Source organism: Aspergillus caelatus, assembly GCF_009193585.1.
Source record: "Aspergillus caelatus strain CBS 763.97 unplaced genomic scaffold BDV27scaffold_214, whole genome shotgun sequence".
Taxonomy (NCBI): domain Eukaryota; kingdom Fungi; phylum Ascomycota; class Eurotiomycetes; order Eurotiales; family Aspergillaceae; genus Aspergillus; species Aspergillus caelatus.
The window spans coordinates 1-63,905 of NW_022475477.1; the positions used below are offsets into that span (position 1 = coordinate 1).

The following is a 63,905-nucleotide window of genomic DNA, read 5'->3' on the forward strand; positions in this document are numbered from 1 at the left end:
AGAGGCAGTGGCCTAGACCACTGCCTAGACGCATGTGTCTGTCATAGCCGATTGGCTCCATATGGACGTTAAACTTGATTAAATAAATAAATAATTGCCTACGAATAACCCGGACCCGAGGCTAAAGTACCATGTGGGACACCATGCGAGATAGCTTATTCATTCGTTGGCAATACCAATTCAAAGTACGACTATTCGGAAATTGGCGCGGGTAGCAAAATAAACCACGGGCTAATGTTAGCGTGAATCCTACGAGAAACATGGGTGTCAGACCGGAAGGGATGTGCACCCGAATGTAGGCGCTAAACCTTGGAACGGTGGAAGATATACCAACACATGATACTTGTTCTAGTGCAACGACCAGGTAGCATATGGCCTTTAACGTACCAAGCCACTACTACTCTCAACATGATTGTTGATAGAAAAGTCTGGTCGTGTTTATATCTTAGGCCTATGGACATATGATGAATAAATACAGGCTAGTAGACACCACTATAACACATAAGATTGGCGAGACGGTTAGCGGAATGTCTATTTCGTTGTGATGGTCGACCGCCAAAACGAGGAAGCACCACGGCCCTCATATACTCATTCCACGAGCCTTCGAATATTCTTCGAAAGAGCTCTTGCAGCTCCACTCTAGCAGAAAGCGATTCAATCTTTGGGGATACCGTGATACCATAGCGTTCTCAAGGGCTTCCGCATCTTCAGCCTTGCTTAGCTCCTCCTCGAACACGTAGATATATTCCTTTGTAGCGGCAATCAAGTATGGCCCATTGGCCTGAGACTCCCTCTTATGGCCAGGCACAACAATGTCAGGTTCCAGCGCGGCGATCTGATCTAATGCATCCAACCACTTCTGTCTCTTCTCTTGAGTGTTTGCCTCTCCGAAGAACTGATAACAGTCGCCATAAACAATATCCCCACAGACAACTAGTTTGAGCTCCGGGACATACAAGAACGAGGAAGCGTCAGTGTCTGAGTGCGCCACGTCGACACCACGAAAGGTATATCCATCAATTGCGAATTGCCCGTTGGTGGGCAGGGGCTTAGGAATGACTTGACCGTCCGCTATTTGGCCATCAGGGAACATCTTCTTCCACATCGACAGGCTTTCGGACCATTGCTTCTCGATATCATTCACAACAGCTGGTGTTGCCACGCACTGCGCTTCGGGGAATTGCTGCAAGAGCACAGGGTTACCTAGGAAGTGGTCACCATGGGCGTGAGTTGTGTAGATAAAGCAAAGCTTCTTTCCAGGAGCGGTCTCCTTTGCCCACCTAGCGAGGTCCTGCGCTAGGTCGATTGTCGTGGGTGCATCGACAAGGACAGCAGATGTCGGTCCTTGAATAAGCGTACAGCAGATTGGTGAGAACGACCTTTTAGACGGATCGGGATGACCGTTGGCTATTGGTATAGCTGGCGCGACGTATACGTCGACTTGGAGGGTAGCAGGCATGGTAAATCGGTGAATTCAAATACTGCAGGGGAGGTAGGAAGGAGGTAAATTTATGATCATATAAAGTCATCGCCTTGGAAGGTCTCAATTATGGGGTCATTTATATATGCAGAAGAAGCAGCACATCGTAACTATCATGATTACTGGTATTCCAAATGACGTGTACGCGACTAATAAAGTCCTATGTTATCCTCAAAACAGTGGGTCTCACGGATCCTTGAATGTTCTACAATCTTGAGGACCCGGGTTAGCATGATCAAACGAGGTAAATGAAGGTCCCCTCGTGGGCTTAGAAATCCATGACGGCAAATGCTGACGAACCAAGGCCACGGGTTCAGCTAGCTATTGCGTCGTAATGCCTCGTCCTAGTGTGTACCATTCTTGGAAATATCACGGAGAGCCTCCAGGAATTCGCGAGATAGACTTAGCGAGGAGGTTGAAACGGGTTGATTACGGATGATTAGAAATTATATTCAAGCTACAGGTGGTTATCTCCACCGTCTACGAGTGGTGGCAGCTTGTGGGGCCGATCAGTAATGGAGTTTTCCGTTCGATCCGCCCGAGGAGTCGGCGGGAGATTATTGATGATGATTAGGACTGGGCACCTGGGCACCGATAAGGTTACTATTACAAAGCTGGCCGGATCCAATAACCGTGGAAGGCTGTGGCACTTCCCGTGGTCTTCAGAATTCGGTTGGTTATCTCGCAGCCTCTACCTTTGTGGACGCCAATAGAATGCCAAGAATAGGCATTTACTTTTGTGGCAATGCAACTTACAACCAGAGTACCAACTGGCTTTTGTCACGCGGTAGTGAGTAATCATTATTTACTAAACATTGCACTGATGACATATGCTACGAGGCACCGTCTATATAGGTGTCAAGGTCAAGGTTAACTTATATAAATTCCATGAATGAACGCCGACATACTGGATTGCAATCCCCCAGCACGACCCTTTTACAACCATTTAGCTTTTCGTTCCCAACATACCTTCCACTACCTCATATCAATCATGGCCACGTCACCCATCAAAATGGTGCTAGTCATTGGAGCCAGTGGCAAAGTCGGCAAGTCCACGGTCAAGGCATTGCTGGCAGAGGGCTTTCAGGTCACTGGTCTCACTCGGGAGTCATCGCAGGTGACCCTGCCAGCTGATGTGAAGCACGTCAAAACCGATTACTCCGAAGCCTCCCTGCGGGAAATTTTCAAAGGTCATGACGCAGTTATCAGTACGGTTTCTAGCATCGTCCCAGGAGATGCACTGGCCATACAAAAAACCTTTGTGGACGCGGCTATCGCGGCCGGGGTGCAGGTGTTTGTCCCTTCCGAATACGGGGTCGATACATCAAACCGCTCTGCCCCGGAGTATATCCCTTTCCTCGCGGATAAACTGCAAACACTCGATTACCTCAAGTCCAAGCAGGACCAGATCTCATGGATCGCGATTTGTTCGGGCTCGATGTTCGATTGGGGTTTGAATATCCCCGGCTTTGCTGGCTGGGACGTGCTGGCACGCACCGTGACGATCTATGATGGTGGTGATGTCCGCTATGAAGCCACAAATCTTGATCAAGTGGGCAGGGCTATCGCAAAGTCTTTGAGGAAGCTGGAACTTGCCAAGAACCAGTACGTCTATGTGAACAGCTTTACGGTGACCCAAAATAAGATTTTAAATGCCCTCGAAAGAGTAACTGGAGAGAGGTTCAACGTGTCGAAAGGAAATGTTGAAGAATTGTGGCAAGAAGGAGATGCGAAGTGGAAAGAAGGACAACCGCTTGGAGTTATTTCTATGCTTGCCGGGGCCATTTATGGAAAAGGAGGATTAGCACAGTACTCGGCCAGCAAGGGATTGTGGAATGAGAAGCTGGGCTTGGAGCAAGAGAACCTGGAGGAATTTCTAAGGACTTATGTGGCAGAGAAGAAGCAATGAGATCTGGATAGCGGTCGGGCCTCTTGCTCTAGTGCCATGGATAAGTCGCCATCAAAGGGACTCGTGTTTTAGACATGCACTGGCTCTATCTATATATCAATGTGAAGCCTTACTTATTTTGCTCGGCGTTCGAGACGGGATAGAACTACATCTTTTTCTCTCTTTGGAGGATAATTCCTCATGCCTTTTGCGTCCAGCGTTCCTTAAGCCGGAACAGATATCCACCCGTCGTCGTATTTAACACCGGTAAAAGGAGAAAGCCGTGGGTCTCCCATACATAGGACAATTCTATTTCTGACAAATGGTCTTTGTAAACGTACATTAAAGAGTACTATTTTAGTGGCCTGAGTACTGGCAGACGATCATAAAGAGGACTACCATGGAGACGAAGACCTATATGGTAGAGCGTCATTGGGGACCCGAAAGAGCTTCAAGGCTCTAATGGATCAATATAAATTCTCCATGGTATACTTATTAAGGGTCTAGAACGCACGTGACCATATATTTAATGCATTAGGCTGGTGACATCACCGATCAGGTTTTGGTGGTTTCCGATGGGAGGCCTAAAATAAGCATGTATCATTCGATAAACTAGCACATACGCGGATTATGTTCCTTACCCCGCCTTCCTCGATCATAGTTCGGACTCAGTCCATCTGGTTGGCTGTCTGTTCGTATAAAACCCAGATGCAGAAGAGGGGTAATACGTAGACAGAGAGGGCTGGCTCTTTCACCACGTAAGATTCACTGCTACCACGGCCTCGATCTGACTTCCTCACAGATATACCTAACGGCCTTTTCCATTGCAACAGTCCCTCCTGATATCTGGTCCACCTATAATTGACTATCATTCAATATGCCGGACTCATATATCCTCATCAAAGGGGCAACGGTGATCTCTATGGAGGCATCCGGCAGGGACGTCCTACACAACTGCGATATCCTCATAGAAAATGAGCAGATCAAGGCTGTCGGCCATAGCATTTCTCCTCCGACGGAAGGCAACGTGGTCACCATCGATGCAGAAAATTGCATTATTACTCCAGGCTTCGTCGATGGCCACCACCACATATGGCAGCATCTCTTGAGGGGGATCACCGTGGACTGGTCTCTTTTTGGTTATTGCTGTCACCTGCGGACCGTTTACGGAAGCCTGTACGAACCAGACGACGTTTACTTCGCCAATTATGCTGCCGCGTTGAGTCTGCTAAACAATGGTGTCACAACTGTTCTCGACCACTCCCACATAATGAACTCGCCCGCACATGCTGACGCAGCTGTGAAGGGCCTCAAGGATGCTGCTATCCGAGGTACATTTTGCTATGGATTCTACCAGAACCCTACAGTACCTGGCGATCTTGCGAGTATGGCAACAGACAAGTTTGACCAAGCCGCTCGAATCAACGATGCTCTTCGTGTGCGCGAGGAACATTTCCCAAATAATGATCCAAAGAGTTCGCTTCTCACGTTTGGAATTGCTCTGGACGAAGTGCCGATGCAGTCTCAAGAACAGAATGTCAGGGGGTTGGAGACTGCAAGGAAGCTGGGAGCTAGGCTCAGCACTGTGCATGCTTCTGTGATATCCGATGGGGGGCCAAAGGCTGAAGTTGTGGAGCAGTTTGATGATGCAGATGTAATGGGGCCAGACCTCGTGTTTAGTCACGGAGGTTGGATGACCGATAGCGAACTGGCTGCTGTGCGGAGCTCTGGGGCTGGCATTGTGGGAACGCCCGACACGGAGCTGCAGATGGGCATGGGATATCCTGTCGTATGGAAGGCGGCTGATCTGGGATGTCGGACGTGCCTTGGGCTTGACATCACGTCGAATCAGGGTAATGATTTCATGGCCCAGATGAGGTTGGCGCTTCAGACACAGAGAGCTCGTGAATATGCACATACAGTACACAGGGAGGTCGGTAGAAAAACAGCAGACATATTACGCATGGCAACCCTGGGAGGGGCACAGGTCATGCAGATGGAGTCGTTCATCGGTTCGATCGTTCCCGGTAAAAAGGCTGACCTGGTGATCTTTCGCTGTGACGACATTGACACGGTGCCCGTTGCGGACCCTATCGGCACTGTGGTCTTCCATACATCATCGAAAAATATTGACACGGTCATTGTCAATGGCAGAATTGTTAAGCAAAACGGTCAGCTTGTTGGTGTCGACTGGCAGTCTCTGCGGGGCGAAATAATACGCAGATCACAGCGGCTGAGAGCACAAGCAGCTGAAATCGATATGGAAAAGCCGGAAGCAGAATTCCGTTCCATATTCGAGAGGGCCATGCATGCGTGAGCACCAACATGGCAGAACTTAGAAGCCTTATTGCAAAGGTTGAAGGGCTGATAACCTATCTAATCGAACTTATACGTTATTTTAATTTTTATTTCATATTTATTTGAGGCGAGTAAACCAGAGGTAGTTTATGGATGAGAATGTTTTTAACGTAGGAATCTGAATTCCAGTAGATTCTGCCTTCTATACCAGATCCCGCACCTGACTCGGAGCTAGGTTAGGGCAGGTCAGCGGGCAATGTGTGCCACTGTAATCGCTCTTATTAGAAAAGAAAAAGAAGAACAAAAGGAAAAGTAAAAGGAATAAGGACTATTTGACATACTCATATATTTCTGAGGAAGTTACATACTTCGAGATTTGACCCATTTCTCAAACCAGGTCCAACTCAATCATCTCAAATATACGAGTTCTAAAAGCCTTGTCACCATGGCCAGCTAGTCTTCTCCCAAAGCTTTGTTGGTTGGAGTAAGCTGCTATGGGTTAAATCTCTTATTAATGAAGAGATACGGTACATAATGGTTCAACTTTTTAACAATAGACTGAATATACTCCGGAGTAATTGGGCTGAGCTGAGATATGGATACGTCAGGTTACTGCGGCTTGCATCGAACGATAAGCGAAGGCAAACTTCGCTATTTAGAGACCCACGTAGGAAGTTAAAGTATAATATTAGTGTAAATCAAAAACCTGATGATTAGCACGTAGATAAATAGTATTCTCAGGAAGAGGATGTGTGCCTGGCTGGCCAGGAACGGTGGGTTTGTTCTCATTGGATTGACAGACATCTGGTATGTGCGTGGGTTTGCCTCAGTCCCGCTTCCTATAGTTATTCACGGTACTGTCTCCAGTAACTACACGGCTTGATACACCTAATTGGACTGGAAATCATTCAGCTCCTCCACGGCTGAACTAGTGGCGAGCTGAAAGCTCCCGTCTGGGGCATCGCTTATGAGTCACCTAACAGAGATAAACATAATTAAGGATTGGGAAATTACGGCATATGGTTGAATGTGAGGCGGTTAACAGTTTATATTTTATATTATGAATTCACTATAGTATTCCACCTGACATTATATTACGAAGGTTGATGACTAGTCAATATATCTGTTCCTTGTGGAAAACGCTATACCCAGTAGAACTAAAGAGTAGTATCAATACACCCAGTATTCTCCATTAATTGTTATAACTCAGAGGAACTACTCTGCTGTCCAAATTTAACTCGAACAATATTTTTTTTTTTTTTTTTTTTTCAAATGCTCGACGTGGGGTTGACAAAGATATTTGCCATTACCGTCGAGGAAGGATGCGGTCTTAAATAATTTCGGCACTAATGATGTTTGTTCGTACGTCGAGATGTGATCTTAACGAGAATGAGGCTGGGCGATTAGAGTGAGTTTTCTCTGAGGATAAGATTCAAGTAGCAAAGACCCCGAAGAATAAAAGGCTCGATGGGATTGATAGAACTAGTTATCAATACTCAGGAGCCGGATAGTAGATTAGACAAGGGGAGTAGGATAGAAGAGGCGATCAAGGATTAGACCGAGCCTAATCTACCAGTAATAGATACTCAGATAAGTGCTTCAGGACAAGATTGTGAAGATCGAGGTCTACCTGTTACACTAGTCTACTTAAAGTATTAATAGAATTGAGAGTAAGAAGAATATATCTCAATGAAGAGGAACACATCCGGTAACTTATAGCAAAATGTCCCTAAGATCTGATCTTCTTAAACACTACAATTTAAAAAATCTCTTCCACGTAACGACGGCCAAGATTCTGCCTCACATCTCCACCGATCATATCACTCAACTTCGCTGCCATATCATTAACCATTGCTTTGGCTCCGCAAACATAGATCGACCCCTCTTCGAGCTTCGTCAGAATGCTATCTTTATTATCTTCAACGTAGTGTTGGACCCTCCTCTTCTGCTTGTTGCTAGGTACCCGATAGACCATATCAATTACACCATACCGCTCGGCCGTGGAAAGCGTTTCCTCAAACAAAGCTTCATCATGAGTCTTGAAGCCTACAAAAATGCTAATAGGAGGGGATTGAAAGAAGAACTCCATCCCACGGGACTCTGCCTCTTTCATAACGTGTATCTTCTGCTGTAGCAAACTTCGGACCGGAGCGAACCCGGTTCCGGTGCAGATTGCGATGAGATGTTTCTCGGAGGAAATAAGATCTTGTCCTGGGACGATAGCAACTGGAGCATATCTGATTGGATCGCCATGGCTGATCGCAGACAGGAATGTGTCGCTGAATCTCCCTCCCTTGTGGAGTCTCACCATAATTTCTACCAAGCCTTTTCCGATGTACTTGGCAGAGGAGGCGACGGAGAATGAGCGGGGACGAAGTAGAGGCATATCAAGGCAGGCCTTCAGGCGAAGTTCATCTGAGATCTGTTGTAGGGCTGGGAGACGTTCCAAGACTTCAAGGACTGTCCCATTCGTGTCCCACCTGTCACCAGCGGGAAAGGCTTCAGATAGCCACGCAACGTCTTTAAACTTTCCTTCAAGGTCTACATAATGCTGAAAGAACTCTGTGTAGTTCAGAGTTGGCATCATAGGGTCTGTAAACGGCACACGCTGGCTGACGTTGCTGACCCCCAACGCAGTAAGGGCCCTGGCAACGTGGTCCGGCGTATTGTACGGCAAAAGTCTCAGGTGACTCATCTCGATATAGTCCGCATCACCCAGGTCCATGGTTATCATGACTATTCTTCCTTCTCCTGTCTCAGCGGGGGCTTTACTCAGCAGCCGGCCTGTGTTGAATGTTGCAAGCATCCGGTGGTGTTCGAGGCACTCATCCTCGGTTGATTCATTTGTAACTTCGTTGCAACCTTCCCCAGTCAAACAATCCTTGACAAAAGTCCACCAACGGTTAAAGGCTTTCATAGGCAATGCTTCCACTGCTGTGTTCCCTTTTGTAAGCCCCTTCGCGATCGGAATTCCGCCTACCGCTTTCATGAACTCGTGGAGTTTGACAGAAGCCGCATTGAAGGTTGGGTAGGCGCTGTCTCCAACTCCGAATATAGAGTACTTGACTGCAAGCGCTCCATTATACTCCTGAGCCTTGCCTTTCATGGCTGCTTCGAACTCAGCACCATTCGCAGGAAAGCGCCCATCACCCGTCGTCGAAACCACCAGTAGAATGGGCTCCGAGGGCGTTATCTTCCGAAGGTCTAAGAGATTCAGAATATTGAAGTCCACTTGGAAGCCACCTGAAAGCTCTTGCACGCGTCTTCGAAGTTTTTCTGCTAGCTTCAACGCACTCGTTCCCGTGCTACTGTAATAAATATGTACCTTTTTCTGAGGAACAGCTGGCACCCTATTTGTAAGGCCCTTGGTGCCATTTTCGATACACAACGAATGTTGTACTTGTTTGACGTGTTCAGCCACCTAGAGATCATAAGTCAGAAAGGAGGGATTGCAGCACAGGGATAATAAGGTACCCACCCAGTCGCCACCGGATTTCAAGAGTCTGGTTACAGGCGTGTTGACAATATTACGTCGACGCCGCCACGATTTTATGGGATCAAGTCGATGCCTTGCTATCAATGGCTTGGGCTGATAATTGGGGGCGCCGCCACGATGCCACACCGGGACTATGGAGCCCTGCGGCGGTGCTATCCAATACGGATCGGAATTAAGCCTGTACCCGTGCTTCGAAGCATGCTCATCGTCAAACCGAGTCCAATCGGAGGAAGCGGCCAACGTTCCGATGCAGGAAACGCCTTTCTGTAGGAAAGACCATCGAACTGCATAGTTAAGCTCAGCTTGTGCTCGTGACTGTTTTGATTAGCATGGCACTCATACTGGGGGAGAGGGATGAGAAGGGGGGAGGGCACGTACCATCCACACGAGCTGCTCGTAGTCAGGCAGGTCTTCCATTGCCTCGATCTCGGCGTATTCAGGGTTCTTCTTATAGTTCTCGATATCAAAGCCAAGTGCTTTAGCAACGTCAGGTAGAGCATTGTATCGAAATGAATCAGCGAGATTACGGACACCGATCTCTGCATCCATATACCTAGGCTGCACGTTAAACCATGCATACAGATAAGGTCTATGAGTGTACGACCTACCAACCAATGAAAGGTGCTGCTGTATACTGCACGCCACCAATATCAAATCCAAGCCTACTGAGGGCAGGAAACTGATACCACTTCAAGCCCAGTTTCTGGAAGTTTTCGAACCTCGGATGGCGGATGTCGACTAGATCACGGAGCTCAGCCGGAACGTCAGCCCAAGCCGGTGCGTCGTTTTCTGCCATGGCGACTATCGGCAGAAGGTCCCACTGGCTTCTTGGCTCTGGTGGAGCCCACCCAAGCTCGATTATGTCTTGCGTTAACTCGACATTGCTTGGGTCTCCGAGGATCGAACCATCATGTTGCCGGTACTATATAATGTATTAGTTGACTAACATTCACGAAAGTATTTTTTTGTACATCCATACACCAGCAAAGTTGAGCAATTGTTTGCTCAGGAACATTGGGCCTGTGCCGCTAGTCGAGCGCGGAGGAAAGGCAAACACTACAAGTACATCAGTAACGACCTGTAGAGTAGTAAGTGCGCTGACAAACCTGTCGGCCTGATCTGTCCCTGGTTGAATGCCTTAATCGCCTCCTCGATGACAGCCTTTACCATCCCAACACTAGACGTAATATGCCGAAGGTCGCATAGGCTATTGAAACTCAGGTTAATAAAGATCTGCCCAAGGCATTGTCGAGGAATGACGCACTCTAGTTCCTTATAATGTGATCTCATGATACACTTCCGTGAGTTCTTCCACGCAAGTCGGATGCCATGTATAAGCTCCTCTGGAGTCTGAGTCCAGGTCGCTGTTTTTCCTACCGTCTTTACTCCATCTACCAGCATCGGTTCAATCACCTCTGATTCTTCAAGAGCCTTGAGAACTTCAACATGTCTCGCAGTGTACTGGTGTTCTGTATAGACTCCCTCCTGTCTTAGTTGCCATAGAAAACCTAAGGCTTCTTGCTTGACCACTTCAAGAGGACGAGTCTCTCCTACCCTTGGCTCATCTGAATGAATCAACCTTCCGGCCTGGCAGAACTGTGCGGTGCAACCCGTAGAGGCAAGTACTGGGTTATTCTTGACGATTGTCTGGAACTCGCATACTGGAGTTGACTCCATGATGCTAAACAGTCAAATCTTTCGAATTGTAGGTTTTTAAAATAGAAGAACTATATTGACAATCTGATCATATGTGAATGACTGTTGATCTGGTTGAGCTTGGAGTTTAATTATTGTTTCAGACAGATGCGAGAAGGGGGATTTATATTCAAAGACGATAGCAGGTTGCTGCCAGAATTGATCGTTGTCGTTGACTGCAGGACATTGCACACCAAACTGCCCAGCACGAGGTAAAGAAACTATTGAGTAATGGAAATCATGTTCAACACCTTTCAATGGTCAATATGTAGCGTGAGGCGTATAGCCCGACTATCCATTCGGTCATCCCCTTCGCCTCTTGACGCACAACTACATACCGTCTCTCTATGCCAGGGCCATACCCTTGCATCCGTAGGTTCTTATGACCTTGCATCACTCTGTGAAACGGTATATACTGGTGCCTACGGATAATTGTCGGTGTTGTGATGGCAGCCGTTAGCGGCCATGAGTACTCGAAAGGCATTCTGATTTACTATATGTGACTCCAATACTTCGAGTTTCTCTTAGTAATATTAATAATCTAATCCTAGTTCAAGAAGTATATCCATGTGGTCTACCCTGCAGTATTGCGCGTCTCCGCCACGTGATCTATTGCACCCCATGGTCTTCAGGGAAACAGGGATTGAGAAAGCAGTTGTATCGATAGCTATTTCGCAAACTGCTTTGGTTCTTGTATGATATCAAATTGCCACAAAAGTCTAATACATAGCGGCAAACGTTTCCGTTGTCGGCCTCATAACGTGCCCACGAAACCGTACACTTGCCGATCACTGGAGACCGTAAAACCATTGGCATCAATACTTCGGGACATGGTTAGCGAATTGGTACCTTGTAATGGCATCATATCTTGGCGGCATCATACTAGAACCGCGTAATATCTGGCGCAGGAGAGAACTGAAAAAGAAACCAACCAACATGGGAGGGCAAATCTCTCCTTCTTGGCGTCCAAAGCTAGCACCTGCTTCAAGCAGGTATATTGATCTAAGCTGTTTAATTTTAAAGTACAAATCTTGGCCACTGACTAGCGGGGCATATCCCCAAGCTCTTGGCATTTAAGAAATGTAGAGCCTTGGCATCAGGGGGTTGCGATAGCACGATGCAATTAGTTGGTACCAGGTGATCATCCTCCACTTTTTCGTGTCATAACGGACCCATCCATCAGCGCGCGTCAAGCTGTCTGGATCCGGTGGTTTAAACTCCCTTGATACGCTCTAGGTGCATGATCGACATGGCCAATCTAGTTATGGTCATACACTCGATATACTCCATTGAGTTCAGGGTAACGGGCCGTTCCGATGGTGTGCTAGCTGCCCACCGTGGGTCTAGGGTAGTGCTGTTGAAAACTGCCTTGACTGATTTCTTTGCGAGGAAGTCCTGTAGGTTGGACACTTTCGCTCGACATTTCTCTCATCACTCAACGGACTCTGCTTCGCCTCCGCCAAGAGCTCCTCAGGCCATATGAGAATCAACGTATCCTCTCCGCTGGGCGTTCTACCAATAACCTACCTAACTGGTAGGGCAGTTCTTGGCATCCTCTCCGCTTGTCGTGATACAGGGTAATATACCCAGCTCGGATATGCATAACTGAAGAACTTTATTTCTTGGCGTTGTACGACTCCGCGGACCGGATGGAAGAAAGCCCATTTATCCAGCCCTGACGAAGGACCCACGCCTCCCCACATGCCCTACCTTTAAATAGGTCCTCTAATTTGTACGATGTATGAGCTACTATCCTTGGCATGTGCAGGGAACAAGGGTCTAGCCCGTTATATACCCTCTTTTATTGAACCTGGATGGTTAAAATAGATTAAATTCAGGAAAGCCCAGGCTCGACCCGCGGACGGAGGACCCTTCGGAATGCCGATCACCTTCAGTTTGCGGAGGCACGGACAGTGTTCATCCGGTGATCACCGACGGATCAGTAAAGACTGGTCAGGGATGATATCCCACGTCGGCCAGGACCCCTTTTCTGCAACATCCTAAGTGGACCCCACAATGTGGAACGGGCTATGACATCCCTTACATGTCCTCCACACTTGGCGGTACGTTCGTTGAACTTCGCGGGGATTATTCGGGCGCGTTATGTGGGGGGCTGTTAATCTTCTGCCTAGTATGATCTGTGTATCGTTGGAATCGAACCTCGGAGGAAGCAGAGTATCAGGAGACCCTTGCGAACTGATTGCGCGTATCGCAATCCCATGACCTCCATCCTGCAGCATATGTAATGAAGTTTGTTGCCGAGGCATTATACCAAGGCTCGTGAGTCTTACTGTGACGCCATCATCAGGTATTTTGCTCCGCTCAAGTGAGGATGCCGTAAGTCGCAAAGGGAATGTTCATTTCATATGACCGTTACACAGAGCCATAACCCTATGGCATCCCCAGGACAGAGTGTCTGGCAACAGAAAGTCGACTATATGGGCCAAACTAACCCAAAACCGCAGCAGCTGTGCACCTGTCAACTGAGAGTCGAAGGTACAGGGAACGGACGGGAACACTGGTCTAGGCAAATAAAGTACTGTGCTCGGCAGCCTTCATTTGAAGTCCGCCCGGTTCCGATAGGCATCGATATCCCTAGCCCGCAGACACACATTTGCTATTCCATTTAATTATCAACTGTTGTCACATTAACTCGTACGCGTAATTGCCCGAAGGGCTCTCGATATCCTTCGGGCTTGGCTGAAAAGTCTAGATTGATCTATGGATAGAGTAAATACAATTCTAACAATCGAGGCGAGAGTGTGATGGTATTCAATGTCAACGATTATGGAAGGCTTGCGGTATCATAACAGTGACAGATATTAATCTTTCTGGTGAATTCTATTTCTCTCTTCCCATTGCATAATGCTGCCCCTCGAATCATTAGAGGATAGTGCAGCAACTGGCTGATTCTGGCGCTGGCGAAGATGTCCGCGTGTGCGTGCGCGAGGGTGGAGCTATAGGTTCCACACCCCCTTCACAAGGCGACGGATTAGATGGACAAGCGGTCCGTAGTCCCTGCGAGAGCAGAGCCATTCCCTCCGGCTGCAACTGGTCAACCTCCGGCTCTGGCGGCAGCGTGCCAACGTAGGCATTGAAATTGTAAATACCATATGGACATTTGTCGACGATATCTCGCGGACTAACCCCAGAGAGAGCCTCGACAATGTTCCCCTGCCGACGAACCTGGAATGACTGCACACCCAGGCCCATAGGTACAGACCATTCTTGTGCACCCGCCGGTGCTTGGAACGTGCGCGCGTTCGACCCGGACCATACCTCCACTTCTGCGGGCTCCTTCAGCAGCGTCACAAGAAACACACTATCCTCCATTGTGTCTGAACCGTGGGGTCTCCCTCGGAAGAAATCCCCGCTTGTAATGTTGGCATTGCCCTGCATTGTTGTGTCGGTTGCGTCGCAGTCGACCCATTTGGGCGTTGGGCGGTACCAGTAGACTAGCCGCTCTTCGTGGATGAAGGCGCTTGGGTCCTGCACGCCCGCTTTATAGGCTGCGATGAAAGGTTTAGCCATGTCCAGCCAACCGTTGTGTGGCCTTTGGATTACGAGTTAGTGGAGACTCTTCAGATGCTTGTTGTATTACTTACATGTCTATCGCCCACTTGGATGAACCATCATCTGTGTGGGGTGATGATAGAGGACCAACATAGTGTGACTCCCCAAAGTCGTTCCAGGTAATGATTTCCACGAAGCGAGGCCCCAAAGCCAGGACTTGCCTCCATCGGTGGTACCAGAGAAGGTCGGAAGGAAACACCCAGTTTTTACTGTAGGGGACTTCTGCACCAAAGTGTGTGAAGAACCAAGGGGAGATGGCTATTCCAAATCAGTCACAATCACGACGTGAGACCCTTGGGCACACTTACGCGCAATATATGCCTTCCCACCAAGCGCATGTCTATAGGCATCATCACCATCGGTTACGGCTACCTTCTGTCCTGCACTTGGAGCTTTATTGCAACCATTACTGTCCCACGCCATCCAGTTTAGGGCGCCTTGGATACTATCGAAACCACCACAACCAGGATGGAAGTTTGGCGCAAAGAAGAGATCGCAGCCAGCAGCACTTTGAATTGCACCGGGGTCGACACCACTGCCACAGAAGGATGATACAAACACCTTACCGTCAACCTTGAGTTGCGCAGGGTGATCTGCAAACTGGCGGACCTTGGCTCCGACCTCGCTGCCTTGGCTGATATGCCACCAATTAAAGTCGAACGAGATAAACACCTTCATGTCGTTATTGGCGGCAGACTCGTAGGCGAAGTATAGCTGCGTGTCGGTGTAGGAGTCTGTGCCGATGTTCAAGGCAAAGGCATCAATCCCATACTCTTTGGCTCGTTTCATGTCAGCATCATAGTCGCTGGCCTTTTGGCGGTTGCTGACAACGCCAACCTGAATTGTGTTAGATGAGTAATTTACTGTCCCGGTTCTCTAACTCGATCTTTTAATTTCACGTACTATGAAATGACAGAAGACCAGTCTGTCTTCGCCATTGGTATCAGGTGCGAGTGAGTCCATTGTGGTAGGCACGCCAAAGGTGAATGATATTAGTATTCCTGAGAGGATCAGGCAGCCGTGATTGAGCACGACCTTTTCGACACAAATTCGAGTACCAGCCAAGCATTATTACGTAAGATAAAGATTCAATCGAAAGAGCCTCTCGAAGTAATGGGCTAGAAGCCAGACAAGTAAAGAAGCACGCACTGAAGGCAAAATTACTACGCAGAGGGATAGGGCAATGGTGGTACACCTAAAACCACACACACTTTCTCCCTCACATTCACGCCACAGTGGGCTTCTGATCCAGGCCGCTCTTGAATGTAAGGGTGCCTGAAGAGAAGGATAAAACAGCAATCTGCTATGCCATATATTGAAACCCAACACGTGCTTCTTGTTGCAGCCGTCATGAGATTATATCCAAATGTTAGAGTGTCACTCTCAAACCAGGAAAGTAGTCGGCCCTTAGAATCGAAAGTCTAAAGAAATTAAGAAAGCCAAACAAGAAAGCTGAAACAAAAGGATAGCTATCTCAGTCACCCTGAATTTGGTTTTACCCAAATATGATAATGCCTGGTTTGACAGGAGATAGGTATTGAGGTGCATTTCACCGGACAAGATTTGTAAATGCAGAGGTGCAAGGCTAGATTAACTGTCAATCTGGGCTTTCGGCCGAGGGGGAAACGTGACAAACCTCACATACAGGCTTCCAATTAAGAAATACGATGCGATCTATTTGGCATTCCGCGCTGTCTTGGATCTCTATTTCTCTACTCGTGGACCATACGTTTATTCGTTTACTTAATACTGTGCATGGGTCGCGGCCTGAGGCATGTAACCCGCTGGATTACACTAATCTATAAGGGGTTTTGGGCCCACATTCGATCCCAATACACTAAAACCTTACTATCTAGGAATCAATACAGCCCATGCTGAACAGTGGAAAGGTAGGAATGAAGGAGAAGCACGTCTATAGCTAAAGGTATGCTTGCGCGCTGACATTCAAGATACTGTTCTTGTCTACCAAGCTCTTTCAAAACCTCGACAGGTCAATACGTTGGCCTGATGAAACGAGCTTGGCTAAGGTGTAGATATCCTGCCTTTCATAACAGACCTCCCAGTTCAGGGTCTTATCTGGAGCAGAATCTCTGATACACCGTTACTCTCTCGTCATACCAGTTCCAGAAGTTTCCTACAGTGGGTGTCAGCATCCACACCGGCTCATATAGAATTCTAATAATTACTGGGTTAGCACTGGATGTTACTTGGGCATATCTTCTTGGATGGTAATTCCAATAGGCCGTTCAACTGCCCCCTCGGGCGGATGCCCATCATCGATTATTAGCCATTACCTAGACAAACCAACCCCTTCCTGACAACCCCAACCCTGAGATGCAAGCCCCACGAGCCCTACTATAATAGTCTGGTTTGTATGGGGGTTTAGCATACCCCAGATGAGGCACGCTGGACTCCTGGCATTTACCCAGCAGTATGATGTTCGTAAGGTAGGCAAATATCAATATCTGAGAAAGGTACACTAGCTCTAGAGACCGCCTAGTTATCTAGCCAAGAGAAACGGTGGGGCATTGCCGAGTAGTATTTAAGTGTCATTGCAAGTTAGCCTTTTAAGACAACATTAAGATCAATGACCTGCAATCCCCCAATATCAAGGGGGGGTAACTTTGCTAGGCTGAAAGGGATAGACCACAATTTTTAATATCGCGCTCCTGTATTTCATACTGTTGATCTTCGCCGGACTCTATCGGCAGTCGCCTACCTCTGACCTAGTTTTCAGGTGCACTGACTTTCTGCGGACTACGTGTCACATGTCTGGGTCACATGCTGAGCATGCTTTTAGATAGTGAGGTAGAACCGAAGGAGAGAACAACTACTTCAGAGGATAGGAGAATGATATAAAAATGACTTATCACGTTTCCGCTGCCGATATGACACTACGCATGTGTATTGGGAAAAGAAGATCCACGAATATCGTCCATCGGGTAACAGATGGGAAGTAAATGATTGAAAGAAAACTATTACGACCAAGTCCACTGTAGGACAAATGATACAGGTTATGCCTCCGAGGATACGTGGCATGCGGCTGCTGTCATGCTCGTATGATGCGGGAGATGAGGCACATTGACACATTCGGCAACTGCTTTCCCTCCTGCGCAACTCTCGTTGCCCGAAGACGGAGAAAAAGCCCCGGGTGAATTTTTATGAGTGAGGCTCAACGAACACGACCGAATCAAAGGGCGCGAAGGACAAGAAGGGCAACGATGATCAGAAGGAAGGCTGTGTTGTCAGGTCTGAGCGACGCCTGTTCTTATTAAGTTCCGTCTAAGAAGAGACAGCCAGTGTCTATCGATGGGACTAATCCGTCGGATGTCCGCATACAACCCATATCATTGGCGCAAGGCCCACACCCACCGTTATGGACGGCAGGCTAGCCTCGTGCATTAGACCCATAGGCCGGAGTACATCAGCCCACAGGCCGCTGTCATAAGCATACTAATCTCCACTGGGCCGAATAAAACCTGTTGTGGAGATTTTTAAACCTCAGCGATTCCCTAGCCACGTAGCCGAGGTGCACTAAGCACTAGCTTCGTGGATATTGATGTAGCTCACTGGCCGTTTCGGGTATTTGTTGTAATTTTCCGAAACAAAGCGGAGAGAGAATTCTTCAGCAAAGCGCGGGGGCCAAAGCCATGGCTGGGCCGTTCAGTATAAAATCAGGTCCTTCGTCTCCGGGCATCTGTTCTAAAGCTCATCGCACTCCATTAGAGACCTTGTTGCTTCATCATGTCGCGTGAAATTGAGCGGCTGGCTCAGCCAGCAGAAAAGAAAAAGATGCGACTCATTGTCGCTAGCTGCAGTCGGTAAGGCGTTATTCTTCATTCTTCCTCTGGAAGATTGAATGCGATCGCCCCGCTAATTGATGGCCGAAAAGAACAGGCACGCTGGGCCTCCACGCTGGCCTGGAAATGCTGGGGTATACACCCTATCACATGATCGACGTGATGTACAAGGGCAGAAGCCCTCATATGAAGGTGTTCACAGAGGCTATAATCGCCAACCACAACCAACTGTCAGGCATCAAACGATACGAGACGCCAGATATGGACAGATGGATAGGAAACTATGACGTGCGTTCGACCTGATATTTCTCCATGCTTTGCGTTTTAACTGCCTCCTTCCAAAATTCTTGTGTTCCGACCGCAAAGAGACAAAATGCTGACGAGGTCTAGTGCTTAATGGAAATCCCAAGTTACATTGGGAGTAGAGCCATGCAAGGATATATTGAAGACCCCGACGTGAAGTTTATCGTGACCGAACGTACGCCTGAAAAATGGGTGAGGTCGATCGAAAATACGCTTGGGGAAGCTGTAAAGGCAGCTCATCAGTTTCCATTAAACATCCTGAAACGCTTTGACTCCGAGCTCGGTCATTTCCTCCACCTCGCCACCGTAATGTACTGGGCTTATGCAGATGGAGCGAACCCAGGCGACAGCAACAGTGAAGTGGCTCTCTACAAGAATTATGTGGAATAGTCAGTATTCATGGCCCCTAGCTCAACATAATGTTTTCTATATGACTAATTCGTGGCAATATAGCATTCGGTCCATAAAAGAAACACTCCCCAAGGATAGGCTTCTAGTGGTGAAGCTTGAGGACGGTCTGGGCTGGGAACAAATCTGTCCGTTCTTAGACCAGCCGATCCCCGAGGAAAAGTATCCTCGTGGCAATGAGCCCGACAAGTTCCATAGGATTGTTGCGGATTATATGGAACCCAGAGTGAAGGCAGCTATGGTGAACTTCGGTGCAATGGTCACTGCCACGGCTGGAATAGCTGGATATTTGGGTTGGAGGTACTATCTTCGACAATGAATGGTGTGAAACTGGGTACCCATGGTATCAATTCAGTCAATGAAGTCAGTTGCAATGGAGGGGTGTAAGATTAAAGTAGTTGAGTTAGGAATTCACTTGTTACTTAAAATCCGTTAAGGTTGTTCTATGGTCGATGGCGTGATTTTGCTTAATTTGTGGTCATCAGGCACCACACCCACGCTACTATTTTCCTGTGGGGCGAGCAATATGAGATAGACTAAACTGACGATAAACATACTGCTATAAACACTCAATTAATCAGTCACCGCACAAACTGCCAATGCATACCCAAGCACGGGTAACTTATAATTCATGAATAGGGCTTCTAGCTCCTATACGCACAGCCAAGATAACCACCAAATGACATACTCTAAGACTCTCCTATCTGCCTCATCCATATTCATAGTAATTATAATTGTAGATTAAAGGTTTCGTAAGCCATATCCTTTTTGATTGTACTTGCTGTCTGTATTCTTACCAATAATGACGAGCTCAACACCCATATTGGATAGGTCACGTGATGATACTGACGGAAAATACGAGTCGTCGACGATTTGTAGTTCTAACTCTTTTCCCTCTTCTCCTATTGATCTACGTCCTCAAGGGCAATCTAGAAAGAAAAAGCAGATCGGTCTCAGCATGAGTGAAATTGTATAGCCTCTTCTGGCATAGCTCAAGTCCAGTTCCCAGTCAGCTTGAATACTAACGTTAATATATATCTAGGTCCATATTCAAATAGGACGGTGTGTACGTGAGAACATTCCACGCTCTTTACTGGGAATTATGACTACTAATTATTGCTATTTAGGGTAACGAAGTTGGGTCCGCATTCTGGTTCGAGCACATTTACAGCTAGAAAATGCACTCCTGATGTCGCATGCTGATGATCTGAAGGCAGAAGATCACGGAGGAACATGGACTAGACAATTCCGGCAAGTAAGTGATTATTCCGATAGTGGACCGTGGCTTTTCCTTCTTCTTACACTATTGCAGTTTCATTGGGTCCGATGAACAAGCTGGAAAACTGGATGCCTACTTTTCTGAGGTCATTGCCCAATATTAACCTTTTTATAAGCGCTTTTCCGCTGATTCAGAGCACACAGACCGACGCTCAGAAATATGTTCCTCGTGCAGTACTGCTTGATCTGAAAACCAACACTAGAGACAGAATCCATGGAGGCCCTCTTGGCAGCTTTTTCCGCCCTGGTAATCTTCTCTTCCGAGGGTATGGCTCCGGCCAGTGCTGGGCAACTGGCTATCACACTGCAGGCGCCGAGCTTATCGAGGAGTCTATTGATATTGTACGTCGCGAATCTGAGGCATGTGAGTGTTTGCAGGGCTTTCAGATCGTCCACTCATTAGGTGGAGGAACTGGAGGCGGTATGGGTGCACTTTTGATCTCAAGGTTGCGCGATGAATTCCCCGACAGAGTGATCGCAACTTTCTCTGTGTTTCCTCCGCAAGCACCCGACGTTGTTGTCGAGCCCTACAATGTAATATTGTCAATGAATCAGCTGATAGAAGCCTGTGATGCAACATTCTGCATTGACAATCAGGCTCTGACGGATATCTCCACCGGAACACTTGGGATACGTGATCCTTGTCATATGGACCTGAATGATCTGGTAAAACAGGTTATGTCCGGTGTGACGGCCTGTTTCCGCTACCCTGGACAGCTGAATTCAGATCTGCGCAAGCTGACAATGAATATGATACCATCCCCTCGCCTTCACTTTTTCATGCTTGGGTTATCTCCTTTTCCGAGCTGTACTCCTGAGTCCTCCAATGTCGCATGGGTTACTCAACAGCTATTCAGTTCTAACAATATAATGGCTTCTGGGAATCACCACAAAAGTCACTGTCTGTCATGTCTGACCATCATGTAAGAGTGCCACGTTTTCTCGACGTATTAGTCTATCCGAAACTGCGGGAAATTTTGATTTAAATGCTAACTAAAGCAGCCGCGGCAAGGTCTCCGTGGTTGAGATAGAAGCGCAAGTGAACAATATGTGGAACAGGAACTCCCCTGATTTTATCGAATGGGTTCCGAATAATGTTCGCTCGACTGTCTATTCGCCTCATAGCACCGATGTGTCTTGCACCGTTTTGGCCAACTCGACGTCTATTGAGGGCATGTTCAGTCGTATCAGCGAGCAGTTTTCGGCTTTGTACAGGCGGAAGGCCTATCTGAACCCATATACCATACATGGAGTGGATGAACTTGACCTTATGGAGGCTGAGTCGAACATGAATGATTTGATCGAAGAATACCGGCAGTATCAGGACAGTCCTTGTGAGTGAGCGGCTGTGGTAGGAGCATGATACTAATGAAATGATTAAGTTTATTGCTAAATGCATAAGCCCTCGCTGAGACCTAAAACTCGCATCGGATACAACACGTTGGCCTCTTCAATGCTAGAATGTATAGTACCAATGTCTAACCTAGTGCAAGCTATTTTTGGAAAGTATCGATGGCAACTCAATTGCATTCTCTTGCTTAATCTCTGTATGTGTAATATGCACACGGATAGGTAGCTCAGTGTATATATGTACAACAATTCTTAAATATCAAACGAAGACTACGTATGCAGGATATCCAGCTGATCATATACGCACGACCCACTTGGCACTTCAGCTATTTTCTGAGGTCTTAAAATCAGGCAAACTCCTAGAAACACTATGATATTCGCTATTACGCTTCGCCGGTCCCAAGGTAGGCCCTTCCCGACGAACAAGGTACGTCCAAAATTGTTGAGCCTTCCACAGCTCCTTTCCGAAGCAATGCCAAGCGGTCACGGTTACCTCTCCGCCGTCGCGTCCTTCGTAATTGATGTAGAACTTTGTAGCGCAACTCTTGCAACGCCAGATGAAGTTATCTTTCGTTTCCGCATCTGCCAACTGCGTAGATGTACTGAATCGAGGGACACCCTTCCGCAAATGAGGTGGGAAAGCGGTCGCAATGGCAAGAGTGAGTAGCGAACTGTTGGTGATGGCTTGCTTTGACGAGGATGTCTTTGATTGAGGAACAGTTGTTGTGGATAGATGTGCACAGACACGAATTGGAAGGGAGATGATATGCGCCGCTTGAAGGGCCCGAGTCTGAGAATCGCTAGGTCGTAGACGGTGCTCTTGCGTAAGGACAAGGTTCCTGTCTACCCACTGCGCTGACGAGGACAGCCTGTAATTTACCAAGTCCTTCTTGAAGGTAAAGTCGCCCTCGAATAGTGGAATTGGTGGATTGAGCCCTGTGGAGGCGGGCTGTGACTTGAATGCTTCGAGGATATGCTCCCACACCAGACTGTAGCCACCGGATGGTGTTTGCGGCCAGTAATCAATGCTTGCTAGCTGGCCCATACAAAGCTTCGTCCACTTGGTCTCGCGATGGTCTCTGGGCGGTCTCAGAGGAGGATGGAGAGTCTCGCATCGGGGACAATATTCACTCCCTGGGATATCACGTTGGAGAAGCTCGACCAGTGATCCGTAGTATCCATATTGAAGTCCATAATGGCGAGCCCTTCCGCGAAAGCTTGCCCAGGATGTGGTACCGAGTAGATGCAATGCTTCTTTGCAGGTTAAGCTGAAACAAGCCTCGGCGTCAGGCGGTAGATGGTTAATAATTTCGTCGAAGATTTCCCTGGGCAGGCAGAAGAGGCGTAATGTTCGATTGGGATCCCGCTCAGCTTCCAATGGCGACCGTTCAAGATAGGTTGGTTTGGGTCTTTTTGCTATTCGACGACTGATTTTATCATTGCCCCGAAGCATGGGTCTTGGCTGGCTGAGGCTGTTGTGGTTGCGCAGGGATCTTTTTCTTTGGCTTGTCTTCGTGTTGGAAGTAGGTATTTGGGCCTTTTGGGAGCGAGTACGTGCCATATCTAGGATTATCGTATTATAAATATTTACATAGGACTCCGATACCAAGGGTGCATCTTATAGAATGAGCGAACAGGAACAATGTCCCGAAATGGGATTGCTGCCTGATTTTCCACCCGGTCGGTGCCTGGCTCCAGGCAACCTTCCAATATTAAATCCCGTGACGGCCTTCGAAAAGCCTCCTCGGCATTTACGCCGGCAATTCTATTCTCTCGATCCCAAGTCTCCAATCATGTCCAATCTTGGAGGTCAATATATGAGAATTCCTTTACCCTCTACAACGATCCCTGGTACAAAGATCCCAAGTAGCCTAAGTTATGACGCTGGGTGATAGAACTGTACGGGGATCAGTGTTGGTGAATGGGTGGGATCCACTTTCCTTCCATTGCGATTTACTCTCCACCAGAACAGTTACTGTGGTGATACGTCGCTTAAAGAATATATGCTAAATCCATTCATTAGCATAATCAGCCGCGATACCTTTTAAGCCTAACATGAGCCACAGGAGAAGTCCAGCAACTGCCGGAGATAACGAAAGGCATTGACTTCAGCCTCATTGACTTCAGCCTGCGGAAATCTTCAGGTCAAATGTGGTTCGCTGATGAGGAGTTGCACTGGATGCCATCTTGTTAAATACTTTTCGTCGGCCAGCGATGACGAATCCAGACCCAACAAAGGCATGTTTGATTGGATAGCTGTGGGGATGGCGTAGTTAATGCGAATGGCTTTACCATTTTGCCCTTAGCCAAGGCGATGAGACAATTCGAATATCCCGATCCGCTGGGGGCCAAAAGAAAACGAGGGGGAGGATGTCATTCTCATGTCATGAAAGAATCAATACCCAACTGCACGTTGCAAATCATTCAGCTGTAGTACAATCACTATGGCCCAACAGCAGAGCAATTCAGCGCCAAGACGCCGTCGAGGACAGACGAAACGGTCACGCACGGGCTGTCGGACTTGTCGGTGAGTCTGCATCACCCTGTGAAAGAACTCCTTCCTAATCACGACAGAACCCGCCATCTCAAATGCGACGAGACTTCGGGAGGATGCAGAAACTGCCTCTCCAAGGGTTTCACCTGTAAGGGATCTGATGTCGATCGGTTACCAAACAGAGCGGCGGTCGGCCAAGGACCGTGGGCATTGCTGTCCAATTCCATGGTCACAGAGTTTCGCTGGACGATGACTACTGATGAACGACGGTGTCTGTCATTCTTCTTGCATCGAACCATCCCTAATTTGGTTAGTGTGTATGAATCGTCATTGTGGAAACCGGACTAGTAGAGCAAGCAGGAGGCTCATCGGGCGGGGATGAGGTTTGGTCTGGTCTTGCTTTTGATGACGCCCTCAGTTGTTCGTCTGAGCCTAAATGTAGGCAAGTGGGGCTGAGCTATTTACTCGATCTTGTGTTCATGTCCGCACTCGTGTTAGCAGTTTTTAAAGAAATCGATGTCCAGAAATTCGTTCTAGCAACCCAAAAATGCTTGGTGAGCCGGACACAGAAAACTCTTGTTCACGGAATATCAACGGCACATACGTGTATTGACCCACCTGCTCCAAAGTCGGGAGTCCCCTTGTGTTGGGTGAAATTCATGGAGTCAAATCCCGAGGATTCATCTAGATACAAGAGGCTATTCTCCGCAAACAATGCACGATTGGGTGCTCCGTGTTATGGTGGAACCTCGAAGTCCATTGCTGCGCCAACATCGCGCGTACCCACGATCGTTGATCTTAAACCTCTATCTACGGAGGACTCAGTAGTTTGCTTCCAATCCACTCGCTCATATGTCACTCCGCGTTAGGGTGGAGATATAATTTCACATACATCCGTCATCATTGGTCACGCTGCGCCAAAATGGAGATAAAGTGGATCGTTGGCGATGGAAGCATCTTACTATATTGGGAGTTAGAGATGCACCGGACTATCTACACCAAGACCTACGCTGATTCATCCTGCCGACAAAAGATGGGGAAAAAGTCAAGGCGATATGTGGAAGTGGTGATTTCTATCGCCATCAAGGTCATTGCGTCCAAGGTCCGGGATACGAAGGGCTCGCTTATACTTTTTGAGGAGACCGATAACGTGCAGCTCCAGTTGGAGGATATTCTCGTCGATCTTTGGTCGATTATTGGTAGACCCGTCAAAGGGTGGGTGACAATGTGGTTGGCTTGCGATCATCACGACGACATCCTAGGGCTGAGCAATGCCAGTCGACCAATGTTATTGGTAGGTTTGATACGTGACGGCCAAAAGGGATTTATGTCCATAGAGAATCTAGAAGAAACATCAGCTTCGTGAAGACCATAAATGTGAGTCTTATGTTCTTGCTCCGTTTGCTCCATTCAAATGCAAGAGTCTCTTTCTTTATACGTCGTTCTTCGCAAGTCCACAGCAACAATGCCTTGGTCACGTAGCTCACCCACCCGCTGGACACGTCCCCTGAGTGGGATGGAGGGATATTTCAACTTCGTCGGGGGTGTCTCCGCGGCGTTGTGTGACGACCGACAGCACTATACTCTCCTCTCGAAAGTAAGAGTTGAACTTGATGTCCCGGATGTGCTGCCATCACTGAAGTACGCCTGACGCCAGTGGCGATACCAACAGCCGCAAATCGCTGCCACTGTAGAGAACATGGAGCTAATATATGAAGTTGCAAATGAGACCCGTGTGGCGAAATGGGTCGAGGAGACGTTTGTGGTTTCTTCAGCATCAGACGCGGATGAACTGCGTCGATCCGTACAGCTGATCAAGCAGGCTATGCTGTATTACATCCCTGCTTCGTCGGAACTTGTCTTGCGAGTCCACCACACCATCATCGAAGGTACTGGGATTAAACTATTCTGGCACAGCTACTTCAACGCTCTGGTCGCTCCATTGGCTCAAATCACTTTTGGTGACGAACATCTCAGACTCCCTCCGGTGCTCGAAGAGGTCTTGGGCAATTCAGAGCAACCAACACCACAGCAAGCTGACAGAACAGCCGAGTTGCTTGGTCCTGTGGCCGAGAGCATGCCGGGCATCGGCCCTGTTTCCAAGCTCGGCAAGGCTCCATCAGGTTGCTTTCACAATAAGAAAATACGTGCTCTCACCGCAGAAAACAGCCGCCGTAATCAAAGGCTGCAAGGATAGATCGTTTAGCGTCACCTCTGCAGTACACGCCGCATACATACAGACAATCACGAAGTACGCTGACCCAACTGCCAATGTCTCACGATACGTTACCATGAACTCTCTGAGCCTCAGGCCGTACCTAGCAAAGCCGCACAACACAAGTGACTATGGTGTCTCGCTCTATTATGCTCCCCTACCTTTCGTACTCGATACTCCCACTTCATTTTCCGAGGCGGCAACTGCACTGCACGAGCACTATCAGACTGGGTTCAAGAACAACACCGAGAACCGGGATATCTGCGGGTATGTGACATGCATGCTACGCGATATGGTGCAGACTCCCGAGTTCCAAGCAAAGCCTATATCGAGGGATGCCCTAGTTAGCAGTCTGGGTATTGTGGAGGAGCATCTGAAGCATACATATGGTACGACCGTGACTGTGGAGGATTTCATGTTTGGGGCTGAGACGGTCCTTGGTATGAGCATGTTATTTATCTATACGTTTCGCGATCAACTGCGGCTGGTGTACAGCTTTAATGATGGTTTTGAGGAAGGATCAGATATTCTGATGTATCTTGAGGAAGTTGATAAGGTTATGACGGAGGAACTGCTGGGTTGAATGCTGGGGTAAACGTTGGATTGAGTCGTATTTCTTATCTTGTCTTCCAGTTACCTCGGTGTTTTCCGTCTTACACCTCGGCTTCCATATTAGTTAAAGATTTTACGGCGAGTTCTAGTTTCAATTATCCATAACTATATTCTATGGCATTTTGGAACGATCACAGTATTGTATACTATAATAATTATAGCTACCTACCAGTTTGATTACTACTAATGTTGACAAAAGTGCAAACTGTCCAGTACATAGGATAGATAAGAGGTAGGAATATAACAGGTTGACTAGTGATATTGCATGGATAGTAATCTCGCATTATTCTTCACCATTGTTGCTCTAGATGTCGCCATAGCACCGATAGCCGATGCTCTAGCAACCGACATCCGGAGAGTCAGTACACAATGAATCTATTGTTTTGTTCCCTTTTTTTTTTTTTTTTTTGTCTTTTAAAGCTAATAAGAAAAGTACTGATCGGTGTAAGTAGTTACCGACTCAAAAAACTGAAGTTTAACTATCATGTGCTGGTGTCTATTTCAATATTATATATTTTGTGTTAGTAGACTTACAAAGTAGGCCTACCAGACCAAATACAATGCCGGATTGCGAAATTCTGCTAGAAAAGTAGACTTAACTTAGCTCGGTCGCAACATCTGGACAGTCAACGTTCTAGATTTTACAAGTTTTTGTTCATTTGAAACGAGGGGAGGACATTGAGCCATTTCCCGCTACGATTGCGTGTGAGATCGCGGGGTGATGCAAGCCTTGGTATACCGTGAGTCGGCTAGATTTCCACCAAACTTGATTCTGACCAGTGGCTATACAAAATTCATACTTTAACAATAAGTACGATTTTAGACAATTGCGCTTTGTTACGAGATTCTCCTAAAACCCCGCTCCAGATAGAGTTGTGCGTGCGTTAGGCGATGCCGTCGAAGAATTATCTCATCCATCTGCGCAGTCACGACATTCTCTACGGCGATATGTCGTTATTAGGCGCAGATCGTTATAAAGCTGTGTGTTCAGGCCCAAAGACATTGGCCATGGATTTTGTCACCAACTTTTGGCACTCAAGAAAACATGGCTGGGGACGAACCAAAGACGGTGCCTGTTTCTACCACCGAGGTCGATACTGACTCTCCGGGGGCCAGTATAAAATATGATTCCGACAGAGAGCGCCAGGAGAACCCGAGCCAACCTCTCCCGGGTAAAAGCACCTTCGAAACAGAAGACCATCGCTTCTATCGCCCAATCGACAGCTATGAGGGCATACATCGCTGGGACCCTAACTTCGAATGGACCGAAGAGGAAGAGAGGAAAATTGTCAGAAAGGTAGGACAGTTCATCATCCCTATTTACGGACCTGACTTATGGCTATAGATTGACTGGCGTGTCTGCACATTCGCATGTGTTACCTTCTTTGCACTGCAACTGGATCGAGGAAATATCGGCCAGGCGTTGTCGGATACCTTGTTGCAAGACCTGAAAATGACCAGCAATGACTACAACACTGGTCAAACCATCTTCTTGGTCTGTTTTTTGATTGCCGAAATGCCCTCGCAGTTGATTTCCAAGCGACTGGGTCCCGATCGCTGGATTCCCATTCAGATGGTGGCGTGGAGTTTAGTTGCAGCGTGTCAGTCATTCTTGAAGACCAAGTCAGCTTACCTAGGTCTCCGTGCCTTGCTTGGACTACTTGAAGGTGGCTTCATACCCGATACAATTCTCTTCTTGTCGTTTTTCTACAAATCTAGCGAACTTCCAAAGCGGCTTACATGCTTCTGGATCTCATACACGCTGACCAGCATCATTGGCGCATTTCTCGCCTTTGGCCTCCTCCACATCAAGGACTCCAACGGTGGCGGTTCCTGGAGGTACCTCTTCGCGTACGAAGGTCTTACCACTGGTATCATTGGAATCCTCGCTGCTTTTTGGATGCCCGCAGGCCCAACCCAGACCAAAGGTGGACTCCGAGGGAAAGATGGATGGTTCAACGAGCGCGAAGAGAAGATCATGGTGAATCGAGTCATTCGCGACGATCCAAGTAAAGGCACCATGCACAATCGCCAAGCTGTAACACCAAAGCTTCTCTGGTACTCATTAAAGGATTACCACATGTGGCCGATCTACGCTCTTGGTTTGATTTGGATGATTCCCTATACCCCGGCCACCAACTACCTCACCTTGCAACTGCGTCAGCAAGGATTCACCACCTTCCAAACCAATTTACTCGTCATCCCTTCTGCTGTCGTCAGCATCATAACGATGGTCACCACCACTTGGCTCGCAGAGCGTACCAACCAGCGTTTGCTCTTCGGTGCCGCAGTTGAGATTTGGTACTTGATCCTACTGATCGCACTCGAGACACTCCCGATGAAAAGCATGCCCTGGCCTCGATTTGCCATCCTAACCCTCACCGTCGGAGGGCCCAGCATTCATCCCGTGGTGGTGGCATTAACCTCGCGGAATGCAGGGTCTGTCCGGACAAGGACGGTCGCTTCTGCCTTGTACAATATGTCTGTACAAATTAGTAGCATTGCCGCTGCAAACGTACGCTCCCCCATGGATTAGTGTGTGTTTATCAGGTGCTAACGTTAGGATATATAGGTCTACCGAACCGATGATGCGCCATATTACAGAGAGGGAAACAAGGTCACGATCGCATTGGCGGTTGTCAGCTTCTTCCTCTTCATAGGAGCAAAGTTATACTATGATTGGCGCAATAGGTACGCTGCAGTCCATCAAAAAGATCCTTGCCCGGCTGCTGATATGAACAGGCGAAATTCTGAGAAATGGAATGCCCTTACGAGTGAACAGAAGCAACAGTATCTGCGAGAAAACTCAGTCATGACCAATAAACGGTAGGTTGCAGACTAATTATCTTTACAAGTTCCAAAAGCTGACAACGTCGCCCAGACTTGACTTCCGGTTTGCCTCTTGACTGATGGGCCAGTGTGATTTTACAACCACCATGAGCCTGTCATGTTTATCATCTGATTGTTCGATAGTCCGGTAGAAAACTAGTAATTCTCGTTCCCATAGCAGTTTCAGATCGAGCACAAGGACAACATGAGGAACCCCAACCATATTATGAGCTAGATTATATTTCCTGCGCGATTCGAAATCTACTGTACATAGGGCGATAGCCATGAATTCCGGCAATGGGAGCCTTGTTGCCTGAGGTAACACGTAACTACGGACTATTAAATCCCCTTGACAAAAGCGTGCGCTTATCGCCGTTCTGCTGCCGCCGGCCACCGCCTGCTGGCCTGGGTGGTACTTCTCTTGCCTTCCCGCCCAGAAGGAGTTGTTTGTAAGATACCGGTAAGTAAGTTAGGGTACAGGGTTTCGTAGGCTGTGGCTAAAGGAATGCAAACACTGCAAAGTTCTAAGTTTACATCAGACCTTCTGCTGGGAGCTTGACGGTAATAAAAACCCATATTATAATACAACGGATGAGCTCAAGATGGCTTTCCTGAGATTCAGGTTAGAGGCTGCCAACAGGCACCCTGCCCCGGTCCCTATCGCTGCTGCTGTGTCCCGACCTCAGCCAAGGGGGCAAGACGGCAACGTGCAGCATCCTGCACGTACAGGAATTGCCCCCAAGGCAGTATCGGATGAGAGTATGTGCATTACATCTCCGGAACGCCATGGAAGGGACAGATTAGAACCAGCTGGTTACCCTGAGCGGTCTGCTCGTATAAATGATTCACGGGTTCGTTGCAGCAAAATGTTGGGGACCTGTCAGCCTGATGAGGCCATAATACGGGGCGTGTGGTGTGACTGACATGAAGATCAGAGCAACCCCCTATTTGAGGCGGAGAACAGCCTGTATAGAATGCCGAAGCTCCAAGTCTCGCTGCGAAAGGCTCACTACGGGAGACAAGAGAGGATGCCTGCGATGCTTGCGGCGGAATAAAGAATGTATTCTGTATCCGCCATCGCAGAAAGGCTCCGTCGAAAATCCTACGACTGGGGCAGCTTCATGCTCCCCCAGTCCTAAACTGCATGCGCAACAACCTCGTAGCGGAACAGCTTTCTTTGATCGTCAAGGAACAGCAGAGAGACTTGAACTTGATTACGACTTGGACATGGACGCACCTGCGACTTTTCAAGGAGAACCCACCAACGCCACACTTTGTGAGTTTCATTAACCGCATTCCCTCGTTTTTCCTTTAGGTCATATCCTAGAACTGCTGATGAGTTGTAATAGCGTCTCACCCATTATCTTGCAGTCGAAGCGAGCAATTTGGACGCATGATGAACTCTGTCGTCAACCCAAAGATAGCGGAGCAGATCTTTCATCAGTACGTAGACAATTTCGCTCCGAAATGCCCGGTTGTTATGTTTCCAACTGGCACAACGGCTGCACTTGTGCGAGAGACCAAGCCATTACTCTTCCTGTCAATAATCAGCATCGCTTCTGCTGGATACTGCACCCCCGCCCAGCAGAGAGACTTGACAGTTAAAGCCAAGTTTCATGTTGCAGACCGAGCGATTGTTAGTGGTGAAAAGTCGCTTGAGCTTGTTCAAGCTCTTCAGGTCGCAGCCTTTTGGTACAGAGCACCAGATGATTATAAGCAAATGAACCTGAGCCAGTTGGCTTCTATTGCCACAACTATGGCCATAGATCTTGGGTTGGATACTATTGACACATCAAAGCCAGCCAGCACAGCCGAGGAGTTGTGGGATCAGGTGGAAGCACAGCGTGCTTGGCTCGGTTGTCTTCTTTTATCTGGAAGGTGGATTTATTGCGTAATTTTCTTTTTTCAGTGATTATCAAAGCTGACTATATTTTAGTCTATCTTTAATATTGAGACGGCCAACTTCTCTCGCCTGGAGCGCGCAATATGATGACTATGTGGCCGATTTGCGACGGGCCAAAGTATCTCCCACAGATGAGTTCTTTTGCACAATTGTAACAACGGAGTCTATCTGCCACGCCATTAATAAAGAGCTATTCCTGAGTGATCCAGTCTCTTCCGTCTTCTTATCTGACCCGAAAATATCAACGGAAGTCCAAAAGCACAAGTCTCAAATCGAAAGCCTGCCTCTCAACCAAATATCCTCTATTGACAAATGTGAGTGTCGTCCTTGAAAGTACGTCCCTGTTGGCATGATGTACAAAAAATGACAATCGTGTGATTCAGCTCTGGTCGAATTTGGCAGCTTTGCTAGCTTACTGTACCTACATGAGCCTATCTTACATGTCAACGACAACATCGTTGAGTTCAAGGCTCCTTTTAGCCTAAAGTCCTTGGAGACGTGCAACTTCATCGACACGCACGTTTTCGACCCATCCTTCCTTTTTATGCTTCGCACCACCATACGGGCGGCGCAAGGACTGCTTGATTGTTTCCTAAGATTATCCACGTCCGACATGATTGCTTTACCACCGCATATCTATGGCGGCCGCGTGATATATGCGATGATACTTCTGTTGAAAGTACAAAAAGCAATCACATTATCAAGGCGGGAAATAAGCGAATGGGTCACTTCCAGCGAATTACGAATAGAAATGTACCTTGAACACCTCGTGCTTGTTTCGAAGAGGCTCATTACGAAAGATGAGCGCAGTGCTTTGAGCAGGGCATTCCTATTCATGCCTCAGCTGAAGCAGTGGTGGCACAGTTACAAAACCAAGACCTTGCCCCGATCTGACGGAACTGAAATGACGGAACGCCGTCCATTCCGGACCGCTGATGGGCCATTGAGCCCTGCAGTACCAGCGCCGAGGGCAACTGTTTGTGTCCCTTCGACCCATACACAGACGCCAACAATAACCCATCTTGAGCCAATGGATGGACTTGGACAGTCTGACACGCTTACCCAGCCTGCCAAAGCTTCGGATTACCCTCTTATACATAATGAGGGTACAGAGTTTGAACCATATCAGCGTGAACTAGCATCTGACTCTTGGTTTTGGGAATTCTTCAATGTCGACATGCTCCATCAGAATGGCCATCCGTCATGAGAGTCGTGTGTCATGATTTCACTCATGGCTATTTCCTGAATTTCTACATGACGAGAGGGTCATATTTATAGTGTACATATTCTCGTATTCTATCGATACTATTAAACCCATCAAGCCCCGTTGCTGCTTCTTCCGGCGGATTTGCTTCAACCCACTCACATGAAATTATGTCAAGGATTAGTTACGCGTCCAGGATTTTCCTCCGACTTTAGTTCCTTGGGTTTGTCCTTCACGGATCGCCATTCGACGCCCATGGCACCAGTAATGGCGACACAGGCTAAAGCCAAAGCGAGGACAAAGGTCTGGACGATCGCGTTGTTGTATATCTCTAAGACCTGAGCAACTACCGTGTCGGCCTGGCCCGAAATAGCTTGCGTCACTGTGCGGCTAAGATCGGTCGCTCCGGACTGAAGGACAATAGAAGGGTCTAGTTCAGGAACTTGTGCACGCATTTCAGTGACAATGTGGTTTCCGAAAATATTCTGGCCTACGGAGACGAAGATGGCACCTCCAAGTGAGCGAGCAAAGACCACCAATGATGTCCCGACGGAGACGTCCTTCTCGGGAAGAACTGTCTGAACAGCAATGTTCGCAAGCTCCATTCCAATACCAGCCCCCGCACCGAAGACAACTTGGAAACCAAACCTAGATACATTCAGCTGAAGAGCTTGCGAGTGTCAATCCACAATCACATACCACATCGATGTTGGTGTTTCGACTTTAAATGTGAGAAACAGCCCAGCGCCAACTGCCATTATGATTGAACCCGCGATCATAAATGGGCTGTAATATCCCACAAGTGAGACGCCCAGGCCACTCACGATTGCAAATATCACTGCTTCGTTTTAGTTTGCGCTGTTCCTTCAGTTGATCAGGCCTTGCATGGAGCGCTATACTTACCGACGCTCAGAACAGTGGGCAGGTTATGGATACCGGACTGATCAGGAGAATCACCCTTGATTGCTTGGAACCTGTCCTCAATCTTCAGTATCAATAGAGGCGATAGAACCGATAGTTTGGGGGGGGGGGTGGGCTTTGAGGGCAATTTCCACACATACCAGATTGGCAAATAGTATATGAGTAAAACAAACGACGCACTAGCAAAGAAAATATAAAATGTCGAACAGGCAACTGTGCGCTGCCGCAGAACACGAAGGGGGACTGTCGCATTGTCGCCGCCTCGCCATTGCGTTAGTACCCAAATGATCATCAGCGCTCCGAACACCGTCAGTAGCGCAATCATGCGGCCATCTCTCCATGAATATTGGGTTCCTCCCCATTGGAGTGAAATCAAAAGACAAACAATGGAAGCAACGAAACAGATCGTCCCGACGGGATCGAATTGGCTTAAGGTCGCCCAGCCTTTCGGCTTCAGCCTGGTTTCCGGCTTTTGCGAGAGGAAAAGAACAATGCAAGGGATGGCCATAGCACCAATTGGCAAATTGACTAGGCTCAGGTCAGGTTCAAACCCTGCTAAGAACATCAGAGAATACGTGTGACATACTGTAGAAGCACCAGCGCCAAGATACATGAGCTGGGATTGTAGCCTTGATGTTAGCACCAAATTGAACGAATGGTGAAGGGCAATGAGGACTCACTTGTAAAAGCCCCCCCTAACAAGGGACCAATCACACTTGCTATACCCCATACTGCGCCGATTATTCCAGTAAAGGCTGGTCGCTTCGACAAGGGCACTGATTTGGCGATGATAATCAGAGCGCCTGAGAAAATACCAGCGCCTCCAATCCCAGCAATGGCTCGCCCTATGATGAGGGCGGCGGAGTTAGGGCTCGCGCCACAAATGGCGGAGCCAGCCTCAAAGACCAATACAGCGCTCACAAAGGTCCATCTGAGCGGAAATAAGGTATAGAGCTTGCCAAAGAAGAGCTGGAAACTGCAGTTCGTGAGGAGAAAGACACTACCGTACCATCCGATGTCTTCGACGCTATGGAATTGGGAGGTAATAGTGGGGATTGCAGTAGCAATGATTGTTTGATCCTAATTAGAACCCTACTGTTAGCCACCAATCTTCTGTCCTTCGAAAGGCGATTGATCCATTGCTGGGAAGCGAGTGTGTAGTACGAACCAGCGCCACCAAGAATACAGTCAAGCACAAAGCCCAAAAGACTAGGGCTACTTTTAAACCCGAGGGATACTTTGCACTCTCCGAGTTCACTTCTTCATTTAGACGATGAAAAGCCATGTTGTCTGTGGTGTATTGGCTGTCCTCATGCGAGTTGTTGTCCATGCCTGATGCCTTAGGCATTCCTATCTCTTCAAGTCCTGAGAGTTATATCGGTTTCATGCGTCGAAGGAGAAATTGAAAACGCAAGTGGTGACTCAGTTAAGTTCAGCAAAAAGCACAGAGGTCGAGTTTCAACTGTGCTACCAAAGTAAAATATCGCTAGCACCCTCCACTGAATTAAGTAGATATAGTATTTCTAGAAATGATCCTCTTCCGGCAGAAACTATGTGGAGCTTCTTATTGGTTGATAAATTTCCTCTTTAGTACTAGTTCCGGCATACTCTATTCTGATTTGCTAAATAATTTCCCAATCCGGTAACACCGACGCCGATTCCGAGAAATGGAGTTCATCCAATCGAGTTGTCATAGTCGTTGAGTCCTCCTGTTATTGATAACTAAAAACGATGGGAAAGCTAGACATGTTGATTAGTGGAGTTGGAATTGCTGGGTCAGGGCTGGTCTATTGGGTGAAGCGAGGGATCGACTGCGTAATAACTACAGTGGAACGTTTTCCACTTCTTGGTAAAGTACCTCTGCATAAAATACAGACATCCGTGGCAGCGCAGTTGATGCCATTCATAAACCGTAGTCGAATAGCATAAGTGACGGATCTATCCCATTACCCGAAGGACACGTTCGTACAGCATCTCCTCGGAGACGAATCGCGAGTACTACGGCGAAAGGTTCGTAAACAATACTCGCCATCTTGCTAGCTGCGGGTTGCATTCCGAGTAGGTACCTTTTACCTATAACAGAATCAGGCAGAGGAGGGTGAAATAAGCGATTGTTTGGTCAGAGCATATCCTTCGAATGTGTTCCCTCGGATTACGCTATCATGGAAATCGCCCATGTCCCCGAGAACCAGACTGGCGGAGACACACTCTGGGTTTCAGGCTATGAAGTCTATGACCAGCTTTCGCCGCCGATTCAACAAATCGTGGATGCCTTGACGGCTGTTCATCATCTAGTGCAAAGACCGAATTACTTTACATAGAATGACCGAAAACCAATGCAAACAATTGTAGCCATCATTCAGCAACATTGTCAAACAACATAGTATTGATCTTATCGCAGGGGACCGAGGTGCACCCGCAAGCACAGGATTTGATTGAAAGTCTACAAGATGGAATAGATATGGCAATACTTGAAGGAAAAGACCATCGCACAGTTATTCACAGAGCTGGACCAGCTTGAGAGAGAGGTAACCCAAGAATCTGCCTTCAACAGGGGCTTAAGGCTTAAGATATCTGTGTTCTTTACAGGTGTCCCTGGGGATATTCAAGCTCTTGTTGGACCTGTCGGCCCCTTTAGCAGGCATTGAACCAACAGCAACTGCAGTCATCAGCGTGCTAAGAGGCGTGACTGCGGTATATGTCGCAAATTATCAAATCCAGTGGATACATTCTACAGCAAGACGGTTAACTGTTGCCACCAGGTTCGCCGCTGCTGATCTGGACTTATTACTTGTCGTGTAAACCTATCTTCTGGCTATTTGGTGTAATGTTACATAGTAGTGACCCTTCATAGTAAGGAGATAGTCGCACATTCAGGAGAAGCCACCAAGCCTCGAGATATATATCTGCAACACCAGAAGAGGTTATTCCGTTCACCAGTTAAATAGATAAAGAAAAGATCATATTTGTTTCTTTAGAGATAGTTCTTACATTTCTTAACGTTTCCATTGTACATATAATTCACGATATATGTTACGCCCTGCTCGACCTATAGCTGGGTGATGCGTACGAGCGCTGCAGCGAGTATGATAGCATGGGACTGACGGTAGTGGCGGCCAGATTTAGGGTCGGTCAGTAAATCAGTTCATGTCCGAATAAAATAGAGCTGAAGTATTTGTCGGGACATGTAAAAGACCCCAAATAGCCGTAAGGAAAACCCTTAATCAGACAGAGAAATGCTAGAGCGGATTGTAGAAGAGTTGCTCGCCGGGTGGGAGTCGATATCTTACAGCCGGAGATCGAGGTATTCAAAAGCCATAGTCCATACGGGGCGCGCGTGTCTCCACAATCCATTGCCGGTGGGCTTTACCTGCAGGCTTGTTAAGCGACGTTCTGCACTAGTGCAGAATTTCAGGCCCATAGTTCACAGCAGTGGAGCATGTGTGGAAATCTACAAAGCAACTGATGTTGGAACAGGTCTTGAAGAACTTGGGAGAGTGATCCGCCGAGGGTAGAGCGAGTGTGCACAGGTGAGGCAGCAAGGCTATATCAACTGATTCTATACCTAATCTATCACGAGATATCTACTTGGCCGGTCGGATCGACATGTCGATCATTATTCTAGCTCTGGCTGGCGAGCAAATGGCAGGCTTAGATTGAGACCCACCACCTACGCTCCCCCCTCCAGCTCGTATTCACACCTCATCCACCCTCCCTGTCCTGTATCCTTTGTTGAATGGTGGACGTGACATTATTTCACCTTCGCACCCGTCATACTGCCATGGCATCGTCTAGTACCCCGTGGTTTGTCCACCAACCCGGCGAAATCATCCTGGAGGTGGCGTCGTATCTCAGTGTCTCCGACCTCAATGCCCTCATTCAGACAGCCCATCGTTTTCACAAGCTCCTGTCGCAGGAGCTGTATGCCCGGGCACCCACGCTGATTCAGAACGATGGCCACACGCCCCTGATATGGGCGGCTGCGCTTGGCCGAGTCGCCTGCGTCCAGAAGCTCGTGGAGCGAGACCCGAATCCCGCGAGGCTCATCAATGGCCGAGCTGCCATTCATGATGCCACGGCAGCAGGGCAAGAGCAGACCGTCGCGGTCTTGCTGGAAGCCGGCGTGCCCGTCTCCCTGCCTGATGATGATGGCCACACGCCCCTCCAATGGGCGGTGGCCCATGACCAGGAACTGGTCCTTCGTCGGCTTCTCGCGTCCGGCGCTGGGAATGTGGCCACCCAATCGACGGAGAACTGGGAGTGGGGATGCGCGTTGGAAGATGCGGTGATGCGAGGTCATCAATCAGTGGCTAGGATCCTTCTCGAGGCTGGCGCCAGCATCGCCCGGGACCATCCGGCCTACCCCATGATCCACGAGGCGATCAACTCCAAGCTACGCTTGGCCTCGTATCAGGGACGATGCGACATGATTAGCCTCCTATTAGAGTTCGATGCCGACGCGCATCTCCTTCGCCAGGGGAATCTGCTCCCGTTGCATATCGCGGCATCACACGGACACCTAGATGCGGTCCAGCTCCTGCTCCAGCACGGCGCCGATATCGCCACCGTCGATGAGCAGGGAGATGCGGCCATCCACCACGCAGCTGCCGCGGGCAGTGTGGAGGTGGTGAAATTCCTGCTGGATCAGGGTATCCCGGTGGATGTGCGCGGGGACGCGGAAACCACGGCCTTATTGACTGCGGTGATCTATCAAAGAGCCGAGGTCATCCAGTTGCTGCTGGAGGCCGGAGCCGATGTGAATCTGGTCGAGGATGACGGGAATAACGCCCTCCAGCTAGCCGCGTACTGTGGAACGATTGAGATCGTGGAATCACTGCTCGCCCATGGTGCTGCGGTCGGCGTGCTAGGACCGGATGATCGAACCGTCCTACATGTGGCCGTAGCGGGCGACAATCCTGATGTCATCCCCTCGCTATGTCGCGCAGGTGCCACGATCAATGCGCTGGATGCGTCGGGGAACACCGCCCTTCATTTGGCGACCCTTTATGGACGTATTGCATTCGTCCGCTTGCTTCTGGAGATGGGGGCAGACGTGTCCGTCTCGCCGAGGGATGGACGAACGGCGCTGCATTTCGCTGCCTGGACTGGCCAGGCAGATCTCCTACAAGTGCTGGTGGATGCTGGCGCCGAAGTAGGTGCCCTCCATCGCGACGGAGGTCATACGGCCCTGCACTATGCCGCCGTTCAGGGAAGTGCCGATGCATTTCGAGTTCTTCTGCACGCGGCCGATGCCCAGAAGTTTGATTTTCTTCGCCCATGCTGGTGCGGAGGAACTGTCCTGTCCAAGGCCGCGACCAAGGGCCACCGAGGCATTATTGAGTTGATGGTGGAACGAGGCGTGGATGTGACGGCGTGTTATGATGGGTCATCCGCCCTGCACGCGGCTGCAGCGGCTGGACAGACTGATCTCGTCGAGTTCCTGTTATCCTTGGGAGCTGACCGTTTTCAACTGGACTGGTTCGGTCGATCCTCCATAGACTGGGCCGCTCGACATCCGCCGACGCTGACGAAGCTAATCGGAGATGCTCCCCAATCGGCTCCTTTACGCGATGAACACAAGCAGACATCAGTCCTGAGGGAGGGCATCACCGTGCTTGCCACTCGAGCTCTAACGGAGGGAAAGTCGGCCTCGTACCGGCTAGGAAAGTGCCTGCTCTACATGAATGATGCCTCTGCGGCCCGCATGGCATTTCTGTACGATGCGCAGGTCGATCCTAGCTTGCCAGACGGCACCTGGGCTGTGTGCGATCTCTGTAAAGTGAAGCCGGCAGTCACAGAAGGACGATTTGTGTGTCAAACCTGTCCCGATATCGATCTCTGTGGCCAGTGTGTGGACCAGTACTACCTGGAGAGGCTTCAAATCCGGTTGTGTAATGGACATCAATTTTTAGAGGTTCAGGCCTCTAGCGAAGAGCTCCTGGCTATACAGCCCAATGAATCCAGAGAGTCGTGGCTCCGCGGCCTCCTTGCAATGTACAATAATCCTACCTAGATGTTTATAAACATCAGTCAGCCTGGTATAGCCCTTCATCTTCAGTTCTTAAACATGCCTAGTTGCTTAACATAAAGATTCAATTAATCTAATTTGGGCCCTCGCCATTAGTCTGAATTCCAGCATGTGCCATTGCACCTGCATTCGATGCTTTATTCAACATCAGAACGTATGGTTAATGTTCACCTTCGCGCTCTTGGAAATTAGACTATCTTTGCACTTCGTCTATCTTGTCTCTAGTACCAATGTGACTCACCCAGCCAAGAGGGGTATCCCACTCTTTAATTTCAACATTAAACATTGCACCGTAGCTAACCGGTAACTGCACGGTATGAAGCTAACCATATTCAGCAGCCCAAAATGATGGAGTTCGGCCATGAACATCAGTCTTGTCAACTGTAGGACCGCTTTCAAAAAGAAGTTGAATAAACCGTCTTCGGCCGTGCATAGAAGCAAACGATATTGGAGGATTTTCTTGTCACACTTTGCTTCCGACATGACGATTGGGGCTGACGCCACTATCAAGAAAATGTTGAACAGCGTGAGTCTCACTATTTCCAAGGTTTTTTTGCAATCCCCGAGGCAAATTTAGTTATGGGGCATGCTTAATGGCTATAGCCGGATGGCCTACTCCAAGTGAAATGTTGAGAATAACCCGCTGAAATGTAAAGAAATATTAGGCCCCTTATAGTACCTTCCTGTCCAGGTTGCAAACCCATCCGGGTACCGCAAGCATGATTGAGGCCCATGGTTTCCACTTGCCGGAGGAGGGATCGGGAAAACCAGTAAAATAAATACGAGTATATTATGTCGTTCATTGAAACCTATGACGACGGGACACATCCTCACACCTTGGGCGAGACGTGCACAATGACTTTGCCCGCACTGGATCCCTTCTTCAGATACTTCAAGGCCTCAATCGCCTGCTCAAATTCACAGGTTGACTCGATTATTGTTGTCATGGTCCCGTCAGCGAGCCACTTTGCCAGCTGTTCATAGTCCTCGTGTACATTTTTGGTGAAGTACGGCACGAACTTGCGTGGCGTGCCACCTAGTAAGGTCGGCCTCAGCAGGCCGTTGGCAATATTCTTGGCCGTAGTTAGTGATGCAGAGCCTCCAACACCGATATAGTAACCCTCCGGCTTGAGGAATTTAGGCGTCTTGGAGAAAAACTCTTCTGGTGAGTTATCAACATTATCCACCACTAGATCATAAACTTGGCCCTCGGCTTCAAGTTTCATTACAATATCGTCGCTCGCGGTAATCGATTACTGCGTCAGCCCCCAGTTTCTTAACTAGGACAACCTTGGCAGTTGAGCAAGACGTTGTGATATGGCATCCAAGCGCCTTTGCAATTTGAATACCAAAGGTCCCTGTTCCTCCGGAGCCGCCATTAATAAAAACGTGGTCGCCGGATTTCACATAGGGCTTGATGCTTTGGTACGCCGTCAGCCCTGCGGTAGGCACCCCAGCAGCATAATCAGGGTCCACGCCACTGGGTAGCACAGCGTATCCATCTCGTGGTAGCACCACGTATTGCGATAGTGAACCATACTGCTTACTGGGTTCGATGCGACCGAGGATGTTGTCACCGACTTTGACATCCGACAATCCCTCCGCCACAGCCACGACAGCGCCGCTGAGGTCCATACCCGCCACCTTGGGGAACTTGACGGCGACGCGGGAGATGAGACCCATTTCTATGACCTTGTAGTCCGCCGGATTGTGACCAGCGCTGATAACACGGACGAGGATTTCACCATTCTTAAGGGCTGCATTAGGGCGCGCAGCGTTGTCAACGAGCTTGAGCTTCTCCTCGATGGGGCCGGTAGCGGTCTGCTTCCACGCCTTCATACTTTCTGCCATTGTAGTTTAACGTTCGATGTTATGTGGGCTCGTCGGTGCGATATGGATGAGCTAATAGGCAGCAAAGCGAGGTGGCAGGACGAGCACGATAGGGTCGTAGTCAGCGAACCTGCACGGGGATTCCAAATTTCAAAGGATTCAAAATTGCAGAGGTGTCCGAGATATTATTCACCTCAAAGTTTTCGTATAGAGAGAAGATGCCGAGACCCAATGTGGAATGGTGAGCTGGTGATAGTAGGAAACTTATAAAGTTGACTCCATAGGGACCAATGAACTAACTTATCGGATACTGTTCCCGAAGGCGGCCCCTGCTTTGCCGTGCGGATCTCCGGATTGTCGGAGGTCCGGAGCCCACGAGGGTATGGCAAGCCAATGCCGCCAATCTGCATTTTGCAAGGTCCGCCAAATTGGGTTTAGGGCATCTCGTAATATCATCCATTTCAACTTTGGGGGTGGACCAGACTCTTCCAACATTCTCGAGTTATCGACGGTGCTGGCAACATTCTCTTTGTTCGTTAGCCCCTGTTGGTATTCTTCTGTGAATCCACGCGATTCTGCGAACTTCTGAAGTATCGCAGGCTTCTGATGTTTCAAATCTTCTTTGGGTTGTGCCATTTGGTCAAGTGAGTTATGAGAATGGGAAGAATATAGATAGTGAGGATAAATGTATCGGACGTAGGTTTAAAAGGTGTCGGATGAACGTAGGAAAAGCCTCGCTATCTATCTTAAGCTTGGAGAGATTATAGCAGGCCCCTGACCTTTGGTGAACTCTTCACTCTCACCCATCTCACCTGCACTCACCCAAGACTTAGTGCCTATCACCCCTAAGAGCAGCAACGCACGCGGGGCCCATTGTACTTCTAATCGCATTGATAACTGTGGCTTAAGTACGTCTGAGCGGATGGGAAGCCCTGTTCTCCACACCCTATGTTCGTATGTGCTAGTTGGTTGGCTGCGGAGGAATATATGGCATCAGGCAAAAGACCTTCCACTTCAAGCTATGAGAAACACCCTGTTTAACAGTGGCAGAATGCGCCTATCGATATAGTTGCCTTCGCAGTCTCATTACCACGGGAATGAGAAAGCCAAGCAACTACGTTGGTGATTAATTCCCAGTCACTCATATAATTTGTTGAGAATATGTAGTTCCACATCTTATATATCTATAGCACCAAGAGAAAAGTCATTTCGGTTCAATCACTCTGGAACTGTTGAAAATGTTAATACCTTGAACACCATAAGACCCATTTCTCTGAAATATTTACAAAGCTTGGTAACACAGTAGATTTAATCCTCTCGTACACAGTGTTCACTAGAACGATCTGATATTAATACAGCAAGCAGGCCTTAACAAGTCTGCTAATGGCCGATGGATATACTTAGGTGAAAAGGTAGATCTTCTGCCATTTTTACTCTGTGGTTGATTGGGAAGATCAAAGGGCTTTCTACCATTACGTTGGAGTAATCATAATAGGTGATATCTTCATCACAATGTGTTGACCAGATCAATCTGCAGAAGGGAGTAAGCCCCCTGTTCGATTCAAGGTTCTATGGACAAGCACTGGTGTGCAGAGGAAAGGTAATATACACAAGGATACAAAGATGTGTGGTCATATGTACACGAAGAGAAAATTAGATCTTGCCCGCACCAGCGTTCTTGGGGACGTTGACCTTGGCCTGAGAAGCCGGGGTAGCAGGGGCAATCTTGAGGCCCTTGAAGTCACCGAAGAACGAAGTGTCCTTGAGAGGAGGAAGAGTACCGGAGTTGGCGAGATCGTTGACCTCGCAGGCGCGGCCAAGGGCGGAGCTGCACTGCTTGTTGGAATTGGGATCGGGGGAGAAGAAAGCCTTGCCCTTGAAGTCGGCGACAATGGCCTTGACATCGGTGAAGACGTTACCCTCGAAGATACCCTTAGCAGTAGCCTCACCTCCCTCAAGAGCGTGGCCAGTGTTGCCGTCCCAGACGTTGTTGACGGCGTGCAGGAGGGTGCCTCCACTCAGGGCAGGGCTGCGGCCAGAGGTGTGATAAATGTGGTTGTTCTGCAGAGTGATCTGGTCTCCCTTGCCCACCATCTCGAAGGTCCAGTAGTGGTATCCGTTGCATCCGGCGGAGAAGGGACTTTCACCGTTGATGAAGTTGTTGGAAAGAGTCACACGCTTGCTGGTGTTGAAGCCAAAGACATAGTGCTGGCGTCCAATACGAGCAGTCTATATGTTATTAGTATTTGGCCATGAAGGAGATGAAGATAAACATACTGTAACATGGTCAACCCAGATCAGATCAGCACCATCGAAGGAGATGGCATCACCGCCCCACACATACTGGGGGTTCAGGTCAGTGATCTGGATGTTCTGGACGATGATGTTGGTAGCGCCACCGCGGAATCTCAGACCCTTGCCCTTGATAATACCCTTGTTACCAACACCAATAATGGTCTTGTGCGAGGCAACATCAATGGGGGTCTTGGCAGCGGTGTCCCAGGTGCCAGTGGATTTGCCAGCACTTCCGCAGTCGTCCTGGATGATCTTCTGGCATTTTGCGCCCTCTCCCCAGTTCGCACACACGGTCCCCTTCGAGGTACCCTCTGTTCCTGTGTAGTCGTATAACTTGTCGAGGACAATCACACGAGGGGAGGGGTCGGCGAGCAACTTCTTGAGTTCGTTGATATCTTTCGGGGTCTGAGGTGCAGCGTTACCACCACCCGTCACGCCAGACGCGAAGCCTTGGGCGGCACCGGAAACCTTCTGGGCGACACCGAGCTGGGCAAGGCCCAAGAGGGCAGCAATAGTGACTGACAAGAGCTTCATAGCGGGCAAAGAATTATTTACAAATATTGTTTCCTTGAGCAAAGATTTTTCAGAAATGACTGCGGAAACTACGAGAGATCTCCAGCCCTTTAAACTTTCGGCTGTTTACTACCATATCAGAAGCAAAGCAAAGGATAACGCGGTAACAACCGAATGGAAATTTAGGGAGCAAGTGGGTCCATGGTACGAAGGATGAGACATTTCAGTTCTAAACATCCGTTCGTAAATAAGCCAAGACTAGGGGTCCTCTGGTCCCTGGAAAACTAGACGATCTAATTGTCCGGGTTCGATCTCCGACACTGCGCCATTTCTCCACTAATTGACTCTTTTGTATAGAGTAGAACTAATCAGCCGGTAATATGTAATCTATAACGGATAGGATCAGCCATCTTTACCTTTAAACCCAATACGAGAGCCCCCGTATAGCTAAAAGCAAGGACCAAGGGCTCAGACACTGTCTTGGAATGGTTCTACAGAAGCCGGCCTATCCGGATTCCTGTTACTACCGCAACTAATTCTTGAATAGTAAAATTAAAAAAAAAAAAAAAAGAAAAAGAAAAAAGAATACTGACATTGGTTGGCAACAAGACAATCTGTCTCCAAAAACAGGGCATGACCAGGAAAGGGAGGTCAACGGGGAAACAGAATCAAACAGGGGTTGGGGGGACTAATCCTACTTTAACGGCGGGCCCAACTTTCGAAACTTTATTCTAGAACACAGCCTCATATAGCCTTTGCTTAGTACTATAGGGCTTTGTGGCCGAACCAGTGGACTCCAGGGAGATTAAACAAGAACCGTGGCGTGAGAGAAACTAGGCGTTAGGGTTACCATCAACTCAAAACACTAGTAGCGCCGATCGGCACCGTGCCGAGCGATGGGGAGGGTTCCAGTCAGGGCTCAGCCCTTCTTTCCGTGCTCCCAAATCTCCACGGACCGCCGTGGATGGCCTTGGGGCCCATCTCCAAATTTCAATGCCACGTCAGCCAAGGATACAGTATAATTATAATATCCATTCCAATAAGCGCATGGCATATTACAGCTGTATATTATCGGCTCCACATATTGTGTTCATGTAAATACTCTTACTTCATTGAATGAAAATCAAAGGCCGCCTCTCATGGCAGGAAACTAATTTGACTATTATATTCTTCCTCAAGGTCAAACATAGTACGGCTGTTATACGGACCGTAGTTCGGAACATCATCGGTGTAATCCGACACGCTTTGAATAAGTCACTTAGGTTGAGCCCTGAAAAAGCTTTCCTATTCCTCTATGATGTCTTAGACTGGCTTCAAATTGTATGGCATGTCATATAGAGAAATTCCCCGTAACAGGTAGAGAAATCTCCGAGACAGGGGTGGTCTCCATATCTCTTGATTCATCCCCACCAAGACATGCTCGTGCGAGGACGCTTCGTGACCAGTTACGCGGGTTTTCATGGTTAACGGATGGAACCGGGTTCCATTAACGCAGCACATATACTTTTCTATTACATCAACTGTTGAGTAGAATCTTACTGATTGGTGAGTGTTTAGAGGGCTTCCCACATACATCTCGTCTGCATATCCATGATTGACTTGTAGCTTGTCTTGAAGCAAGACGCGGGTTTGGCAGATAAAGAACGCACCAGGAATTTCTCGGTCGGTTTTCCCGGAGCTTGGGGCCAAGCCCCTCTTTCATCTAGTCACTGCGGACTGGCTTCTAGAATTGTTTGTTTACAGTGAGACTAGTGAGGGGTGAACTGAGACGTGTGATCATGATTCATGGGAATGCCGGATATATACCTCGGTCCAAGAGTTGGCTTAGGACGTTAACATGTTTCTTCCTTCTTGTTCGTGAGAGATGTGCGACTTTTAACATTCTTCAAAAGACCAGAAGCTTGTATCGTAGAAAACCTGTCGACTTTCCTTCAATAAAATATACCTTTCAACCCTTTCAAGAGCGTGAAGCCTTGATTGCGTCGAACGGGCAGCATTGAGCTAACCTATCCAATAAAAGATGGAACTATCACCACCCAACCTTGATCTAAGGTATTCGACTAGCTGTAACGGACATATCCAAATAGTAACAAAAGTTGTTTTGTTTATTCTTCCTTTAGAAATTCTAGAATATTATTTTAATTTGATTTTCTGTGCTTCTTCGTGCTGTGAACTCATGAGTTGCAGATGGCGTCATAGACAGCACGGCGCACGCAAAGATCGACCATTAGGAATACATAAAGAGATAAATAGTAAGCCGTACTATGCAGCCTGCGTCATTGACGTCGATGGGGATGATATGGAAGCAGTCTGTGTGCGGAAGTATTTACCTCTTGCCTGAAGCCTTCTTTCAAACTCGTGTTTTGAATGAAACATATCAAAGGATGCGATTACTAAATGCAAGGACACAGCAAACATTCACCATAAAAAGAATATCTCGTTCCTAGAGCCTATTCCAGAAATCTTCAATAAACCCCGCGACCTCCGGTACCCTTTCCCTAACCACTCCATGGCCAACCTGAGGCACAACCACAACATCCCGCAACCCTAACTCATGCAAGTCCTGCATGCTACACAAGTCATCCAACTCTCCCAAAACACATCGACATTTGATCCCCGTCATCGCCGCTTTCGCAAACTCAGCATGTTTATCGAAAACCCCACCATCCCTAAAAATAGCCACTACGCTAGCGACATGCCCTGCATGCTCTTTTATCTCCCAGTCCCTCACAGCCTCTGCCACAACTTCACCTCGTCCAACCCTCTCCTTCCAATCTGAAGGCACAACCAACCGGCCACCTTCCAACACTTCCAGAATCCAATCCCGCGCCGCCTTTTCCAACTCCTCCCCACCACGCAAGTAATCCCTCTGCACCTTATTGAGCAAGGCAGTGCGGCGTAGACCTGCCGGAGCAACCAAACCAATCGAAGCGACGCGCTCGGGGTGCGCCGCTGCGAAGCTTGCAGTTGTGGACCCGCCAAAAGAATAGCCAATGAAATGAGCATCAGCCCACCCAAGATGCACTAATAAGGCCTCCAATAATCCATGAAAGAGAGCCGGGTCATGTGCCACAAACGGTGTTTCTGTGAGTCCGTGGCCCCACAGGTCGACTAGGACACAGTGAGCTGATGGGAAACGCGATGACAGTGCGCTGGCTAATGGCTGGAGGCCGATTGCGGGCGTCTGCACACCGTGGACAAATAACACACGGGATACGCGCTGTGGGCCATCTGTGGAAGTGGAAGATGACGGTAGTAGCTCGTAGTATGCTGCTTTGCCATGGGGTGTTTGTAAATATGATGCTGGGGGAAGCCGGTTGCCGAAGGTTGCGACAAAGGCGGCTTCCGATGGGGCTGGGATGGGCTGGGCTGCGTCGCTGGATGGCGCCGTCCCGGGGCGCGGGAGCACGATTAAAGGGCTGGACATGACGGGGACTTTTTTTTTTTTCGATGGTGGGGATGATAGGCAACAAGGTGGAGAGATATTTCGTCCTATTTATGTCCCTTTTCTTAGGGCGGGCACAGGATACTCTTCCTAATTAGGTTTAGGGCTTAGATAATCTCGACCACGCTGTACCTTAATCTTCAGTAGCTTGAATTGATTGCTAATTAACTATGCTTTCTAGATAGGCAGGCAACAGTGGCTTGTGTTCCTAGACTGGTCCCCCATGTCCAGATTAAGCCCCTATATATATCAATAGAATTTGATACCTGGGTATCTGGGCATGGCTCCCTACTACTCTTCTCTTCTCTTGTGCTTTTTTTTTTTTTTGTTCATTTTTCTTTTATTCTTATAACTCCTCGTGCCACAGATTTATCCTATCTTATCAGCGCTACAACCTCAACGACAGATGAGGCCCCTGTGGATGTGGTTGTTCATCTAGCAAAAGGAACGGCAAGTCCAGCCCACTCTGTTAGTGGGGAAAGAGCTCGGATAATGTTCATCGGGGACGCTTTATCTCTACCCTCCGACTGCCATGGCCTTTGAAACCGGCCTGGACATCTTCAGACTGGCATTTTTCGAAAGTTCGTCCGGTATTCAAACTGTACAGAATAGTTGGAACCTCTTACAACTTTCATGAAGGAATTACCCAGACACTTTGGGAAAGGTTGTCAGACTTTGAAAGGCAGAACCTGCAGTTGTTTACCGATATGCCTGGCAATCAATAAAATTAGCCACGAAAAAGAGAGGAACTCGAGGTCTGTATGGAAAAGAAGGCAGCAAGAACTATCTTCGCCTGGTTGGTGTTACAGTTATTCTACACTTCAGTTCCAGTCTTTCTATGGATGTTCGTAAATGGGGCTGGTGTCGTTGCATTCGGGGCGTGCTATTCTCTCCAAGGCTTTACTATATTGAGAGGATTCTAGTGTGTAATAACAAGACAACAAAATTCCTTATTACAACCGATCTTTTCCGAAGAGATCTACGTATCAGTTTCTGACTTGAGTAAGTCAGTACTCACAGTAAACAGAACCCGTTCACTATTCCATCTGCAACAATGGTACGCTGCTATTTTGAACCGCAAGGCCAATTCTCTACTACTCGAGCTCACTACTCCTTAGGTAAGTTTATATCAGAGTCCATACTGGTGGTGCGAGAGCGTGTTTTGTCTTCCTCGAAGTAATGAGGGTGTTCAAAAAAATGATTATATATATCTTGACCTGGTGGTCAAAGGTAGTCCAAGGTTGTTGGTAATAGGTGTTATGGCTAAAATCGGAGAGCGTAAAGATATATAGAAGGCATACCGTAGATCTATTTATCTTGATACCATACTCTATGGTATTATCGAAGTCAATCTAATCCCTACATCTCAGGCTATAAGAGAAACCAGTTTTCGGAACATGTGATGCCGGATCACCCTGTCAGGTGACCTATCGCTTTATAGCCCATAACTCGTTCAACTTGTTGATCGTCCGAGGGGGAAACTTCTAAATTTCATTATGATAGTTGGCCGACTACCAAAACTACGCTCGACGAGGGTGGCGGGTTACGCGGTCCCAGTTCTAAGCATCCACAGCCTCTACCGTGGGAAGAGGAATACGAAGATCTTTGATCACTAATAGACGAAGTGCGACATAGGTCACTGAAAAAAGCCCTGTTTAGAACCTTTGTGGATTCACAGTTCATACAGTCATTGTCTCTGTATTTATACATGTTAACCAGCAGCAAGAGTTCAAACACCTGCCAACGGCCCTAATTGAGATAGCTACTGTCAGTATTACAAATGAGCAGCGAAGACGTGCCTAAGTGTGTTGTGCGCACAGTCCTGGAAGTTTGTAATCAACTTTGAGCATTAGCCCCTCATCTTGGGCATATACCCTTTATACCAGTACAACGAATTCACCCAGGTTACTAGATAGATAACGTTAGCAAGGAGGACAAGTAGGCTGATTTGAAGGTGGATGAGATTACGCTTGCCCATGGCATACATAGCAAATGCGTGTGCGTCCTTGTGTCCCTGGGAGTTTCTGTCTGCGTCAAACCCCTGTGTCCCTTTGGCGATTGCACCCATGCAGGCCGGGTCGGACGACGTCTGTGGGGCCCGCTTGCCATTGACAATGTACACACATCCTATGTCGGCTGCTCTTTTGTCAGGTATACTTCCAGCCTAATTAGAGGTTATCGGATTGAATGTTGGAAGGGACGGGAGAGGAAAAGGGCTCAATTAGTGTCTCGTATTCTGGGCTGACAAACGCCACCGAGTGCGCCGACTCGTGAATGACAGTGATGACTAGAAAGTCACCTAGTCATTTGGTAGCTCGAGGCTTGTCATGAGTGAAGTCATTCAAAGCAATCAAGGCCTGGCCGAGATGTCTCTGTCTGTCGGTAGGAGTAGAGCTAATCTCGACATGCAAGTCCCGGTAATGCATATTATTCTGGGTGCGAGTGGATTCAACATTAAGTCATTTGCCAAAGTGCAGCGGACAAAAACGTGATACTTTCCTCGAGCAAGGGGTAATGCGCGCCGAATGTATGGGCCTTGGTTTGAGGATTAGCAGGATTGTTCCCCAATATGCACCATTACTTGCTATTCATAGGCGAGACTGGTTAGCAGCAGTGCTGTGCACTCGAGTATGGAGTAAATGGTGGGACTATTGCGGATCCCGATAGAATACGGCTGGACTTGATCAATTGAGACCTAAGGAGAGATTTCGTCCCGATATTTCATGCATAGGGAGAAGCACCATCAGACGTGCAATCCGAGTGCTATTTGTCTTTGATAATTCTCATATGAAGGACAGGTATACCTAAAGCGTAATATTATGTACGAGCATATTTCAATATCAACCCTTCCCTTTCCACACTAAAAGGTCTTCCCTCCCTCAGCCGTACCATTATGAAAGTTTGCCCATCTCTTCCTCAGTAAATGAGCAGAAGCCTTTGGCCTCCGGTCCCTAGTAAAAACACCCTTTTTATTCCCATCGACTCGGCTAACCCCTATGGCGGTCTGAAAGTCCGCGAAATTCCAGACATGCTCTCCCGTCATGGCCTCAAACCGATCAAAGACGCGATGATACATATCCAGCATCTCCACCTGGAACTCTTCGCTCCAGGGAGTCACCATGACTGAGTGCAGTCCCGCCACCGTGTCTGCTCCGTATTCCGTCATGATAATCGGTTTGTCATACTTCTCAGTCCATCCGCGGAGCTCCTCCTCCAGCGCGGCTTCGGCCTCGTCGAGCTGAGCAGTTTGAGTGTACCAACCAAAATACCGGTTCAGGCACAGCACGTCAAAGAGATCTGAGATACGGTCTGCCTTATAGGTCGCAAGACCCACATTGGCAAAGGTGACAGGACGCGTCGAGTCGAGCTGACGAGCCAGCTTTGGCAGAGGAGCGAAGTATTCACGGGCGCCATCCTCATTGGACGCGGGCTCGTTGGCGATAGACCACATCACCACGCTTGGATGGTTTTTGTCACGGTGGATAAGCTCACGGATAGCCTGCGCGTGTGCTTCGCGAGTCTTGTTGTTTATGCGGTCTGGGCTGAATGTAGCCGGCGGGTTGGACGTCTGGGCTCCTGCTCCTATGGAGAATGCTAGACCGACAGCGGGTGTTTCATCGATTACCACGATGCCTTGCCGATCTGCGTATTCCATGACCTCCTCCGCGTATGGGTAGTGCGAGGTACGGAAGGAGTTGGCTCCCATCCAGTGCAGGAGTTGGAAGTCGTGCACCATGTAGGCCTGGTCGTGACCTTTGCCTCGGACGGCAGTGTCCTCGTGTTTGCCGAACCCAGTGAAGTAAAAGGGTTTGTCGTTGATGAGAAACTGTGTGCCTTGTACTTTCACCGTACGGATGCCAGTTGCTAGTTTGTATGTATCGATAGTCTTATTGGAAGAGTCGACGATGCTGGCGTGGAATTGGTAGAGATATGCGGCACCGGGTTGCCAGAGGTGGACAGACGGAATCTGAATGGTTCCGTTCGATCCTGAGCTTGTTGCTACAGTTGTACCATCCTCGTCTAGCACCTTGATCTGAATCGTCCCTTCTGTCGTACTAGCCACAACGTTGTAGTCAATCAAGCCCGTGGTCCCTTCAGCATCCGTCCGAACGGTGATATCCTGAACGTGCTGCTGTGGCACCGAATACAGCCATACAGACCGCGCCAGCCCAGCATAATTATAAAAGTCATGCTGATAAGTCTGCACTTTTTTACCTGTCGCTTCAAGAACCTCCACCTTCCCAGGCGGGATCGTCTGGTACGTGAGTTCGTTATTGACGGCAATCGTCAGGCGGAATTGTTCTCCGGCAGCAACAAGGTCAGTGATATCCGCCTCGAATGGCGTGTAGCCGCCGACATGATCCGCGACCAGTTGGCCATTGACGTAGATCCGGCCATGGTGTGTGGCGGCTTCGCTGCGCACCAAGTACCGTTCTTCGGACCAGCCCTTTGGCACAATCACGTCGCGCTGGTAGTAAACCCATCCGACGTGATCGTGGATCTTGCTGTCTACAAAGATATCATTGTAGGATGCTGGGACTGGGCATTCCAGATGGGTGTCCAATGGGCCTGTCCATGGTTGAGTGCTGTTGTCGTCAGACGCCAGGGCAAATGCCCATAGCCCATCAAGCGAGATGAGGTCTCGGGTGGTAGTCTGCTGCGGCTTGAGCATGACCTTCGAGTATTGTCCTCTATCCTGCTCATTGCGGAGATGGCGGGTATGTGTGTCTGTAGGGACAGACAATGCATACGAAATAAAAGAGAGGAATCTTAAAGCCCTTGAGATCTGCATGATGATGGATGGAGTCTACATCAACGAATACCTCCGATGTCCTCTATGATAGATTAACCGGCCAGATCAACATACTGAGGCTGTTTAAATAGCACTTTAACACCCTCGACGGCTATTGAAAAACGTCGGCATCTGAAAACATGAATGCATTACCCAAATATCGTCGACCGGATTGGCTGCTGCACCAAGTTCAAACTCCGATATAGATGAAGGCTCATTGCGGGGTACGCTCAGAGTCTCCGGGGATAGGGTGAAAGCACTCTGCTAGCGCAGCCAAGACTGCGGGGGAGATTTTAATCTGTCGGGATGTGGAGGTTGAATACCGAATCTACCTGCCGATGCTCATCCCTTGGGTCTGTAAGCTACTCATTCATCCTAGTGGAAGACTAAACTTTGTAGCTGGTCCACTCGGGGCGTTCTCCGTCTATCAAGACAAGTGGAATGCCGGCTTTAGGGGGCGTGAAAGGCATATCTGTTAGACATGCCAAGTAATTCATGAAAGCTATGCCAACGGGTAGACAAGGCGTTCCTACTAACTTAACTGATATTATACCCCATTGAAGAACAATTGATCTGAATTTAGAATAAGCTGTTGTAATGTGTATTTCTATATTGAACTGAACAGCCGATTGACTGAAGTCTATTCATATATTGATGAGAGTGAACACTTTATCTCTTCAGATAGAATACAGCTTTCTGCCAATTTAACCAATAACTCAAAAACCTTTCTAACATGCTCCACCTGAGCTGCCTGGTTAGCATTGACAACGCGTATAGCATAGACACCGTCCACCACTGTCGATATCAAGAAATGATTCAGCTTCTTGATGTATGATGGTGAAGATCTTCCTGATCAGAGTCTCAGAATCGAGTGTTGACGATTTGCTAGTGTTCAAGAGACGACACACCGTCAACCCAAATGCTGGCTAGGTAGTGATCTATCCAGAATCATATCATACATGGAGCTTGAGATCTATAGAATTCTCTAAGAATTATAGCTGGTAGCGCAACAACGGGATTCATATTTGCTAACTAGTGCTGACTCCTAACTAATAGGCTAAAGTTACGAGACGTATCGCGTGAGCCTGGCGCTGCTTTGCTAGACATTCTACTCGAGGCCCTTGAGGGGGTGCTTGTTTTCCTGAAGGCTATGTGCTCGACCTCATGGTCGAGCCACCAGCTCCTCCTCTTCCTCCTCATCATCAGAGTCACTATCCCACTCCGCTGGATCAACATCGGCGGCACCGCTCAACCCCAATGCTCGAGTCAAGAACCATTGCATCTCCAACAGTTCGAAAGATGGAAGTGGATATTCATCGGGATCACTTGTCTTCATGGTTATAACATCGCCTGAACAGATTGGCTTTTCTGACTCGCAATTGAAAAGCTTGATCCTTTGTCCTGTATGCCCGAGGTTCGGTGGGAGAAATGGTGTCGTCTTAAGACCCATTGTCTTCATGTATTTTGATACAGGGATCCAGAAAAACCGTACTGCCAACGCTTTACGATCGACAGATAGTTCAAGTGGCTGCAGGGCAAAGCGAGCTTTACCCCACAAGCCGTGTGAGTCGCGGGAGAGGCACATGATATTCTCCAACACCTTGACTCCGCTTGGGTCCATCACAGTTTTCTTCCATCTCGCAATTCTTTCTGGGTGCCAAAAGGACTCCAGATGCCTCCAAAACAGCTCCTGTGTAGTCTTCGGCTTGCCCATCATGCTATAAGGATAGATATGAGCGATCTCAACAGGCTCTCCTTTGCCCGTGAGCAAACAATACTTATCGCGTATGATACACTAACTATTGTTAGCCGTCCTTCTAGATATACCGTGACTGGTAGTAGATAAAGACTTACCGTATCCTTGATCGAATCAGATCGTTTCCTCTTTGAGGTTTTGTCGGAGTCCACACTGCGGGCACGGCTGGCCCCTTGGCATAAATTAGTATATGTGCACTCGAAAGATGGTAGGAGTATAATACTTACACTGCAGTAGGATCTGACGAGTGGGAACCACTAGTCCTGTTAGTGTAGCTGAAAGTAGTCCTGCTTTCATATTCGAGAGGTCCTCGAGTTGTTCTATGTCCGACAACCATAAAACCGCCCAAGTGGTGCTTGAAATATCTGGTGCCATTGAACTAATCTTTTGAATCAGCTCAACTCGACGAGTATCCGATATCTCAGGGATAGCATCAATAGCAGGGGTTTCCGTCGCCATGATGATTTTAAGGGAACGAAAAGGCGTAACACCGAAACAGATGAGTGATGACGGCTGCTACTGCAGCGCGTCAAGACAGTAGAGGAACTGTGACGATGCAAGTGATCCTTGAAACAATGAACGCAGACCACGATCTCGCATGCAGCGTCCTTTGACAGCAGCACTGGTGTTTGGCGATGAGAAACAGAGGTGGAAGAGAAACAGTGGAGGTGTAACAAATTCACCAGATCCACTAGTAAGAGACGAGCTGTTTGATGAGGACGTTGTCTTAGGATGTGGGAGAGTCGTGAGTGGAAATCTATGACTGGGAGTATTAAGGAAGGAGCAAAGAAGAACGAGGATTGGAGGAATCATGTGTGTGGGTCCGACAATAAGCGAATCAGGTAATCGGGACTTGGTGGGTCAGGTGGGTCGAAACATGAATCAATTTCGTGAGCTAAATTGAATAGACCCAAAACCAACCATATTTCCACTACCAAAAGACATTCATATCCGCACAAGCACAAGGAAAATTCCCAACAACCAGCATTACAGGTCACTGTCACGCCGATTCAAGGAGAACATCTCTCCAATTCACTAATAAGAATTCGTTCATCATGAGGACCAAACCGCACCTTATATTCCCTCGGCTTGCAGACCAGACTTGTGAGATCGGCAACACCCTTTAGAGGGTGGATCTCGATAGGTTCATCAGCTCGAATTTCGAAAGCGGATAACACGCGCAGGAAGATGAGGTAGAGTCAGAAGACTTGACTCTTGAGATGGAACGTGATCTTGAATTATTCTTTATATACAAGTCAGGTATCAAGTCGCTTGGAAATCAATGTTTTCGAAAACAGTATGAATTCCGTATACGAAGATCCACTGTCTACTTGCTCATGCCTTGATTCATAAAAGTATAAAGCAGTGCATCGAAAGGATTTGCCACTCAGGAGCCTATACAAGCTCACACTATCGTCTATCCCCATGTTGTCTACTCATAGGTCCACCACCATGGTGGAATGATGTGCATGGATGTCCAATGATTCTTCTGGAAGGATACTATCTAAATACTCCGTTACCAGAATTAATCACCTGATAGGTTCTCAGCTAATATAGAAAATGATAACCTATAGTAGATACTGGATAGATGATCCAAGTCAGAGAAAGAATTATCAAAGCCTGAATAGCAAGATCGATATTAGCTGTCTCCTACCATTTTATCAACAGTATATGTCACCTTGGACCCCTCGGCTTTTTACAGGACATGGTCCGACTTCAGTTCCCTGTCCAGGGCAGAATGTCGTATATGAAAGCCGAGGGCCAGAGAAAAAGCGCATATAGCCAGGAAGAAGAACCACAAATCTCTGAACGCGCCCGAAAGAGTCTCTGTATACCTCTGCTTTGTTTCAGAGCTCAATGGCAGATTCCTCAAATCAACTAACAACTTCGTTACTTCTTGTCCCAGTCCTGGTGGTAGCTGCAGTTCTTCCAGATTCTTTTGTAATTGGTTCTGGAAAAATGGACATACACTTAATGTACCACAGCTTAACTTGAAACGAATATATCATTAATTTAAAGAATTATATACACCATCCTTGCCCAGAACACCTTAAGGGGGAAAAGGACAAATACCGTTAGAGATTAACTAGCAGTCTAGGCCGGAGGCCATCTTATATACCCAACGCCCGCTATTAATAATTGAAAATGTCTAAAAGGGAGATTATTGGAATTAATAATTTTAACTTTCCGAGATAAATCAATACTAGATATCAGAGATTTTATTTCAATTAAAAAAGAAAAAGTATCAAAACTACTGTTAGTCAAACAGTCTATAACTTAATAATATTACGGTGAGTCAGGTGTTGGTAAGTGTACGGAGTAGATTAACTTGAATATAGAAATACAATTTACCAATCAGTAGCCCTGTTCAGATATTATCTGTGCTAGTGATATAACAGGGATTAGAATTAATCACCAGTCACTTAGAGTAAATCGCGCATAAGGGGAGGTTAGTTCCTGTTGCATTTTTCTCTGTTTCCATTTTGCAATTTTATATACTATCATTATATATCCTGTGAACCTGAGAATACCCTATAAATTACCCTATTGAGACGCCTAAAGTGCCCGGACATTCTGAGGTGGTCAAATGGGAAGATTTTTCGTTTGTCATATCCCTTAAGAAATGCGTGCTCTGTGGAGGTAATATTTTTTGAGGCCGACCGCCGAGAAGCCCTTCTCTTGGAGTGACTTGACCAATACAGAACAGAACATGAGAGTAGAAATATCAAATAGCAAGATGACATTACTAGACTGAGCCAAGGCACTGGAATAAATATTTTACAGTCAAGGGATGGCAAATAAAACCTTGTCAGAGGATAAATAGAGCTGTCACCCACGCTATTCTCCATTGTTTTTCTCAATTCAGGCTGGAGTCAAGCAGGGGACGACTACCTTTACCGTCATGGGCTCTCCAGATGGTTCATTCCTTTCCTCAATTCGCCTCAGCCTGGTCATGGTTTCGCTATGCCTTGCTGTATTCTTGACCGGGATGGTAAGCAGATCAACAGTCTCATATCGGCTGACATTGCTAAAATCGATATTGTTCCTTCAAGGATCAAACAATTCTCGCGACAGTGACCCCGTCACTAACGACCGAGTTCCACAGTATTGATGATCTGGGGTGGTGGACCGCCGCCTACCTGACTATGCTCAGCGTGTTCCAGATTCCATATGGCAAGCTCTACAGTCTGTTTTCAATTAAGATCGTCTATCTTTCGGCGATCGGCATTTTTGAACTGGGCTCTCTAGTCTGCGCTACGGCCCCGAACTCCATCGCCATGATTTTCGGTCGCGCGATTGCCGGCGCAGGGGCAGCTGGCATTTTCACCGGTGGGATTATGATCACCACGAAGATTATCCCGCTTGATCGCCGTGCCTCCTACCTGGGTATCATGTCCGCCGCCTTTGGCGTTGCTGCCATTGTAGGACCTTTTATCGGGGGAGCGTTTACAGACAGGTCTACGTGGCGATGGTGCTTCTACATCAATCTACCACTGGGTGGTTTGAGCATCTTGGTATGCTTTTTGCTTGTTAACACGCCGGTGGACTCCTCGATTGCATCACTGTCACTGTGGGCGCGAGTCCGCCAGTTTGACTTCTTTGGGATGGTCAGCATGATGGGTGGTATCGTTTGCTTGCTTCTGGCGCTCCAATGGGGCGGCACCCAATATCCCTGGAATAGTGGAAGAATTATTGCATTGTTGGTGGTGGCTGTACTTCTCATGGTCTGTTTTGTTCTCCTTCAGATATTTGTCCCCGGGTCCAAAACCATCCCCCGCAGTGTTTCGAGACATGCATCGGTATGGCATGCTGTCGGATACGCCATGTGTATCACGGGAGGAATCTACGTTGCCATAGTCTACATTCCAGTGTGGGTGCAAGCGGTACAACACAAATCAGCCCTGGACGCCGGGATCATGCTGACTCCATTGATCGTGGGCTATGTCGTATTCTCGGTGATTGCTGGAGTCCTAACTTCCGGGGCTGGCTATTACAATCCACCAATGATTCTCGGGACTATCCTGGCGAGCGTTGGTGCCGGTCTATTATCGACCCTATCGACTGGCACCTCCAACGGGCGCCTGATTGGGTACCAGGCGCTGTATGGCATTGGTGTCGGGCTAGGGTTTGGTCAACCCAGTTACGTCGTGCAAACCGTCTTGTCCGAGGCAGACATCCCGATCGGGGTGACTTTAGTGACCCTCGTTCAGCACTTGAGCTCCGCTATCTTCGTCGCTGTAGCTCAGGGAGTCTTTCAAAACACCCTTGCGCACACCGTGCGGTCACTGGCGCCAGGTGTTGACCCTTCAAAGCTCACGAAGCTGGGCGCGACACAGCTGAGTCAGTTCGTAGACACTCAAGACATGCCACACGTCTTAGAAGCATACAGTACCGCAATTGCAAGGACGCTCTACATCCCAATGGCACTCAGCTGTGCATCCGTGCTCGGGGCCTGTCTCACACCATGGATCTCCATGAAAAAAGCCAAGCCAGAACCAACAGACAAAGAGCCGACGAAGGATGAGCCGACGAGTGATGGGACAAAGGAAAGAGACCGTTGCTCAACAGGGGTTAACGAGGCCTAGATTCACTCTCTATGTCGATCATTTCTTTGTTCTAGCATTAGATTTCAAGTTCTGTTCTTTATTCTCACAACTTGGTGTGTCTTGGCTTTCCTTCCCATGGGAGCACCGTCTCCCCATCCCTGTATTCGCCCCCTGCTGGCCTCCACATAATCCAGACCGGATGCGCCTGGATGTCGTGGATTAATCTCCTCCCTTGCGCGCTCCGCCCCTTCACCTCGGAGAAACTCATGTGCGGTCGCGCGACAGCCACAAACCCATACCGTTGATACAGTTCGAACCCCATGTCTGTGGCCTCAAGATAACCCTCCATGCCCAGCGCATCCTTGTGGCGGACAAACTCGTCCATAATAAGCTCTGTCGCGCCCTGCGAGCGATACTCGGGCAGTGCCCAGAGCGCATTCCCACCTGTGCTCACAGTCAATCAACAACCAACAAACACAAAGAGCAAAAGTGAAACTTAAAAAAAAAATAAAAATAAAAATAAAAAGAAATAACAATAATAATAATAATAAAAACAAAAATAAGCACTCGGGAAAGAAAGCGAAGACCTACAAACATGCCTATCCCCCATCATCCTGCCTCTCCATGCCCACAACTGTGTATAGAACTCCTCAGCCAACAACCTCATCTCACTTCCCTCTGGAAACCACTTCGCCTCAACCCTCGGTGCCCCCGCTCGGTACGGATTACTATGATGAATGTGATACATTCCTCCGGCGACAATCCGCCCGGATTCAGTATCGTGGCATTTCAACCAGATGATGTTCTGGTCGGATTCCGCCGCTTGACGTAAGGATTTTTTCACGTCGGCAAGGGCTGTCTTTTCTGCGTCGTTGCCTTCCCCCAGATGGGCGAAGGTGAGTTCGCCGACAGCTTGGAGAGGAGAGCTCCACGCAGTCCAGTAGGTGGTTATTAGTTCGTCCCAGTCTTGGGTTAGATTTGCGCGAGAGACAATGAGGGGCATTTTGGTTTGGGTATGTATCCTGTGTATTATATTCTATCAAAGATGGTACTTTATCCTTTGGATGAAACGACAGCCATGGTCATGGTCAAAGAAAAGGTGCGTGTCATATTACTAGCAACTAATCTGGGATACGAGCAAAAGATATACGAGGTATCTGAAAAGAAAAAAAAAAAAAAAAAAAACCTAACACATGTATGGCAAATGCACAAATGAAACAAGTAGAAAGCTATTCCCCAAACGTACTACTACACCATCGTTCTGGGCTCCTGGATAACAACCGAGCTAGACTTATTCGCATCCACCGACGATGTCCCTGTCCCACCGACGGATGTTCGATCGCCTGTGGATGCAAGCTTTCGACTCCACCGACCAGAAAAGCCCATTCGGCCTTCACGGAGGAGCCAACCTCGTGCGGAGTAAATCACTGGACGGAGGGTGGGTAAGCATGCGGCGATTAAACCCAAACTGGCTTCGATCATGCTCCACCAGAGCATTGTGGTCACGGTTTCTGGCACATTAGATTATGTTCTCTATTCAGGTAAGGGGAAACTCACGATCGGGGTCATATCCAGCCTCATACCCCACCAGAAAGACAATCAGGTAAATGGCCAGTCTCACGATGGAGGCTGACAGCGCCCTAGTGGGAAACGGTAATCAGTAACGAGTCACATACACTAGAATCTGAAAGGGAAGCCTTACATCAACCCCACCCCGAATATACAACTCAGGGCAATCTTCCGTCGCACAGACATTTGGAGTGCCCATATCTGCATGTCATCGTGAGCTCAAAATGGTAGCATTATCCCAGATGATCGATTCATACCTTCGGAAAGGGGAGGAGCAGGATCGCCAAATCAGTGATGAGGTCTGAGACGACCAGGGCCGTTTCGGCAGCAAGGGGGTCTCCACATTGATCCCTTACTTCCTGGAGAGGCGCCCAATGGAGGTAGACTTTTGTCTTGCAGCCGAATAAAAACAGGAGGAAGAATGCCACGGCCCACACCACCGTTACAGCGAGACAGATGTTGGAGATGATGGCAAAGCGGGATTTCTTGTTCGAGACGAAAATACGACGATAGAAGAGGACGATGCTGGCTTTGATGAAGCCGTATGCTGCGATCATGAAGAGCTGGAAGTAGAATTCGATCTTGGCTTCGGTTTCGTAGGCGTGGTTGTACTTCGCTAATGCCTTTTTGGGATCGTCGCTCATGGGGTAGGGTGTCGGGTATCCCATTACGTGGACCGAGTAGCCTTGCAGATATTAGTAGGGCGATTTCCATCTTAGGTATGAGGCACCGGTACTAACCATAGATGAAGCATATGCCCATTCCAGTTACCATAATCTGAGTCATGGGAGGAGATATGTCAGCAGACGTACTTCGGTATGCCTTATCTGCATCGTGGGAGGGGGGGGAGAGATACCGCTGCAGGAACGAGGAGCCAGTCGTCCAGACCAGGGCGAACCTTTTGACTTCCTCGAGCGACGAAACGAAGCATTACGCATGCGAGGCAGACGATGGGGAGGACGATACCGGCTGCTAACACCTCGCCGGCTGAAGCGAGCGGAAACTGGAGGTGCGTCCATTGTGGACTAGATGCCATGGTGGGCCTCTTTCGGTGGGTGGATCGAGGTGGACCTTAAGGAATCTGCGGGTTTGTGAGTTGTGAAACTTTTCCATGAGGACATATGCTGCCTTCGTTGAACCGCTTATATGTTCCCTCCTCGTCTGGTGTGGAGGTCACAAATATTTTCCATAAGCAAGGATGAGGCTGACATGGTGCATGACTACGGAGCGTGTGTCACAATTGGATTGTCCTTTGAGTTTAGTGTCCAGAATGTCTAGTCAGCCTCGTATGATTGTAGAACACATGCATAACTTAAGGCCGAACGATAAGGCGGGGTACAGAATTGGGCTGAACTATGAGAACAGAGGTCTACGTTTTCAACTGTTGTGGTTGTCCTGTTGGATCTGGTCGTCATCTCTGTCTCATTACCTTGGTCTTAATGACGGCTGACTACTGACATCCAGACACGCCTGACACCTAAGGATCGCAGTGGTATGCGGAAACAACTGAAAATGAGACAGGCAGAGGAAGTGGAATATGAACTGCTTCCTTCAGACCATGACGCTCAAAAGACATGGGAGGCACGAGAACGAGCGGTGTTTCCGGCGCGGTTGGACTCCCACTGTCTAGTTGGGATACTCCTTATTTCTGTATTGATTAACGTGGCCCTGGTGCTTGGTTGGACATCAAGTCGAGATGAATTGTTTGCGTCTAAGCAACCTGTCTGGGCCAGTTCCAGATACCAACGGGAAGAAGTGAAACTTGGATTCACAGTAGAAAACGCAATGTGGTGGAACACCAACTACAGCGGGCCAAACGAGAGCGAAGTCAGTGGTCTTTGGCATAATGAGATCCCATGGGAAAGTGGGATCATCGCAATCGACAAACAACAGGCCAATATGTTGGGATTGCCTGAGTCGCAGTCTTTCCCATGGGACGTGACGAAAGGGATCTATATACTGAATGCGCATCATATCCTCCATTGCATTGTAAGTACTTTCAATATGCTTAATTCAATCTCAAATATTGAGAGCTTTAGCGCAATCTATACATTTCCATTGAGGAATACCGTTACAACCGTCCTCAGAGTGTGACTTATCCTCATATCTTACACTGTCTGGACAGCATCCGGGTGGAGACTATGTGCGCGGCCGATGATACCCTACGATATATTCCTTTGAATAATGTGTCTGGATTCAAGCCTGGAGATGGACAGAAGCGCATGTGCCGCGACTGGCATCAAATGCAGTCCTTCGTGGAAAAGCATGATCCATGCTATCGGTATGTTTTTCCTGGAGATGATACTGTGTCTAACTTGGAAAGATTTAAATACTGTCCTAATAATTCGCCTTACATACCTAAGATTCGAGAGTACTTTGGGTATGGGGATGACTGGCTACCATTTCCATAGAAGATGTTGTGTATATAATTAAATTGATTATAGCGTGGTTTAAAGTTCATACTCCATAATGTCATGATGGCATCCGTAATCATATCCAAATATCAGATTAGGTTTCTCCCCGCAGTTTTATTTCATCCTCATCATAGATCCTCCACATCACAGGCAACAGTTCTTCGGTTCGATAACGGCCATGTCGGGGTTTGCATTGGGCTCAGCCTCGGGGATTGGAATTGGATTGGCCATTGCGGTGGCGGCAATCAAGTAGAGCACGTAGTGGGAGAAATGCATGTTTCTTAACTTCTTTGAGGTCTGGATCGCTGATTCAAGTCAGTGCACTGTTCCTTAGTTTGAAACATCGTTGGAAGGAGTAACCGAACCAGATTGATTTGATTATAGAAGATTGATGTGTCTATAGCAGCTTTCTGGTCTGGGAAATGATATCTGTGTTGTAAGATAGACTATATATATGCAGCTCTCTGATAGTTTGGTTACTTTATACTTCATGACTCGGTCCAGCATCAGATGACCATTCCTTCAGCAAGGATGAAGAGCCACCGGTGCTATGTTGCTCGTGTTTTTAACTTTTTACTTCTTATATTTTGTCTAATTATTCACTGGACTTTTCTCTATTCCCTCAATAACGCCTTGTTGGCTGCATTGCTATTTTTATTGGATCTCCATTCCTGGGTTGCCGCAGGACGTGCCACCTGAAGTAGGGCAACGTCCCGTCATCCGCTCTGTTTCTTTGTCCGTATTTGGGGCCTTGTCTGTATCGAATCCCTGTTGTCTTGTAAGTATGACTCGGCAGCCAGTCAGAAGACCCTCATTATGCAGGTGGGTAGAGTAAGACACATTCACTATCCACCTTCCCCTCCTTTACAAATTACGTGTGGCAGGTATCGTTGCCTAATTGCCTCACTTGCCGTACATAACATAGACCTGCGGCTCCTCCTCCTCCTCCTCCTCCTCCTCCTCCTCCTC

General features: G+C 48.1%; 20 protein-coding genes across 20 annotated transcripts; 8 read left to right on the forward strand and 12 right to left on the reverse strand.

Moving 5' to 3' along the window:
• Window positions 1–580: 580 nt before the first annotated feature.
• BDV27DRAFT_161692 (MBL fold metallo-hydrolase) lies at window positions 581–1,459 on the reverse strand (the record flags this gene model as incomplete). The annotated part of the gene is made up of 1 exon (XM_032073259.1): window positions 581–1,459. The coding sequence occupies one exon, from the start codon at window positions 1,457–1,459 to the stop codon at window positions 581–583; it is 879 nt and encodes a 292-aa protein (XP_031923471.1).
• Window positions 1,460–2,449: 990 nt separating this feature from the next.
• On the forward strand, window positions 2,450–3,389 carry BDV27DRAFT_167847 (aromatic alcohol reductase; the record flags this gene model as incomplete). The annotated part of the gene is made up of 1 exon (XM_032074607.1): window positions 2,450–3,389. Exon 1 carries the CDS (start codon window positions 2,472–2,474, stop codon window positions 3,387–3,389), a length of 918 nt encoding a protein of 305 aa, XP_031923472.1. The 5' UTR covers window positions 2,450–2,471.
• Window positions 3,390–4,000: 611 nt separating this feature from the next.
• On the forward strand, window positions 4,001–5,758 carry BDV27DRAFT_134589 (uncharacterized protein). The gene has a single exon (XM_032068335.1). It carries the CDS (start codon window positions 4,246–4,248, stop codon window positions 5,683–5,685), a length of 1,440 nt encoding a protein of 479 aa, XP_031923473.1. The 5' UTR covers window positions 4,001–4,245; the 3' UTR covers window positions 5,686–5,758.
• A 1,592-nt stretch (window positions 5,759–7,350) lies between these two features.
• On the reverse strand, window positions 7,351–11,295 carry BDV27DRAFT_134590 (nitric oxide synthase). The gene is made up of 8 exons (XM_032068336.1): window positions 11,196–11,295; window positions 10,427–11,108; window positions 10,269–10,369; window positions 10,142–10,218; window positions 9,771–10,084; window positions 9,541–9,715; window positions 9,145–9,477; window positions 7,351–9,087 (listed from the first exon to the last, which is right to left on the reverse strand). The coding sequence occupies exons 2-8, from the start codon at window positions 10,837–10,839 to the stop codon at window positions 7,426–7,428; spliced, it is 3,075 nt and encodes a 1,024-aa protein (XP_031923474.1). The 5' UTR covers window positions 10,840–11,108; window positions 11,196–11,295; the 3' UTR covers window positions 7,351–7,425.
• Window positions 11,296–13,634: 2,339 nt separating this feature from the next.
• BDV27DRAFT_134593 (glycoside hydrolase family 71 protein) lies at window positions 13,635–15,584 on the reverse strand. Its single transcript, XM_032068337.1, has 4 exons — window positions 15,334–15,584; window positions 14,739–15,267; window positions 14,463–14,688; window positions 13,635–14,410 (listed from the first exon to the last, which is right to left on the reverse strand). The coding sequence occupies exons 1-4, from the start codon at window positions 15,391–15,393 to the stop codon at window positions 13,741–13,743; spliced, it is 1,485 nt and encodes a 494-aa protein (XP_031923475.1). The 5' UTR covers window positions 15,394–15,584; the 3' UTR covers window positions 13,635–13,740.
• A 2,590-nt stretch (window positions 15,585–18,174) lies between these two features.
• BDV27DRAFT_167849 (uncharacterized protein) lies at window positions 18,175–21,561 on the forward strand (the record flags this gene model as incomplete). The annotated part of the gene is made up of 8 exons (XM_032074608.1): window positions 18,175–18,251; window positions 18,323–18,518; window positions 18,621–18,922; window positions 18,987–19,241; window positions 19,918–19,942; window positions 20,159–20,196; window positions 20,423–21,142; window positions 21,222–21,561. 8 exons carry the CDS (start codon window positions 18,175–18,177, stop codon window positions 21,559–21,561), a joined length of 1,953 nt encoding a protein of 650 aa, XP_031923476.1.
• A 330-nt stretch (window positions 21,562–21,891) lies between these two features.
• BDV27DRAFT_167851 (uncharacterized protein) lies at window positions 21,892–23,130 on the reverse strand (the record flags this gene model as incomplete). The annotated part of the gene is made up of 2 exons (XM_032074609.1): window positions 21,892–21,895; window positions 22,001–23,130. 2 exons carry the CDS (start codon window positions 23,128–23,130, stop codon window positions 21,892–21,894), a joined length of 1,134 nt encoding a protein of 377 aa, XP_031923477.1.
• Window positions 23,131–25,528: 2,398 nt separating this feature from the next.
• Window positions 25,529–26,861, forward strand: BDV27DRAFT_148731 (uncharacterized protein; the record flags this gene model as incomplete). Its single annotated transcript, XM_032070956.1, has 3 exons — window positions 25,529–25,687; window positions 25,721–26,210; window positions 26,248–26,861. 3 exons carry the CDS (start codon window positions 25,529–25,531, stop codon window positions 26,859–26,861), a joined length of 1,263 nt encoding a protein of 420 aa, XP_031923478.1.
• Window positions 26,862–27,935: 1,074 nt separating this feature from the next.
• BDV27DRAFT_148732 (major facilitator superfamily domain-containing protein) lies at window positions 27,936–29,796 on the forward strand (the record flags this gene model as incomplete). Its single annotated transcript, XM_032070957.1, has 5 exons — window positions 27,936–28,187; window positions 28,236–29,405; window positions 29,463–29,581; window positions 29,633–29,716; window positions 29,772–29,796. 5 exons carry the CDS (start codon window positions 27,936–27,938, stop codon window positions 29,794–29,796), a joined length of 1,650 nt encoding a protein of 549 aa, XP_031923479.1.
• Window positions 29,797–30,843: 1,047 nt separating this feature from the next.
• Window positions 30,844–32,914, forward strand: BDV27DRAFT_41417 (fungal specific transcription factor domain-containing protein). The gene is made up of 3 exons (XM_032076571.1): window positions 30,844–31,597; window positions 31,656–31,936; window positions 32,006–32,914. The coding sequence occupies exons 1-3, from the start codon at window positions 31,113–31,115 to the stop codon at window positions 32,827–32,829; spliced, it is 1,590 nt and encodes a 529-aa protein (XP_031923480.1). The 5' UTR covers window positions 30,844–31,112; the 3' UTR covers window positions 32,830–32,914.
• An 85-nt stretch (window positions 32,915–32,999) lies between these two features.
• Window positions 33,000–35,032, reverse strand: BDV27DRAFT_167852 (MDR family MFS transporter; the record flags this gene model as incomplete). Its single annotated transcript, XM_032074610.1, has 7 exons — window positions 33,000–33,474; window positions 33,526–33,664; window positions 33,730–33,800; window positions 33,888–34,275; window positions 34,334–34,363; window positions 34,428–34,827; window positions 34,916–35,032. The coding sequence occupies 7 exons, from the start codon at window positions 35,030–35,032 to the stop codon at window positions 33,000–33,002; spliced, it is 1,620 nt and encodes a 539-aa protein (XP_031923481.1).
• A 5,515-nt stretch (window positions 35,033–40,547) lies between these two features.
• On the reverse strand, window positions 40,548–41,614 carry BDV27DRAFT_167853 (NAD(P)-dependent alcohol dehydrogenase; the record flags this gene model as incomplete). The annotated part of the gene is made up of 2 exons (XM_032074611.1): window positions 40,548–40,983; window positions 41,033–41,614. 2 exons carry the CDS (start codon window positions 41,612–41,614, stop codon window positions 40,606–40,608), a joined length of 960 nt encoding a protein of 319 aa, XP_031923482.1. The 3' UTR covers window positions 40,548–40,605.
• Window positions 41,615–43,258: 1,644 nt separating this feature from the next.
• BDV27DRAFT_167855 (pectin lyase fold/virulence factor) lies at window positions 43,259–44,434 on the reverse strand (the record flags this gene model as incomplete). Its single annotated transcript, XM_032074612.1, has 2 exons — window positions 43,259–43,834; window positions 43,883–44,434. The coding sequence occupies 2 exons, from the start codon at window positions 44,432–44,434 to the stop codon at window positions 43,259–43,261; spliced, it is 1,128 nt and encodes a 375-aa protein (XP_031923483.1).
• A 2,340-nt stretch (window positions 44,435–46,774) lies between these two features.
• BDV27DRAFT_134608 (alpha/beta fold hydrolase) lies at window positions 46,775–47,855 on the reverse strand. The gene has a single exon (XM_032068338.1). It carries the CDS (start codon window positions 47,838–47,840, stop codon window positions 46,857–46,859), a length of 984 nt encoding a protein of 327 aa, XP_031923484.1. The 5' UTR covers window positions 47,841–47,855; the 3' UTR covers window positions 46,775–46,856.
• Window positions 47,856–50,718: 2,863 nt separating this feature from the next.
• Window positions 50,719–52,650, reverse strand: BDV27DRAFT_167856 (glycoside hydrolase superfamily; the record flags this gene model as incomplete). Its single annotated transcript, XM_032074613.1, has 1 exon — window positions 50,719–52,650. The coding sequence occupies one exon, from the start codon at window positions 52,648–52,650 to the stop codon at window positions 50,719–50,721; it is 1,932 nt and encodes a 643-aa protein (XP_031923485.1).
• Window positions 52,651–53,738: 1,088 nt separating this feature from the next.
• Window positions 53,739–54,865, reverse strand: BDV27DRAFT_167857 (HNH endonuclease signature motif containing protein; the record flags this gene model as incomplete). Its single annotated transcript, XM_032074614.1, has 3 exons — window positions 53,739–54,445; window positions 54,505–54,578; window positions 54,634–54,865. The coding sequence occupies 3 exons, from the start codon at window positions 54,863–54,865 to the stop codon at window positions 53,813–53,815; spliced, it is 939 nt and encodes a 312-aa protein (XP_031923486.1). The 3' UTR covers window positions 53,739–53,812.
• Window positions 54,866–57,308: 2,443 nt separating this feature from the next.
• BDV27DRAFT_167859 (MDR family MFS transporter) lies at window positions 57,309–58,992 on the forward strand (the record flags this gene model as incomplete). The annotated part of the gene is made up of 2 exons (XM_032074615.1): window positions 57,309–57,398; window positions 57,460–58,992. 2 exons carry the CDS (start codon window positions 57,309–57,311, stop codon window positions 58,990–58,992), a joined length of 1,623 nt encoding a protein of 540 aa, XP_031923487.1.
• Window positions 58,993–59,056: 64 nt separating this feature from the next.
• BDV27DRAFT_167865 (uncharacterized protein) lies at window positions 59,057–59,998 on the reverse strand (the record flags this gene model as incomplete). The annotated part of the gene is made up of 2 exons (XM_032074616.1): window positions 59,545–59,998; window positions 59,057–59,397 (listed from the first exon to the last, which is right to left on the reverse strand). The coding sequence occupies exons 1-2, from the start codon at window positions 59,954–59,956 to the stop codon at window positions 59,057–59,059; spliced, it is 753 nt and encodes a 250-aa protein (XP_031923488.1). The 5' UTR covers window positions 59,957–59,998.
• Window positions 59,999–60,201: 203 nt separating this feature from the next.
• On the reverse strand, window positions 60,202–61,558 carry BDV27DRAFT_161713 (uncharacterized protein; the record flags this gene model as incomplete). Its single annotated transcript, XM_032073260.1, has 6 exons — window positions 60,202–60,464; window positions 60,511–60,593; window positions 60,656–60,723; window positions 60,780–61,207; window positions 61,263–61,299; window positions 61,379–61,558. 6 exons carry the CDS (start codon window positions 61,556–61,558, stop codon window positions 60,202–60,204), a joined length of 1,059 nt encoding a protein of 352 aa, XP_031923489.1.
• Window positions 61,559–62,034: 476 nt separating this feature from the next.
• On the forward strand, window positions 62,035–62,680 carry BDV27DRAFT_167867 (uncharacterized protein; the record flags this gene model as incomplete). The annotated part of the gene is made up of 2 exons (XM_032074617.1): window positions 62,035–62,511; window positions 62,648–62,680. 2 exons carry the CDS (start codon window positions 62,035–62,037, stop codon window positions 62,678–62,680), a joined length of 510 nt encoding a protein of 169 aa, XP_031923490.1.
• Window positions 62,681–63,905: the final 1,225 nt, after the last annotated feature.

What these genes read in the sequence shown, in the direction of transcription:
- BDV27DRAFT_134589 (XM_032068335.1), top strand. Translation starts at nt 4,246, where the DNA reads ATGCCGGACTCATATATCCTCATCAAAGGGGCAACGGTGATCTCTATG.
- BDV27DRAFT_134590 (XM_032068336.1), bottom strand. Translation starts at nt 10,839, where the DNA reads ATGGAGTCAACTCCAGTATGCGAGTTCCAGACAATCGTCAAGAATAAC. An exon ending in TCACATTATAAGGAACTAGA is followed by an intron (nt 10,370 to 10,426) that starts GTGCGTCATTCC and finishes GAGTTTCAATAG; the next exon opens with CCTATGCGACCTTCGGCATA. An exon ending in GGGACAGATCAGGCCGACAG is followed by an intron (nt 10,219 to 10,268) that starts GTTTGTCAGCGC and finishes ATGTACTTGTAG; the next exon opens with TGTTTGCCTTTCCTCCGCGC.
- BDV27DRAFT_134593 (XM_032068337.1), bottom strand. Translation starts at nt 15,393, where the DNA reads ATGGACTCACTCGCACCTGATACCAATGGCGAAGACAGACTGGTCTTC. An exon ending in TGGTCTTCTGTCATTTCATA is followed by an intron (nt 15,268 to 15,333) that starts GTACGTGAAATT and finishes AACACAATTCAG; the next exon opens with GTTGGCGTTGTCAGCAACCG. An exon ending in TCCAAGTGGGCGATAGACAT is followed by an intron (nt 14,411 to 14,462) that starts GTAAGTAATACA and finishes CGTAATCCAAAG; the next exon opens with GCCACACAACGGTTGGCTGG.
- BDV27DRAFT_41417 (XM_032076571.1), top strand. Translation starts at nt 31,113, where the DNA reads ATGATGAACTCTGTCGTCAACCCAAAGATAGCGGAGCAGATCTTTCAT. An exon ending in TGTCTTCTTTTATCTGGAAG is followed by an intron (nt 31,598 to 31,655) that starts GTGGATTTATTG and finishes ACTATATTTTAG; the next exon opens with TCTATCTTTAATATTGAGAC. An exon ending in AATATCCTCTATTGACAAAT is followed by an intron (nt 31,937 to 32,005) that starts GTGAGTGTCGTC and finishes CGTGTGATTCAG; the next exon opens with CTCTGGTCGAATTTGGCAGC.
- BDV27DRAFT_134608 (XM_032068338.1), bottom strand. Translation starts at nt 47,840, where the DNA reads ATGTCCAGCCCTTTAATCGTGCTCCCGCGCCCCGGGACGGCGCCATCC.